Source organism: Agelaius tricolor, unplaced genomic scaffold (genome assembly GCF_023055355.1).
Source record: "Agelaius tricolor isolate 1412-34295 unplaced genomic scaffold, bAgeTri1.0.p SCAF_21, whole genome shotgun sequence".
Taxonomy (NCBI): Eukaryota; Metazoa; Chordata; class Aves; order Passeriformes; family Icteridae; genus Agelaius; species Agelaius tricolor.
In genome coordinates this window covers 10,139,907-10,211,995 of record NW_027269281.1, presented here as the reverse complement: position 1 = coordinate 10,211,995, position 72,089 = coordinate 10,139,907, and the positions used below count along the sequence as shown (strand labels likewise).

The window sequence follows — 72,089 nt, the reverse complement described above, 5'->3', positions numbered from 1 at the left end:
TTGTAGTTAAAATAGAAACTACATATGTGGGATATTTTTTTAAAGAGAGGAATGAGGTACTTGCATCGAGATAGCAGCCACAGGACACCTAAATCTTTCAGAGAAAAAGAATTTATTGCTCCCTTATCAGAAGAAACTAACTTCTTCCTGCCTTGCTCAGCCCTGAAGACGGCATCAGGATTCAGAGGAAGAAGTTGACATTGACCAGATAGAATCCTTTGTTTGAATGGAATTTATGCATCATGTCTGAGATGTATGAATATGCAATGGGCTATTGCTTTTAAGGGTTAATCCTCTGTTAACGTTTGTCCTTTTTCAGGCTTATTTTGCCCAGAAAGAGGTACCTGGACTGTCTGTAACTCTTTGTTTTTATTGTCTCATATTGTCCTAAATCCTACTTGTCCAAATTTTAATTACTCTAATTATATTACTATTTTTATAACCATTTTATTACTATTAAACTTTTAAAATTTTAAAAACAAGTGGTTGGCGTTTTTCACATTAAGGCTCTGCAGCTGGTGTTTTGAACAGTTGTTTCTCATTAGATGCTTACCAAAGGGTGGTTTCTTAATTAGCCATTGGTGATGGTGTTTTGATTAAATGACCAATCAGGTCCACCTGTATCGGAACCGTGTATAAAAAGAATGGATTTCCTAATAAAATTATTATTAGCCTCCTGAAGAGAGTTGGAGTTATGTTTCACTTATTTATTCATTCCTGACTCAGAACAGGAAAGATGTGTGTATTGAGTTTTGCTGGCACATAAAAGTAACACAGGGACGCCCATGAGAGATTGCTGAATGTGTGAGTTGGGTTTGAAAAGCGAGTTTCTGATTATTCCTAGTTGTGATTGTGGTTTGCTGGGAGGAGATTTGATGGCTAGAGTTGGGAATGTAAGTTGGTGTTGTGGGAGTAATGGGGAGGCTAACACTGTTGTGAATGCTGGAGTGAATCCAGAGACATAGGCAGTCCCAGGGGAATATGGAAAACTGGATATGGAGCCTCTCTGCATTACTTTGAGGCAACCTGGACAACTGGTGTTTAAAAAGCAATACCATCTTTCAAGGGAAGGAAGGAAGCAAGGACAGAAGGAAGGGTTATAAATGGGCAATGTGATGCTTGGGTCTTGCAATTAAGGGATGAATACTGTGTGTATGTTATGAGAAGTTTTATTGATGCATGGTTATGTTATTTTAGTTTGTGGTTTGGACACCCTTTGTTCTCACCATAGTCCCCTTTCTCCCACTCTGTATTGTTCCCACCAGACAGCCTTGGTTGTCAGGGTCATGTGGAGGGAGGGTGTGTACGTATGCACCTTGATTGGGGCAGCTGGGAATGGGGAAAGCCTGTTGCTGGGGGGGTGTGGCATGACAACACCTCACCTCCTATCAAGTTGCAAGGAAGTCTCCACCAATGGACGGCGAAGAAGAGTTGACTGGCAGACTTTGGGAGGGGCCAGGGTTGGCTGATGCAACATCAGGGGTATAAAAGGAGGAGCAGCCATTTTTGTGGACAAGCTTGTGGCAGTTAGTCACACTCCCAGCACTGCTCTTTTTCCTTATTCAGTCCTGTGTTGTATTTGTAAAGGTTTAGTAAATCTTTGAAATTTTAAAAGTGAGTGATCTTTTCTCACAGAAGGAAGGGGTTGCAGCCTGATGCTGAATTAAAGGCAAGTCTTTCAAACCGTGTATGTCCTCCTATAACACTCCTATCCTGCCAGTTATAGTGCGGGACCTGAAAATAGTGGGTGAAACTATTAAATCCAGGCACTCCATGGTCCCAGATCCTTGTACCGTCTTGAGCCGGGTTCCCTTCTCACACTAGTGCTATTCAGTACTTGATTTAAGGGATGCTTTCTGGGGATGCCCTCTTACAGAGCATAGTAAACAGTATTTTGCCTTTCAGTGGGAACAAAAGGGAGAAGATGTTAATTTACTCCATCCCTAGGAATGAGGTTATTGCAATATGTAAAAGACTTGCTCCTATCGAGAAAATGGGAGGAGGTGGTAAGGGAAGCCACTGTGAAATTATTCAGTTTTCTGGCTGGAGGGGAGGCTTGGAGTGTCTGAAGGGAAGGTGCAGGTGGGGGAGAGAAGGGTTGAATGTTTGGGGCACATTTTGACTTAAGGCTAGGGGTGTGTTGGCCCAGAGGCGGTCCAGGGAATCTTGGAGGTGCTGTTGCCCAGGACTGAAAGGGAGCTGTAACAATTTTTAGGATTAATCATGTGAGAAATGACACTCACTTTAAAATTTTAGAAGGTTTATTAAACCTTACAAAATACAACAAAGGACTGAATAGGGAAAAATTACAGCACTGGGAGCATGGGACTAAACTGCCATGTGCTCAACCACAAAATGGCTGCTCCACCTTTTATACCCCCTGGTGTTGCATCAGGTAACCCTAACCCCTCCCAAAGTCTGCCAGTCAACTCTCCTTTGCCATCCATTGGTGGAGACTACTTTTTTGCAACTTGGTTGGAGGTGAGGTGTTGCCATGCTGTACCTCCTAGTAACAAGCCTGCCCTCCTCCCAAATGCCCCAACTAGCCAGGCTGTCTAGTGACAACAATACAAGGGAGAGGGGAAAGAGGGCTATGGAGAGAACATATCACAATAACATAACTATACATCACTAAAACTTCTCTTAACATACACCTAATATTCATCTCTTAATTGTGAGATCCAACCATCGCATTACCCATTTATAACAATAGGGTATTACAAGACCTGGATTCAGGACTTTTTATTCTGTGGCTTTTAAACCCAGAATAGTCCCAATGTTGTTAAATAGACACCAGTAGGAAAGCATAACTTGAGAAAATTAGGGGAAAGGTCGAATAATGCCCCATCTTTAGCTCTCCCAGGCCCAGAAAAGGAATTGGAAGTGTATGTGGACTGGTTGCCAAGACTAATTTCTCCTGTGTGAATCATTCATGAATGTGGAAATACTCTTTGGAAATACTGCTTTTCTGGTGATCCCATGCCCAGGCTTGGAATGGTGGGAGAAATTGCTGAGCAGAAAGAATGCATGGGTTATTTCTACTAACTTTGGGTTGTGCTGAAGGTACCCAGAATTGTAGTGAGCAGCACGGTCTTCTGATATGGGGCTGTGCCGGGGGGGAATTCTGGGGCTGGGATGTTTGTAAAGCTAGGGGATGGCCCCATTGTTTGCTCTGGCAATAGCTGAGGCTCTGTTGTCTGCAGAATTGTGTAGCCATGGCTTTGATGATAACTGATGGCAGGATTGTTAAAGTCTGGCACCAGCTTCTAAATGGATGACCGGTACTAGGCTGTTATAGTGTGAAATGGAACAGGAGGATTTGGAGTTGGGAACCCAGCCTCCTGTTTAGCTGGTCCTGAAAAAGGAGCCGTAAAGGAGACTTGTGACTCTATCCAGGTAACAGATAAGGCAGAGTGGAAATTTTCCAGGGTAGAAATCCATTTTGATTTAAGTGAAATGTACATCTTTGAGTTAACTCTGTAGCTTGCTGTTTAGTCTGACTGCCTGTTCTCTTGAAAGGCCTGTGCTTGGAAGGACTGCTTCAGCCAAAGGACAAGAGATAAGGGGGGAGGAAGAGAGCAGACAGAGCAGGGCAACCTGACCCAGGAGTTCCTTCTGAAGAATTAGTGGCAAGTGTCACACGAAATCAGTAGAATGAATATGTATGAACCTATTGTGAAATTGCATGCATATGTATTTGAGAGAGAGATAAAAGGAGATCTGGAGTTCCCAGAGGTGCGCATGTCATTTTAGGGGAACAATTCCCACATGCGTCCAGCGTCCAGTGCTGTAATAATCATACTGGCTTTACAACTTTCACAAAAGCTGTGGAGTTTTGTTTATCTCCACAAAACACAGATCTCCAGACTCGAGCTAGGAAAGATTTACAGGACCCCTCTGACAAATGGGGAAAAGGTGTTTAGTAAAGGGAAGGGAATTGTAAGAAGTGGGGGAGCTACTATGAAAAACAAGTTACACTCTCCAGTAAAAATTTAAAAGTTTAATAAAGGACAATAAGAGACAAAGACAATAAAGCAAAGATTTACGGCATTCCGCCAAGAGCACACCAGCTATTTCGGAAACACCCTTTATATACCATTTCTATTGCATCAGCCTGTTACATATTCTTAAACAATTATGCAAACTTTTCCCCAAACTAGTTTACATGTTCCAAGAACTGTTTAGCATGGCTCCTCCTTGAGTCCGCCTTTTTAGAGCATGTGCATTTCTCAGCTGTGGTTTTAGTCCATTCTTATCATCACCTCCAGTTTTTGAGCTTTGGTCCATACTTTCTATGGATGGTAAGTGTTGATAGTTAGCATATCAGTAGCAGGAGTCCTCATCATATGTTCACTGAATGTTATCCCATCCAAGCAGGTATTTTAACACAAGCATACTTATAGCAGCTATTTCACTACTATGTCCAAGCTTAATTAACAACAGAAACAAAAACTATATCTTTATTAAAAAGTTACTTAAATACTGCTATAGATAAATAATGAGATGATTTGGTCTTGCAATTAAGGGATGAATATTGTGTGTATATTAAGAGAAACTTTATTGATGTATAGTTATGTTATTGTGGTTTGTTGTTCAGATGTGTTCTGTTCTCCCCATAATACCCCCCCGCCCCCTTATTGTTGCTACCGGACAGCCTGGGTTGTCTAGGACAGGTAGAAAGAAGGCATGTACATATACCTTTTGCATTGGGAAGTTCGGAATGGAAAAGCTTGTCGCTAGGGGAGCGCAGCATGACAACACCTAGCCCTCCAATCAAGTTGCAAGAAAGTAGTCTCCACGAATAAATGGCAAAGAAGAGTTGACTGACAGACTTTGGAAAGGGCCAGGGTTGCCTGATGCAAACCTCACGGGTATAAAAGGCAGAACAGCCATTTTGTGAGTGAGCCACGTTGCTAGTAGCCACAAGAGGGAGCTCCAAGCGCTGTGATTTTTCCTTATTCTTTCTTTGGTTGTAATTTTTGTTAAGGTTAAATAAACCTTTAAAAATTTAAAAGTGAGTTGTCGTTTCTCACAATACTACACATATAAAATTCATTTCAATATTTGCAAAAGCCAATATTATAATATGCATTTATAACAGAGGTTTTATAAAAGCATTGGACCCGGACTGGGAAGATATTGATTTAATGTTGGATGCATTAACTGATACCAAAAAAGAATTGGTTTTAAAGTCAGCCAGAACACATGTTCAGGCATAGATTGCTGCCCAGACTTTGCAGGGCACTGTAGATGACTATGTGCCCATGGTGAAACCTAGATGGGACTATAAAAACCCAGATCATTACCAACTATTAAAAAGGTACCAGGGTGTGAAAAACGCCAATCACTTGTTTTTAAAATTTTAAAAGTTTAGTAGTAATAAAATGGTTATAAAAATAGTAATATAATTAGAGTAATTAAAATTTGGACAAGTAGGATTTAGGACAATATGAGACAATAAAAACAAAGAGTTACAGACAGTCCAGGTACCTCTTTCTGGGCAAAATAAGCCTGAAAAAGGACAAACGTTAACGGAGGATTAACCCTTAAAAGCAATAGCCCATTGCATATTCATACATCTCAGACATGATGCATAAATTCCATTCAAACAAAGGATTCTATCTGGTCAATGTCAACTTCTTCCTCTGAATCCTGATGCCGTCTTCAGGGCTGAGCAAGGCAGGAAGAAGTTAGTTTCTTCTGATAAGGGAGCAATAAATTCTTTTTCTCTGAAAGATTTGTGTCCTGTGGCTGCTATCTCAGTGTGAGTCCTTTTTTTAAAAAAAGTATCTTACCTAGCATAGTTTCTATTTTAACATTATATTATAACCTAAAACTATATTTAACACAAACCTAAAACTGTATTTAACACACTACTTAGGAAAATTAATATAGCATAACTTTCTAACATAACACATATAATATTCATTTTAATATTTGCAAAAAGCCAATCATATAATAAGCATTTTTCACACCCATAAGAAGGGGACACCATATTTTTTATTGGTGCCATGGATAGGGGGCCATGGTTGAAGGTGTCTGTACAGGATACCATCACTTTACGCATGAGTTTCAGGAAGGGAGTGCTGGGAAGTGATCCTTTGGCTGTTAACAGCTGGGAGGGATCCATGCAGCTGCAAATCACGACTGTCTGGAAAATGTCAGTACTTGACTCTCCCCCATTTTGGAGAAATTGAGAGAATATAATGCCTACCTGACTCCACTGGGCATGGAATGGGCAAATGGAAATTGGTATAGCCCTGCAGCTGCAGTTAAACAGATAAATATGGTGTTAAGCAAACAAAAGGTATGAAAGGGGAAATGATCTCTGATGATTGGATCTCTGCAAGATTTGGTGAAAGGATTGCAGCATCCGTTAAATGAGGAGAGGGAAAGCAGTCTGGGGCTGGAAGTGTTGGACAGGAATTTGCAAACGCACTTAATGGAGTATATAGAAAAAAAGGAATAAACATAGATCTTGGGTTACAATGTGGGTTGTAACCAAACTATGTCTTCTACTCCCATCTACATTATTCTTGATGAACCATTAATGGTGGGTCATTTGCAACAGTTGCCCAGTGCACACCTGATCCCCCAGGCTGCAAGCTGGGTGTTAGATAAGGGAAAGAGGCAAACTCTGCACCGCAGGGTAGTGTTTCTTTGTCTTCACAAATTGACTCAGCCATGATAACTATACCCAGTCCAAGGGGATCATCTCTGTCAATGGGCAGCTGAAACGACCTAGGCCATCAAGGACTCCCCAAAATATCCTATTGATGCCTTGGGTTTTAACTTTCATATTTCTCAGATTCTGTGCTGCCTAGGTGTGTAGCTCTGAGCTTCATATTAAGTGTCAGTAAGTGCTCTTCACAGGGTAGTTAAACAAAACAATCCTTTTCCAGCTTGAGACCAAGGACAGCTATTACGAGCTTCAGGTCGAAAAGTATAAGCAACAAAGAACTGAGGGGAGCAAACAGGAAGGATGGGACTTCATCATCTGAAGCTATAATTGGACAATTAGCCCCAATAGGCAAATGGACCAAAAACTTATAAAAGTGTGAAACCTCATGACCAGGCATCCATTTTGTGACCATTTTGTGACCATTTTGTGACCATCTTGGGTGTAGCCCTGGCCAGGCTCTCGTATTGCCCAAGATGTATCCTTTTAAGGCCTTTTAATAAACACCTACTTTATTCTCTCAGCTCTGTCTAGTCTCTGTTTCAGGTTCAGCCTCTCAAGGCATCACTATGACTTATAGGATTACATCATTCCATTGTGAAATTCCCTGCCCTGGGGGAGGTATTGAACATTTCTGTCTGAATCTGACCATATATAATCTGGGTGCTTTGGGGACTTGGGACACCACCACCACTGGACAGATCCAGAGTCAGACCCAAACTTCCACAGGAAGACCAGACCTTCCACAGGACCACTGCTTTCAACTGCAACCATAATTTCAACAGGACTGCAATCACTACTTGATAAGACTGCACCACCCTGAGCAACAGGGTGCCAGGTTGTACTCTGACTCTGAGGGTTTAAACCAGTTTTTCTGTATCATTGCATTTATTGTAATCTTTCTATTAAATTTTATCTCTGACCTGAAACCTCTCTCAAGGTATTTGTGTAGGGTTCATTTCCGCCACTGATTTGCTTTTAAACCAGCACAACATGCAATGCCCTAAGGTAAATGTCCTAGTCTTCTTGTCAAGGCATTAAACCACTCAGCTAGCAAGGCACCACTGTTAGTTTGAAAGACAGGTGCTTGCTAGGGAAGGCAGAAGCCTTCCTTGGAATGAAAAATGTAGCCCCCTTCCCTCCGCATTATTATAATTTTGAAAATAAGGGGCTCTCAGACAAAGATATGAGAATAGGAATAACAGTTCTTTATTAGTATGTATAACAAGGCAAACAAACAACAATAACTATGGCAGCAACAACAAGCAAAACCAGAAATCCAGTAACAGCCTTCTCAGCCGCAGGTGCTTTCACCTTTGATGTAGTGATGGTCACAGCTGGCAGGGGTGCTGGTGGCTCACAGTGGGCAGAGCAGGTGTGATGATTCCCTCACGGCTGCAAGGGGCGCTCTGGTGCGAGCTTGGGGAGCATGTGGTAATGGTGACTTGGCTGAGATGGGAAGGAATGGAGGAATTGCTTGCTTCACAAACCCCCCGGGGCCCCAGCAGGACCCCTTGGAAGCAGTTAGCTGGAACAGCAGGAATGAGCAAAAATCCCAGGGTGGTGGACAAGATGTATCAGAAGCTCCACAGCTGTAGCTGGAACCAAGGGGTGTCTCGGCAGGCAGGGGGTGCAGGGTGTGAGAGTCTGTCCAAAATATCCCTCATCTGCCTCATGATCGTCATGGAGAGGGACCACCGAAAAAACAAAACCCCTGTCTGCTGATTCTGTGGGGGGGAAAGTCATGTGTCTGAGGCCTGAAAGCTTTGCTAACCTACTGTTTCTACAGGTGTTGTTTGCTACACTGAGCTCACAGGGCACCCTGACCTTTTTGCACAATAGCTCTGGAATCCTCCCCACCTCTTGGCCTGGCTGGTCTCCCTCTGAGCTTTAGGGTGGTCCCCCCCTCCAAGAGAAGACCCCTCTCGCCCGTCCTTAACCATTGTGACAGACAAGTAGAGATGTAAGAAGCCTCATCAAGAGACCGAGACATGAAAATCCCTATGTGAGAAGGCCCCCTCTCACCTTCTTCCAGAGACTGGGACTGAAACCCTCAACTCGGGGGAGGTGTACAGGGGGGGAAGGAAAGCCGCCCAAAGCAAGATGGATGTTGCAGGTGTAGGCAGTGGACCATGAAAACAATGGTTCTCACCTGCTGCCAAACTTGGACTGTGTGTACCCTTATTTTTCCCCCCCTGAAGATACAATACCTTTTTTTTCAGTTGCAAAATCCATCCCACTTCCCCTCATCGAAAAAGAGTATAATTGGGGTCCAGATGAACTGTGCCTCTGAGATCTCCCCGAGGTAACAGGCAGATCCTCGACTAGACTGGACCAAAGGACTTCGTCTCTACATTTGGTAGCTATATCCCCCCCCCTCTTAATCCCTCTATCGCATTTTTGCTGTGGTTATTATTCAATAAAGTTGCATTTGTTTTGATTATTACTGCAAACCCCCTGTGCCGTGTTGGTTCTTTTTGCACCCTGAAATCAATCCACGAACTATCACGAACCCCATTTGTAAGGACGGATTGTGACACAGGGCTACAGTGTAGCAAAAGCTTGGAGCAGTGCTGAAGAAGTGGCGGGGTGGGACAGTGGCGACCTGGTTGCCAGCAGGCAGGGAAAGGTAGGTTTGTCCCAGTGACACGGCCGGTCTTATGAGCAGAACTCCACTCACAGTAGAAGAAAGGCAGCAGGAGACAGAACCCCGCAGTGGTAATGAATTCTCCCCACAGCGCTGCAGCCTCTCCCTTCCGAATGCCAAGAGCACAAGAGAGCTAGCATCTGCACCCAACCCCATTTTCCCAGTCCCAAATCTCACAGTATCTCTGCCCTACATGGGAATACCTCAGGTAAAGAGAGAGTAGCCAGCTGCACTGCACTGCACTACACTGCACTGCACTGCACTGCACTCCACTCCACTCCACTCCTCTCCTCCCCTCCCGAGCTGACTTCTTTTGTCTCTGTTAAGTATCCAGTCGTCATTGTCTCCTAGCAACACGTATGGGGGTGTCCTGGTTTAACATAGTTTGGGTTTCAGTTAAGGAATGTTATAGATGGATAATGAGATGATTGGCTCTTGCAATTAAAGGATGAATATTGTGTAAATATTAAGAGAAGCTTTATTGATGTATAGTTATGTTATTGTCTCAGGTAGTCAAAGCTCACTGTCTCCACTTTATTTTCCCCCAGGGCCTATATAATGCCATTAAATGCAGCTGTGTACAAATAGTACAATTATGTGCAAATGTCTTATTGTCTTGGTTTGAAAGACAGGTGTCCTAGGGTGACGTTATGATGCCTGTATCCCCAGTCGTCTGTTTTGTTTATGCTGGATATTATGTTCTGTGCCTTCAAGACTGGCTCTGAAGAGCGAAGTTTTGTTTTGTTTTGTTATCAGCCTGCTCCCCCACAGCTGGCAGGACACAGAGACGGGGCAGTACATAGTGCTGCTTTTGCTTTTTGCTTTGCTCTTGCTCTTGCTTCTGCTTTGCTCCTGCTTTGCTCTTGCTTTTTGCTTCTGCTCGTTAGTTAGTTTAGCTAAGCAGTCCGAATTTTTCCCTGAACTGCTTTTTTCATTCTCTTTTTTGGAACCACTCGAACCTGCTCTGGACTGGGACCTGGAAAACACTGAGAGTTTGCACCTTGTGGCCTGCAGCAGCTATTCCCAGCTCTGGAGGGACTGATAACAGAACGACCACTCCCAGGAGAGACTTTCTGAATTTGTCATCTTTTTCAGAGCGGTGAAAGAGTGTTGTCATCTGGTATTGTTCATTTTGTGTGCTGGGGGGTGCTTTGCCTGTAAAATAAACAGGTTCTTTCCACTTCTCTCTGAGGAATCCTTCCTGAACTGGTTGGGGGGAGGGGCTGTGTGGGTTTGCTTTCTGGAGGGGCCCCCTTTGGAGGTTTTCTCCCAAATTTGCCCTAAACCAGGACAACAGGTGTCTGCCAAGGAAGGCAGGAACCTCCCTTGGAATGAAGAATATGATCACCTTCCCTCTGAATTATTATAACTTTGAAGTTAAGGGGCTTTCAGACAAAGATATGGGAAAAGGAAGAACAGTTCTTTACTAGTATGTATATGTATAACAAGGCAAACAAACAACAACAATGGCAGCAACAATGACCAAAACCAGAAACCCAGTAACAGCCTTCTCTCCTCTGTCAGGCACCTTCCCCTTGGGGGAAGTTATGGTCACAGCCAGCAGGGGCACTGTAGCTCCCAGCCATGCAGGGCAAGTACGATGGTTCCCTCATGGCTGCAGGGGGCACTCTGGTGCGATTACAGTGGGAGTGGCCAGCGGGCTGGATGGCGAAAATGGGCTGCAGCAGGAACTTCAGAGCGGCAGCTTAGACAGCAAGGACAAGCAGACCCCAGAATAGCAAACAAAATTAATCAGAAACTCCACAGCTGTAGCAGGAGCTGCAGGGATTGGGTGGACATGAGGTGCTGGGTTAGAGTGTAGCAAAAAAGCCCAAGGCAGCAGCAGAAATCAGTGGGGCTTGGCAGCAGCAGCCGGGCTTTCCATAGTAGCTGCCGCATGCAGCTGAGGAGATGTGTCCTCCGGGAAGGAGAAGGGGGTTGGGGTCTCAGTTTTTCCCCTGAGGCACCCGAATAGATGGTAATGGTCCCTTCCAGTCAGATCAGGTCCCAGTTCAATGGCTGCTCTAACGAGCAAAGGCTCACCCACAGTAGGAGAAGCAATGTGAGGACAGAAGCTCTGTAGTGGCAGCGAATCCTCTGGGCACCAGGGTGAGACACAACTGCTTACTTTGAAAATTTAAAAAGGTTTATTAAGCCTTAACAAAAATACAACAGAGGACTACATAAGGAAAAAGCTGCAGCGCTGGGAACTGCCCCTCGTGCATACCACGTGGCCAGTTGATCTTAAAGATGGATGCTCAGTCTTTTATACCCCCGGGGGTTGCATCAGCCAGCCCTTGCCCTTCCCAAAGTCTATCAGTCAGCTCTTCTTTGCCATTTATCGGTGGAGACTGCTTTCTTGTCATTTGATTGGAGGTCAGGTGTTGCCACACTGCACCCCCTAAGCAACAAGCTTTTCCATTCCCAACTGCCCCATGCAAGGGGCACATGTGCAACGCCTTCTTTTTACTTGTCCTAGACAACCCTGGCTGTCTGATGGTGTCGTGAACGGCCGGAGAAATGCGACACACTATATGCGTGAATAGCAAATCTCGAAGTTTATTGAAAACTCACACATATTTATATTGGTGTTAATGAAGCTTATACATATTGCAAAAGCTGAGCTCATTATTGGTTAAAGCACACTTGGATCAACCACACCTACTTCTATCTTCTAGTAATTGTTTTGCTTCTATGTTTGCATTCTTCTAACTTCTCTACTTGATATCTACATTTTCTGGCAAGCGATTTTCTCTCCCGTCTTCCCGTTTCAGAGAAGGTCACTGTGACCTTTGTCAGTGATTGGACACTGGTTACTTAGTTCTCAGCTTGTTTCTCCTATCTTTATCTATCGGTATCACATCGAAATGTCCTTTCTCAGCTAACCAATTATCTAAAAAGCTCTCTACATGATGGTCACAATACAGGGGGGAAAAGGGAACTATGGGGAGAACAGAGGACATCTAAACTACAATAACATAACTGTACATCACTAAAGCTTTTATTAATATTCACACAATAGTTATCTTTTAATTGTGAGAGCAAATCATCTTATTATCCATCTATAACAATCAGTAAAACAGGCATCTTTCCTGTGCTCTTCTGTTAATTCGTCATAAGGGGGTGCCTCCTCCACAGGAGATGCAGAGATATCTCAAGGGAGGACAAGCTTTCCCCAGCATGGGCTCATGATTAAAGGACACAGTTCCCAAAAGAGTAGCATGTGGAGTAGTTACATGTGGTTTTCTCAGTAAAAATCATTGCTGTAAATAATGTTTCTATTTCCAATATTTGGCTGCCTGGGCCACCCCAGTTTGAGCCCTGATAGAATTATCAGTTACACACCCATTAGAGGGGATGGGGGTGTGGACAGCCATGTTATCTTGACCTGTGATTCAGTTTCTTGCAGTGCCTAAACCACAGCTAGAATTTGCTTTTCCATCTGGGTATAATGTGTAGCAGAACCTTGTAATGCTTTGGACCAAAATCCTATAGGTTCTTTATGATTTTCTGGTCCAGTTGTCTGCCACAATCCCCACAAGACTCTCATCTAGAATTCTTCTACTTTGAAAGGATATCTGCCTAGGAGTGTACAATTGGGTATAATCAATCAAAGCATTCTTGCAGTTATCAAAGGCTTCTGGTTTTTGCTTGGCCCATTGCCAAACAACTTTCTTCTGTTGTTTTCTGCAGAGCGCATTAGTACCACCAGCTGTGGAATGAAAGTTCTTCAGCACCCTGACAGCCCCAGGATAGTTTGCAGTTGTATCACCATGGTTGATACAGAGAATTGCTGGACTGTTTGCTGCACCATGTTCAGTATTTCTCTAAGCTGCCCTTGCCAAACTATCCCCCAACAATTCACAGTAATACTAGGGCCCCCTATTTTCTCTGGATTAATTGCCTAGCCTCAGTCCTGTAAGTGGGCTTTCAGTGATTCTGCAGCTGCCTCAATTTCTAGCTGTGACTCCGCCATAATCAATACATCACCAGTATAATGGTGAACAATGATAGCACCTGACCACAATGCTACATCAGATGCCACTGTGAAAAATGCGTATTTTATGATTGGCTTTTTGCAAATATTAAAATGAATATTATATGTGTTATGTTAGAAAGTGAGGCTGTATTAATTTTCTTAAGTAGTGTGTTAAATACAGTTTTAGGTTATAACACAATGTTAAAATAAAAACTAAACTGTTGTATTATAGTCCTCACCATGGCTTGCAGAAGAATCTCAGCTCCAATGCTCAGAGCACCTCCTCCTCCCCCTCTACCTTGCACTGACCTTAGTGTCGCCATATTTTTCTCCTCACATGTCCTCACTTTTTCCTTTTCTCTGACTTGGGTGTTAGTAGGTTCATTTGTTCTCAAGTTTATCAATTGAAACAGTTTTTATAGAGCTCTGCAGCACTGAAAGGTTAATCTTGTCTCAGCTATGCAATTGGGAAATTGCTTGCCGTGCTTTTCTCTCTATTGGTCACATGGTCTCTGCTGGAACTGTGCAAGCTGCCGGCTCTTCTCCGTGCCTTTTCTTCATGCGGGACGCCTATTATATTTAATATCCACGTGTTTCATGGAGTCGGTGGTCAGAGACAGGGATGACACGCACACACCAAAGCTTCATGCGAAAACCAGCATGTTTTATTGTTGAGAGTTTTCTTTTATAGGGAGTTCAAAACTCCCAGGTCTCAACTGCTGATTGGTCTGATTCCCACACAGCCCAGCTCCTGACCAGTGAGATGTCTGCAGCTCAAGATGGAACATTGTTGCATAAGTATTAATCAAGTTATAATAAGCAGCTCAGCTCAGCTTCATGGAGCAGCCTCTGGGCTGACTGACAGAAGCTCACAACCAATGGGAGCTCTCCTAAGATGCAGACATTGTATTGGTTCAGAGTCTGGGGGCACAGAGAGAGACCAATGAGCTGTCTCAACCCGGGAGTTTTGAATTGCCTTTAAAAGTAAGCTCTGAACACTAAAGCACTCTGTTTTCTGATGACCAAGGGAGTTCTGTTGTGTGTTACGTCTCAGACATACAAACATCACGGATTCTACTGTAATAGAATGTGACTGGAAGAAGTCCCTGTATAGATTTAAATCCAACTTATCCCTGCCTCATCTGAGGACCTATTTTACCTCTGGGCTGGACGAGGCTGAAGGTCTGATTCATTTGGCAGCTACAAGCTAGGTGCAAATAGTGAAAAAAGCTGAAAAAAGAAAAGCTGCCGCTGCCACTTCTGTCTTTCTGTCCCCAGCATGGCTGGTTAAAAGCAGCTAAGTAAATAAAGTCCATTGCGAACCATGCTGTCTTGGTCCCTCTGTGAGCGTCTCAGGAACCCTCAGCCAGTCCCGAGTCGGCAGACACCAGGGGGGCAGCCCGACACGGCTGACAGCAGGGAGACACTCTCCCGCGCCCTGAGGGTACTGAGGGCACCTAGGCTGGTCGCCTTTGCAGCAGAAGAGACACCAGAGACATTGGTAGAAGATAAAGGGCCGACTCTTAGCAGGGGTTAATCCAAGGTTTTATTCTAGGAGTCCCAAAGGAGCTCCTGCACCTCAGGGGGCCTCCTGCCGAGAGCCCCCCGGGAAATGTGCCAAGGTTACATTTAAAGGGAGGTGGAAACCAAAAGTAGATAACATTTTACCAACCAATAAGTGACCCTAAGGGATGGGTATTGGGGGATAGACATTTAGGACAGCGTGTGGGGCAAGGCTTGGGGGGGCTGACCCCTAGCCTCTGGCTAATCACTCGACAACTTGGACTGAAACTTCTAGATGGAGGGGATGGGATGCTGAGTGATTGACAGAGAGGCAGGGTGGGGGTTTGGGGATGATCTCATCCAGGGAGAGGGATAGCACAGGTAAAGGGAGGGGGGTACAGTCTGGGATAAACCATTTGGGAAAAATATGGGGATACAAAGCAAAACTACTTCAAAGTATTACAAAGTATAAAAACGCACTACAACACCATGCCTAGACAACTGTGGCTGCTCCTGAACCAGATGGTGTCAGGGCGGCTCCTGGCACTGGTCCTGGCCTCATGGGTGGACGCGGTGCCAGGATGGCCCCCAACAACATGGCCTGGCGGACACGCCAACACAGGATCCAGCCGCTCGTTCCCACAAGAGGCCCTGGCCAGCCCCTTCAGGGAGGGGGGCCCAGCTGCCCCCCCCCCAACTCCTCTGTGGATGTGAAAACAAGTTTTTTCACAGCGGACTTGTGAGACTTTTAGGGAGTTGTTGAGAAATGATAATAACTTGTTATTATAAACAACCTGCAGGTGGTCTTTTCCTATTCTCTGTTTCTCTGTTCTTCTCAAGGATTGTTTGTGAGAAAGGTGTTTTTGTTAATTAGCCAATCAAGTGGAATGTATCTGAACTGTCTATAAAAGAGAAGAGTTTTCGCATTAAAGCTGCTGTTGTGCAAACCAGCCTTCTTAGAGTCCGTGCTGCTTTCTTACTCAACAGTGACATCTGGTGAACCCGATGTGATTTGCACTGATCGGCCCCTCATGGATTGTGGGACAGACGTTGACACCGGGGACCTCTGCCAGGATCCCACGGCATCCACACAGTCTGCCTGCGTCCGGACATCCTCTGTTTCCCTGGAGAGGTAACGACCTTTCCCCATGTCCTTCCCAGAGGGACTGTGTCCGCAGTTTTGCCCTGATAGCTAAGACCAGTGGGCGGGGGCGAATCCCCCAGCGCAGCAGACAGTCCGTGCTTTTCTTGGGTTGGGTGCCAGTGTTTCTGCAATGGGAAACCACACTTCTAAAGAAGACACAATTCTTTCCGTGTGGAGTGACATGATTTCCTTTAGGGGAATCTCTGTGTCGGATGATTCACTCTGCGCTTTGTTAACATGAGCCAAGTTTCATGATTTCCCAGTGGATCTGGACACCGCATTTAGCCCGATCCTGTGGGAGGCATTGGGCCACTGGCTTGCGGAGGAGATTTCTGGAGGGGATTTTGCCATGCCTAGGCTTTTGGCTGTGTGGAGATGTCTGTTCCATGCCATCCCGGCCCTGGACAGTGGGTTGGAGGTGGGGAGTTCGGAGGGCGGAGGTGGCACTGGCACCCCGGAGGGAAGATTATCAGACGGGTGGCTGCCAGCTTCTCTCTGGCTCTGCGGGGGCCGGCAGGAGGCATGGGGACTCTCCGCAGAACCCATCTCTCATCTGGAGATTGTCTTCTGCTGACAAGTCCTAGTCCCTACATCTTTGGGAGGTCACCGTCTCCTCCTTCTGCAACATCAACGCCACCGAGAGTGATAGCCGCATCTCAGCCGCACCTGGAAGATGGCGCTTCTCCGCCTGCACCACTTTCGGCCCCTCTGTAGCCAGGGGGTTGGTTCTCCCATTTCCTGTGAAGAGCGGCTGGCAGGTCACTGCAGTGGTCAGCCCTGTCTCCCCCCCCCCCCCGCACACCGGGAACCGACTTTCTCACGGCCAGCAGGAGCTGCAGTTCCCGGCTCAAGATCCCCCCCCGCATCGCGGGTGAGGGGTTGGCGGTCTCCACAACAACACTGGTCAGTCCGTCAGCTTCCTTGTTGTCAGCCACAGAGCCTGTGCAGCTGTACCAGCCACAGCCATGGTCAACGCCTGCCGGCAAGTGTCTGTTCCAGCCGATGTCACACCCCTGGCTGGCTTCCCCCTCCTTTTCCATGGCACCTGCGCAGACGACAGCGACTGTGACCTCTGCTCCAGTACCGTCTCTCTGAACAGTGAATCACACAGCGGGGGCTGTGTCTCCTTTTACTCCCCCATCTTTGGTTGTGAAACCACTGCCTTCTTCTCCTCCCGGCATGGTGGGTCGCTTGGTTGACTTAATGTCTTTTACACCTTCGCCAGTGCAGCCCGCGGTGGTGGTGGTAATGCTGCCGGCCGCGGCTGCACCACCTGCTGCCATGCCTCCAGCTGTGCCATCCGCAGCCAGGCCCCTGGCCGCAGCACACCCGGCAGCCGCCCCCCCTACATCTGGGCTTATAACTAGCCCTTCGGCCTTGCAGCCCACAGTTGGCCTCTTGAGTCCAGAACCTTTGGCCAACCCAACACCCCCAGCTACCCGTTGGTTGTCCTCCCCATCCCTGGATGGGGACAGGGACAGTGATGACTGCCAACGGCCAGTCCCCCGGTGGGGGCGTGCCCCGATGGTAGACCACCGGCACTGACAGATAGAATCATTGTCCATGTGTAACCTCTGGACTTTGCCTCCCTGTTGGGTGACCGTGCGCCCCAAGAACCCTTGCAGCTTTTGGGACGCAGTAAAGATGCGAGCTTCAGAAGCTGGGGATGGGCATACGTTGGACAGGGCAGGAAGGCCACAGTGTACAGTGGACACCACACTTGCTCCGGGGGAAGGAGCCACAGGTGTTGGTCAGACAGCTTGTCTGGCATCTGTGGGGAGGACATAGGTGGTTCAGGACGACCGTGTTCTGACACAAGGTCAGGTGCAAGCTCTTCCTGTGTATAAGTCTGTCCCAAATTCAGGACACGCCGACAGGCATGATGTGATTGCCTGGCGGATGATCCAGGATTTGCAAGACAAGGCTGCGAAACATGGCCTTGGCTCTGTGCAAGTTATGCAGACTCTCAGAGTGATAAACTCGGACCTGCTTGCTCCATTTGATATTAAACATATTGCTCAGGCACTGTTCCAGCCTGTGCAGTATGAGGTTTTTTTGAAGTACTGGACGCAGGCTGCTGCAAAGTTTGCAGCAAGCAACAGGCTTCTGCCTCCAGAAGACCCTAGGTATGGTGTGGGGGTGGACACTCTCCTCAGAGAGCAGGCCTTTTCCAATCCTGATTTTCAGGCTACCTGGGACTCTGCTGTTCTTGAGCAGTGTCAAAAGGTAGGATTTAATGCATTGTTGAAGACTATTGAGACAGTCTCCCCCAGGCCACAGTTTACAATGATAATTCAAGGAGCGGGTGAGCCTTTTTTGCCATTTGCCAAAAAGCTTGCAGCTGCCCTGGAGAAGCAGGTTGAGGATGATGCCTTAAGGCAACTTTTATGCAAGCAGTTAGCCCAGTTCAACTTTCACAGTGAGTGCCGGAAGATCATAGATACTCTTCCAGGCAACCTGTCACTAGCAGACATGGTCAATGCATGTGCCAAGAGAGGTGCTGTAGACCACAGGGTGTCCGCTCTGGCAGTTGCTGCACAGCCAGGCCAGGTAGCCTTAGGGGGTGGACAACAGAAGAAGAACAAAAATAAGGGCAAGAGAAAGCAAGGAACGCCCAAACCAATGGGGACAGGTGCCTCCTTCTTGTGTGCTAGATGCCTAAGGGCAGGTCATTTTGCTGAGCAATGCAAGGCTAAATTTCATGCTAATGGCCAGCCTTTGGCAGGCCCGGGAAACGGGACAATGAGCGCAAGGGGAAATTGCGCCCTGACACAAGGGATTCCTCAGAGCAAAGCGCTGGCTCAGGTCTGCCCAGCCAGCTCAGAGGCATCACCCACGGCTCTGCTGATGCAGTCATCTTAGAATACTGTAGTGAACATAACGTTCCTTTGGATGTGTTTGGACCTTTGGGACAAGGACTGGGCGCACTGCTTGTGGAGAAATCTAGTGTCACCCACCAAGGAATCTTTGTTCACCCAGGAGTCATTGACTCTGACTTTTCAGGTCAGATTTGTGCCATGGTTTTCACGCCCTCCCCCCGTCACTATTATGACTGGGACTCAGATTGCTCGACTTGTGCCTTTTCAGCCATGTGTCCCCAGGACTGGCCAGCAGACTAGTGGGAGTGGTGGTTTTGGATCCACGGAACTGCCACAGGCCCTCTGGTCTGCAGACATTTCTGCTCAGCGACCCCAGATGGTGTGTACCCTGACCCTACCAGGTGCCCGCCAGCCAATGATCGAGCTTCAAGATTTGATTGACACAGGAGTGGCCTCCTACGTGGCCTTTGGCTCCCGTGGAGTCAGCTGTCGTAGGGGTGGGGTGGGGGGTGCGGCACGTGCCTTGGTAAGCCAACGGTTTGTGCTGATCACTAACACGAAGGGGCAGATGGCTGCAGTTTGGCCCTATGTCATCACATCTCCGATCAATGTCTGGGGGTGGGATGAGTTGGCTGCCTGGGGAGTGCTAATTGGAACAGGTTGTAATTGAGGCCACTGCTTTAAAAAAAATGGAAAAAAAAAAGATTCCTGGACAAATTCAATCAATCACCTCACAGTGCCACAGAATTCAGAGAATCCTAAATTATTTCCTCTTGTTGCATTCTGCCGGTGAGACGCATCTGCCTCAAGTGAAGGTCCGGATACAGGACCTAGCCACTAATGAGTGGGAGGGCCCATGTGACCTTATCACTTGGGGCCGTGGGTATGTGTGTGTTTCCACAGATACTGGAGTGCGATGGGTACCTGCGAGGTGTGTCTGCCCTGATTTGCAACAACAAAAACAGAATGTGGCCAACAGGCAACCTCCGAATGATGATCAAGATGACAACCATCAATCAGATGGCCCCTCCACAAGTGGGGAGTGGACATTCCATCTTTTCTTTGTTTCTGAAAAAATACTGTTGACAGGCCAAGACTGTCAGTTCTTTGAACAAATTAATGATAAGTTGCTATTATATTGTTAGACTTATTATTGAGAATGTATTAGAATAAGTAAATGATTTTAGGATTGATAGTGCATTTCTTGTAAGAGGGAATCACAAGATCCAATCTCTCTGACCATTTTTAATTGGTGTCCGATTGAGGAACCTCTGGAGCTGTGTTTGTTCTCCTTTCTGCAAGGGCCCCCACAGAGGATTCCAAACACCGCCTCCTTCTTTAAATAAAAAGGGGGACCTGTGGATGTGACAGCCTGGTCAGAGAGCGAGAAAACAAGATAAGTTTTCTCACAGCGGACTTGTGAGACTTTTAGGGAGTTGTAGAGAAATGATGATAACTCGTTATTTTAAACAACCTACAGGTGGTGTTTTCCTATTCTCTGTTTCTCTGTTCTTCTCAAGGATTGTTTGTGAGAAAGGTGTTTTTGTTAATTAGCCAATCAAGTGGAATGTATCTGAACTGTCTATAAAAGAGAAGAGTTTTCGCATTAAAGCTGCTGTTGTGCAAACCAGCCTTCTTAGAGTCCGTGCTGCTTTCTTACTCAACAGTGACCCTCCTCTGTAGAGAGCAGGGAGCAAAGGAGCTTCCTACATTTTTTTTTGTTCTTAAATATGTTATCATAGAGGCATTACTAGCTTTTCTAATTGGCTTAGCAGTAGCCTATCTTCAGAGCTAGCCAGCAATTGGTTTTGCCAGGCACAGAGGAAGCTTCTAGAAGCTCCTCACAGAGAATCACTTTCGTGACTGACTTTTCCCCTCTTCACCAAAAATCAGTTATTGCAAAACCAGCACAATCTCCCCACTAACTTGTGAGCAGACTTCCATTCCTCTTTCCACAGTAATTCATGCATAGCTGACTCAGTCATCTGGGGGGCAACCACTGTGCCATCATATATTTCAGGCCATGTATTTCAGGCCATGCCTCCAGCAGAGCCATTTTTGCTAGGAAAGTGGCCACACGGTCCAGTGTTCAGTGCTGGGCCATCTAAAAATGTGGAGAATCACCATTACAGCCTCCCCAGTTCCTGACTTTTTCCTTAGCCATGGAATGGTTGTTCCCAGATCCTGCTGACTATACCAAATGTGTAAGTCAACACAGAGAGGCAGCTGGAACAACCACAAAACCACAGCTGAAATGCAAAGAGTAAATTTCTTTCATGACCTTGCTAGCCAGAGGATCCTGAAGCAACACTCGGGTGGAGATACACAAGCAGGAACGCAGGCACCATTAGGCTCAGTCCATACTAGTGGGTGGCGGGACTACTGTTTGCACCATTTTATCAAGGGCCAGCGCACGCATAGTTTAGCACCATGCTGTGATATCCTCTGTGCTTTTTATGATCTCTGAGCTTGGATCTTCTCTCTCCCAAAACAGGGAGCTCAGGCATGAGCGTGAGAGTGCCTCCAAGTCTCTCCAAACACCTACATTATCTCTACACAGAAATTCTACTTCTCAAACAGACAGGGGATAAACAATAGTAGGCATAATATATGGGGTTTCCTACACTGATATTCTCCAGGCCTTGACATTCTCAGCTGCAAGGTCACTTGAGTGAATCTACCATCCTCTTCACTATTCTTCTGCTTTTAACCCTTTTCTCCCAATCGTGAACATGAAGATTGACTTTGTTAAACTCTTATGAGAATATATATATAAATAAATATGTGCAATTGGAATGAAATCAGCTTTTTTTTTTTTTTTCTGGTACAGTTTTTACTACACTGCATCCCATGCCTTCCTTTCAGCAAAATACATAAGGTTGGTCAGTCAAGGGCAATTTTTAAGCCATCTTGAGCAGGCCGTAAATACAGACAGGCAGATTAATTGTTAAAACCTCCTAGCCTGCTGGGCTGAATAGCACAGAATTGAAATATTGGCTGGATAGACAAGGAAGCAACCCTACAGGTGATTTGAGACTGAGCTGCTGCTAAGCCACTTTTAAGAAAAGCAATTAAAAATCTGAATCAACAGTGTCATGATTGAGTTATGCTTGAGCTCCCTAGAGTGAGGTTCAAGGGACCATAATACATTTTAACACCTGCTAAAGGATTGTCCCTTCACATGCTTTTTTCAGGAAAGAATTTTACTTTTCTCTGAAAAGACTGGCATTGTACACATAATGACATTTTCATAAAAAACCTATTTGTTTTTTTCCTTCAGTCTTCTAGTGCCTTGCCATCAAATAAATAATGATGGAGACCGAATGGTTGATTTATCCTGTCAGAGAACTGTGAGTGCTACCAGACAGGCATGTGTGTGAGCTCTGTTATAAATTCAGACTTCCCAGGTTTGCCATGACAAGCATGCATATGCTCAGGAACAGTCTTAGGCTGAGCTCTGCAGGAAGAAGACCTGTGTGTGTTCATTGCCATAGCATAAAGGTCAACTCTGGTTTGTATGAGTTCAGACAGGCTGGTCAGGGAAGGAGTGGAGCAGTGCTCACTTTCTCAGCATGCTGAATTTGGTTGACAAGCAGGAATGTGGCAGCAGTTTGGCATGTTTAAGCCTTCTTTTAAGATGTCTGTTTCCCTAACAGTGGAGAGGTAGCCAAGTTTCAAGAATAGGACTGGGTTTTAGCTTTGGAGAGTCCCTTAAAAGAACAGTAATGTTAAAAAATTACTATTTTTGGTTGTATTTGTTTTCCAGTTGACTATCTATAGAGCCTTTTTGCAGAAGGCCTGGGTCTTTCCCTATCCAGTCTGTCCAGTAAAGGCACCAGTTACCCCAACAGTCTTGTAAAAAGTGCAGTGACACTTGAAACAAAGGACACTTCTCTTGCCAGGTAATCCTTCACACTGTGAATCAGGGGTGATGGTCTGTGCTGTTTCCTGTAGAGAGCTTTTTGGATAATTGGTTAGCTGAGAAAGGACATTTCGATGTGATACCAATGGATAAGGATAGGGGAAACAAGCTGGGAACGGAGCAACCAGTGCCCAATTACTGACGAAGGTCACAGTGACCTTCCCTGAAACGGGAAGACGGGGGAGAAAATCGCTTGCCAGAAAATGTAGTTATCTTAGGTAAAAAAGTTAGAAGAATGTAAACATAGAAGAAAAATAATTGTTAGAAGATAGAAGTAGGTGTGGTTGATCTAAGTGTGCTTTAACTAATAATGAGCTCAGCTTTTGCAATATGTATAAGCTTCATTAACACCAATATAAATATGTGTGGGGTTTCAATAAACTTCGGGATTTGCTATTCATCGCATATGGTGTGTCGCATTTCTCCCGCTGTTCACGACAAATGGTGACCCCGGACATCGGGACTGGCCACGGTCGGCGGCGTGAGCGGAGTTCAGGTCCTATCTGCAGCCGAGGACGGCAATAAGCACCGCTGAAAAAGGGAAGGTGTCGGAGCCCCGGGTGACCCCATAGGGGGGCCCGGCTGACACGTGCTGCCGAAGCTGGAAAAGGGCTGCAAGAAGCGCGCTATTATCGTTCAACACGGATAAAGTCATGCAAGCAGCATATAATTTATTTCCTAGCTTTTTATAAAAGCGTACGGTTATGGGTATACATTTGTAGGAAGAGCTTCATGGGTTGTTAGCCCATGGGTATGCTCAAAGACTTTTTCGGACTCCTTGCACAGTGCATAGGTTATCAGACTGCCGTATATTTGGGGATTAGTTGTGGCAGACAGTCATAGATGCTGATAAGGCCGCGAGAAAGTTGGGAAATTTATGACGGGTCGTGCATGCTGAATTCTTGAAATACCAAGCAGGGGAAAGAGCTGCCCAGCAGACTAGCGTAGCCCGTGAAAGAAACAGGAGTTACAGAGACTGGTTTGGGTCCCCGCCGACACTAGCTCCTGCTCGAAATGGCAGTTCCCCACCCCCATCGGTGCCTGCTCTAAGCAACACAGCCCCGCCGACATCAGCGCCTGTTTTAAGTGGCACCCCCTCGCCGACTTCGGTTCCTGCCCCATACGGCGGTCCCCTGCCGGCACCGGCATCTACGTTGAGCGGCGGCTCCCTGCCGACGCGAGTTCCCGCTCCAGACAGCAGCTCCCTGCAGCTATCAGCTCCTGCTTCGGGCAGCAGCCGGCCCCCCGCCGCGCGTACTCCAGCCGTGCCGTCCGCGCCGCCTGCGCCGGTGTTAAACCCTACACCGCCTCAGTCTCCCCGCCGCAGCGCACAGCCCGCAGCCGCCCCGCCGGAGAGGCTCCTGCCAGCCCCGGTCCTGGGCGACTTAACAGCTGCAGCGCCGTCGCCTCCCGTCCCGCTCCGCTCCGCAGCCGCCCCGACCCCCGAGCCGAAGGGGGGGCGGCAGGACGGGCCTCCCACCCCCCGTGGAGCAGCAGGCTCCGGGAGGTCCGCCCGCCCAGCGGCTGCCCAGCGCAGTTCTGCTTCCCGGCCACCAGCTCCCTGCACCCGGACACCAGTAGAAGCTGTCACCACTTCGGCTCGGCCGGCTTCCAGCCCGCAACCGCCGAGAGCCTCAGAGTGGACCCGGCAGCAGCAGCGGACAGTGACCCTGATAACTGCTCACCCAGAAAAAGTTCCAACGGGACTAAAGAGACCACTCATTATTGATGGATTACCTATGGGAGTTTTGCTTTTAGGACGTTCCTCGGCTACAGTGATTGGATTATTTGTTTTATCTGGAATAATTGACGCTAACTATACAGGGGAGAGTTCTATTATGCTGTATACTCTTTTTCCACCTATGCAAATCGAACAATGAACTGTTATATGATCTTTGACCTTTGTTAAAGGGAACTGATCCGGCACAGTCTGTTCGTATAACCCCTGAACAGGGTGAGACACTGCAGCAGATATTGGACTGTGTTACACAAGGCAGTGTTCGGAGACGTGATCTTGATCTCCCTATACAGCTGACAGTTTGGTGTGGACCAAAATTTTTACTGGGTGCACTTACTCAGCATAACAGAAAAACGGGGGAGGTATGGGCCTTGGAATGGATATCTCCTCCACTTCAACAACATAAAACCCTTCTTCAGAAAATTGACATTTTAGCTGATTTGCTCAAAAAGGGTCGTGATAGGACAGTGGGGTTGGATTCAATGTCCAAAAAGATCATTAAAGCCCTTATCGGATGCTATAACTGCTTACACAGATGCAGGAAGAAAATCCAAGCAACTGTTACTCATTGTACATATTTATATGTTTAGAAAACTGGACTGGATGTCATGTAACATTTAGAATTATAATTTAATCTGAATGTTAGTTTGCACAAAAACAACAAAACTCCCACTCAAAACAGATACTAAAATATATAATAGACTTCCAACCATATTATTATTATTATTATTATTATTATTATTATTATTATTATTATTGTGGACAATTCTGAAAAATAATTACCAAAAAGAATATATTCATCCCTATTGTTCAAGCATCAATTGACTTTTAAAACATAAAACATAAACACTGATGTTTGAGGCCTAGAAAACATTCATTCCATTGTTTGAATAATGATTTCAGTCTACAGGAAAACTGTTGCTTAGCTTTTCCTGTAACATCGAACAAAGAGTATTTTGTACTTAGTTGCTATCCTTTTTCGTTGTCCGAGTGAGAACACAATATGTCATTTAAAATATTCTCTCATTTAATTTACATTTCAATCTGAAAGAGAATATGGGTTTAGAAATCATACCACAGCATTAACGTCCCTTTGTACTCAGAAACATATTTCTTGTACCTGTTCAATTTAAAGCAAACCCGCAATACTCTAAGTACCTGACTCAACTTGTAACTTCTCCATCACTTCTTATATTTTTTTCCTCTGAAAATAACCAGTGTGAGCTGTAGCTTGTCTCTCATGTGTTAAGTTCTTCACTGGCTTTGCATAAGGAGACTCACAAGCACATGAGTTATTCTACACTGCTTATTTGTCTCAAACATCTGATCTAAAACATGTCATCTGATTTGTATTTTTTAATATTTTATAGGTGAGTTAGTTCTGAGTAATTTTTCTCTGTTTCCTGTGTCTAACCAAGATGCTGAAAGACTTTGTTGATACATCAGACTTCACTGAAACAAAGGCTTCACACAGATCAGGCATCTAAACTATTTGTTCATTTCAAAAGTAGTATTTTGGCTACAGTATATTTTTTCCACTTGTGTGGTAGAAATATTCCTCTGGCACAGTCGAACGTGATAGGTCCTATTTTGGGAGGTCAGGGTCCCAACCAAGTGTGAGAGGATTGTCTGAAGAACTTAAGGAAGCTGAAGCTAAGGAGAAAGAGACGTTCTTAAGAGTTTGTGACAGAAATGATGGCCGAGTGGCCCAAAAGGGTGCCTGAGAAAATCAAGATGGGATGGAAACTTTATGTTGTTGCTTTATTAAATTTTGCTTCTTTTGGGGACAGTGTAGACCATCAGGCATGGGCCCCACCTCGGCCCAAAACTAACATATGGGTCACCCTGGCAAATCTAACTAAACAGGAGACTATTTGCCTGTCACTGTCTTCTCCTGGCAATCCTTTCACAACTTGTTTGGTTGGATTACCAGCAGATCCCTGGCCGTGCCTTTTACATGTGCCAACTTGTAAGGTCAGCAATGCTAGGATGAGTGTGGACAATTGGGATCAATGGATTTCCTGCTTTCCTATAGCACCACAGGAACCCCAAGAGTTAGAGTTGTTAGGGTCAGTGATGGCAGATGCATGCATTCATTTTAACCATAGAAGCCTGCTGTCAGTCAAGAACCATTCTAATGTTGTAACTTCTAGCATGGCTGTCTACTGAAATGCATCGGCCTGGTGCAATTATACAACAAAGAGAGTGTCAGTCTCATCAAATGACCCCATTCAATTGCCAGCAGGATATTTCCTGATATGTGGAGACCGTGCCTGGGCCGGTATCCCATCAATGCTGCACGGGGGACCATGTACACTTGGACGGCTGTCTCTACTTACACCTAACATGTCCATGATACTGAACATGAGCTGCCGCCATCGTAGAGGCAAACGAATGGCTCATGCATTTGCAGCCGATTGCCGGGATGATGTAAAGTTTTGGTCCCCAGCGGCCATAGTTGCAGCATCTTTCTTAACTCCAGGGGTATCAGCCGCAGGTGCTCATGCTATTTTAAATAGGTTAGAGTGTTAGCTTGTTAAACAAACAAATGCAACTTCTTTAGCAATTTCCAGTCTTTTGCTTGATGTAGATTCTATTCGCCAAGCGACACTTTAAAATAGAGCTGCAATTGATTTTCTTTTACTTGCACAAGGCCATGGTTGTGATGAATTTGAGGGCATGTGTTGCATGAATCTCTCTGATCATGTACAATCTGTACACTCACAGCTCTCCGAGTTACGAAGGTTAACTGGGAACTTACAGGTGGAATCAGGCCTTGGTATTGATGGATGGCTCAAATCTTTAAACTTAGGATCATGGTTACGTTCTATTGTTAAGATTAGCATTGTAGTAGCTATTGTAGCTTTGTTGTTAATATTAGTTTTGCCTTGTTTTTGTATATGCTTACAGAATATGGTGAGAAAGATGATAACTACCGCATTTAACTAAACTATGCTTGTTTAACAGAAAAACAGGGGAGATGTAGAGAGCTTTTTGGATAATTGGTTAGCTGAGAAAGGACATTTCGATGTGATACCAATGGATAAGGATAGGGGAAACAAGCTGGGAACGGAGCAACCAGTGCCCAATTACTGACGAAGGTCACAGTGACCTTCCCTGAAACGGGAAGACGGGGGAGAAAATCGCTTGCCAGAAAATGTAGTTATCTTAGGTAGAAAAGTTAGAAGAATGTAAACATAGAAGAAAAATAATTGTTAGAAGATAGAAGTAGGTGTGGTTGATCTAAGTGTGCTTTAACTAATAATGAGCTCAGCTTTTGCAATATGTATAAGCTTCATTAACACCAATATAAATATGTGTGGGGTTTCAATAAACTTCGGGATTTGCTATTCATCGCATATGGTGTGTCGCATTTCTCCCGCTGTTCACGACAGTTTCCCTCTGATTTTTCAATTCATCAGATTCAAACTTGATGTTTAGATCAGGAATCTTACTTGTCCAGCTTATTTTACACCCCTTGGGCAGCTTTGGAGGATACAAGAACTGAGCACAAAACTCTAAGTCTAGATTATCTCAGCAAAGGAAGTCTCTGAAGCCTGACAAGTGTCTTGGCCAGGGTTAAATCCCTCTTTTTTTGACCATGCTTTTGTGGTCAGTGGCTGCAGGATGCTGCCACTTAGGCTGTTCGAGGTAACACAAGCAGCATTCATACTGCTTAGGCAAGGACTGGGGAACTATAACTGGTCTTTCAGTCTCAGCTCCTCATTCTTTCTCTAATCTGGCCTCAGTTAATTTCCTTAAAGATTTCCTTTGCAACTTTAAACCATTTGGAAAAAGGAGGAGACTCAGAAACCGCTGAGTATGTGTTGGGGACATGCATTTTCAGGGACAGAATACAGTTTCTCTCAAAGGCAATTTGACAAACCAGGAGTGAAGCATCTGATGATTTCCAACCCCATGGTTATATTCACTAGAATTTCAGGTCTTGTTCACTTACTCTTACTCAGATTGCTGGACCCTTTTCCCTTCCAGATGAAATCGTTAGTTGAGGAAAGCAAATACCCTTAGTGACTTATTTTATTTTCATCCTACCATAACATCAGAACAAAACCGAGTCATTTGTGTAAAGTGTGGAGAAAATAATAATAATCCTGAGTTTCAGAAGACCTGACTCCTGAGCATTTCCATGGAATCTCTCTTCACCAGCTTCTTCTATGTCACCGATGATATGACTTTGGAGCGGTATGTAACAGAGTCAAAAACCAGAGACATGGAACTAAAAATTAGCAATATCAGTATCCTGGTTTAGAATGAGAGGAAATTCAGAGAAGTGATACAAAGCTTTTTGTGTAACTGACAGTCTGTTGAACCACTGGGAAGCTAGAGACGCCTCTGTGAAACACACATGTTAAAGACGAAAAACCCCGAGAATTCTTTCTTTCCTTTCCAGTCTGCGAAGAAGTAGCAGGCCTCAACCCCAGTCCCCGGTCCTGGCCAGGCTGGGCCGGGCAGTCCTGCCACAGGCCAAGCCCCTTTCCCCCTCCCTGGGCCGCCCGCCGGACCCCCCCCTCATCAGCCACGTTCTGGCCAGGCTGAGCTCCAACAGCTGCTGGGCAGGAAGGCGGGGGAGGCTGCAGAACCTGGGCCAGAGCAGGTCTAGCCGCAGCTGTAAAAATCTTATCATCAAATCCCCTCTCCCCAGCGTGGCTGAAACCAAAATCCTCTATAACCCATACAAAAAACCAAAAACCAACTATGAGAGCGATCCTAACACAACCCAGGCACAGCTCCCCACCAGAAGTTACCAACAAATCAAATAAACCTCAAACATAATATTAACCCTTTCAATACTTCAATCCTCCCTCGAGTGAGAGAAAAGAACATGATGCAAACATGTAAAAAAACAACGTTAAAACATCAAAGTCAATGTGAAAAGTGCATATTATATGGCTCTACACAGATATTTACTATATGTATTATGTTGTATTGATTAGTAGTGCTGTATTAACATTTTAATAGCATGGTAAATGTAGTTTTGTAGTTAAAATGTAGCTTTTGGAGTTAAAATAAAAACTATGAATGTGGGATATTTTTTTTAAAGAGAAGAATGAGGTACTCACACTGAGATAGCAGCCACAGGACACCTAAATCTTTCAGAGAAAATGAATTTATTGCTCCCTTATCAGAAGAAACTAACTTCTTCCTGCCTTGCTCAGCCCTGAAGACGGCATCAGGATTCAGAGGAAGAAGTTGACATTGACCAGATAGAATCCTTTGTTTGAATGAAAGTTATGCATCATGTCTGAGATGTATGAATATGCAACAGGCTATTGTTTTTAAGGGTTAATCCTCTGTTAACGTGTGTCCTTTTTTGGGCTTATTTTGCCCAGAAAGAGGTAGCCGGACTGTCCGTAACTCTTTGTTTTTATTGTCTCATATTGTCCTAATCCTAATTGTCCGAATTTTTATTACTCTAATTTTTACCATTTTATTACTATTAAACTGTTAAAATTTTAAAAACAAGTGATTGGCTTTTTTCACAGTCAGTTAAAAAAAAGTCTCAGATGAGAAAGAAGAGGAGAGGCCTTGTTTTTAGAGCTGAAATCCTCTTGTAAACTATGGAGAAAAGATTCTTTTTCCTTATAATGCATAAAACTATGGGGAGATGTGTTGTAGTGCGTTTTTATACTTTGTAATACTTTGAAGTAGTTTTGCTTTGTATCCCCATATTTTTCCCAAATGGTTTATCCCAGACTGTACCCCCCTCCCTTTACCTGTGCTATCCCTCTCCCTGGATGAGATCATCCCCAAACCCCCACCCTGCCTCTCTGTCAATCACTCAGCATCCCATCCCCTCCATCTAGAAGTTTCGGTCCAAGTTGTCGAGTGATTAGCCAGAGGCTAGGGGTCAGCCCCCCCAAGCCTTGCCCCACACGCTGTCCTAAATGTCTATCCCCCAATACCCATCCCTTAGGGTCACTTATTGGTTGGTAAAATGTTATCTACTTTTGGTTTCCACCTCCCTTTAAATGTAACCTTGGCACATTTCCCGGGGGGCTCTCGGCAGGAGGCCCCCTGAGGTGCAGGAGCTCCTTTGGGACTCCTAGAATAAAACCTTGGATTAACCCCTGCTAAGAGTCGGCCCTTTATCTTCTACCAATGTCTCTGGTGTCTCTTCTGCTGCAAAGGCGACCAGCCTAGGTGCCCTCAGTACCCTCAGGGCGCGGGAGAGTGTCTCCCTGCTGTCAGCCGTGTCGGGCTGCCCCCCTGGTGTCTGCCGACTCGGGACTGGCTGAGGGTTCCTGAGAGGCTCGCAGAGGGACCGAGACAGAGATGAAAGTGTTCAAATTAATATCAAGCAAAAGCCTCCATACTAAAATAAGCAAATGTTAAAATAGCTGTTATCCCATAAAAAGTTAAAACAAAAAAAAAGAGAGCAGTCCTGTACTTCCAAGAAAAAAAGATCTCTATTCCCAGAAATTATTATAATTTAAAAAATAAATAATAATAACTTTTATCTTTAAACAACTCATCTTTAAAACAATACCTCATAAGTCAACATAGCCCATCAACAAGCTGTGGGAAAGCTTGTAGAAATGAGAAAGATTTCACAATAGCAAAGTTCCCTGGGCAGCTGCTACTCGTAACAAAATTAAAAACCACAAAAAACTGTTTTTTCCTCTTGAAGAGAAGTCTCCATAACCTTAACAAGAGAGACTTCTCTCCCTCAGTAAAATAAAGAAAAACTATTTTAGAAATAGTAAACTGACTAAAAATCTTGAGTATAGTTTCTTTACATTGTCAGTGAAAAAGAAAAGGTTCTAAGGGAAAGAGAAGTGTTCTAGAAGGTTTGTTTTGATTCTTACTACTTTTTTTCCATCTAGTTACTTTTAATAGAATTTTCTTTATACCCTTTTAAAGTTTTAAGCCTGCTTTACCTTTCTCCTAATCCTATCTCACAGCAAAAAGTGAGTGTATTAGTGATTAGCCAACACCAAACCTGCCACATTCTTTAGTGCATTAACCAGAAAAATCTCAACATTAAAGAATCTTAAATTAGCAAACCAAAACCACTACAATCAGGAAAGAACTAATTGCGGTGATGCTGGAAAAGCAGTTTGAGGAGTGAGTAATGGATGAGAAATTTCCACTTCCAATTTCTCCAGTAAATCCCTCCCCAACAATGGTTTAGGGAAGTTAGGCATATAAAGGAATTGATGAGTTACCCAGTGCTTGCCCAATTTGAATTTTAAAGGTTGGAAGAAAGGCCGTGTTTCGTTTACTCCTGTCACCCCAACATCATGTACACTATCTTGACTCAGTTTTCCTTCCAAAGTATTTAACACAGAATACGCTGCTCCATATTCTACCAAAAAAACTATGTTGTCTTTCCTCAGCTTAGCTATAACCAAAGGCTCTGCTGGGGGTGAAACCTTCGGTCCCCATCATTCTGAGCATGAGTCTTGTCCCTATGTGAGTTGGGGAACTGGGGATTTTTGTTTCAACATTGTACAGTCATTTTTCTGATGTCCCCATTTCTTACAATAGGGGCACTGATCTTTGTCCATAGGGGAAGTTCTATTGGATGACTTCTCCTTAGTCGCCTTCTTACTAGGACGGTGTCTAACTCTCACTTGGGCCCCTGTCTCAATATACCTTACAGGCCACTTCTAGAAATTTATCTATGTCTCGAACCTCATCTATCTTATGTAGCTTTCTCCTTATATAATTTGTAGCTGGATCCATGAACAAGAAAAATAGATGGGCTTTTCCATCAGCTGAATCAGGATCTAGGTTTGTATATTTAATAGCAGCTTCCCTTAAGCTATATAAAAAATCAGTGGGAGATTCATCATAATTTTGCTTTACTTTGTATAGCTTTGACCAATTTATAGCTTTATGGAAATCATGTTTTCACCCATATACCATGAGATTTTGATATCGCTTTAATTCTGCCATCTGTTCTGGCACATTCAGGTCCCACCTAGGGTTATCTGATGGAAAAACCCCTGCAACTGTGCCCTGGATCAACCTGCTTGTTATTTTTGCCTCTACCAAAGTTGTAATAGCTTTATTAACCATCTGTCTCTCAGTGGGATCAAGCAATGTGTTCATCACAGATTTCAAATCAGTCCAGTCAGGGTTTTGTGTGTTAATTGCCCTTTCTACTAAATTTGCTACTTTGTCTGGATTTTCTTTATATTTGCCTACAGTAGCTTTCCACTGTTCTAACTCGACAAGGGAGTAGGGAGCCTTTATATATACTGGCCCCCGGTTGCGGAGTGCTTGCCGTTACAGGGCTTGCAGGACCGGTCCTTCCCTTTTTGACCTAGTATGTTTGGCTATAGGACTACGTTCTCTTATGGCTCTTCTTGCTACCTTTCATTTCGCCTGTTTAAAGCAGCTGTTGTCTCATCTTCCTCTTCAGAAGAGCTACTTGAGCGAGAGCTGTCCGATTCTGTTGAACCTGCTGTGTTAGATCTACCTCGGCCAGTCCCAGTACTAGGAATCGCCACCCAGGATTTGCTCTGCTCGCTTCAATGACGTAATCTCCTGAGCCAGCTCCCCTGCGCGTGATGTTGCTATGGAAACTCAAAGGCCTGAGCGTGGGGGGGTGCCACTCCTTCTGTGGGAGGTCCCCTCTCTGCCGTTTGGTAGAAGGCTCTGTCCCCCGGCTCCACCTCTAGGGGTGGTACCGTTGGCTGCACAAGTTGGCTGTCCCCTCCCCTTGTCCCCGCCCGCCCAGGAGCGAGCGGGGATGGGAGGGGGAGCACAGCCGGGAGGGGGGGGTGACGTCCCGCCGCCAGTCGACAAAGACGCCTGTGCCATCCCCGGCTGCCAAGCCCAGCCCCCCATCTCCTTTACTGGCAAGGCCCCCATCAGAGCCGGGTTTCCCCTTGCAGCTGCCCCTGCCCACGGCTGCAGCGGTGGCGGTAGAGAAGCCGGGGCAGGGGCCGCGGCGGCTGGAGCCACGGCCGGCGGAGGAAGGGGAAGCAGAGACGGCGTCCAGCCGGAAGTCGACAAGGGCGCCTGCGCGATCCCTAGCTGGCAAGGCCTGCCCCCCTCCTCCTGTACTGGCAGGGGGTTTGCCGAAACCGTGTCCTGCTGCCTAGCTGCCCCAGCCCATGGCTGCGGTGGCTGTTGTGGCAGCAGGGGAGGAGCCAGGGCCAGGGCCGCAGCTGGCGCGGGCAGCCGAAGAGCGGCCAGTGGCGGCGGCCCGGCCGTGGGCGGTGCTGGGGGAGGGGTCCGGGCCCCGGACGGATTTGCGGATGGCCCAGGTCTCAGAGCGGGCGCCACTAGATCTGACTCCATCTCCTCCCTGCCCCCACACCCGAGGTCTAATATGGGCTGTCTCTTCTCATTCTTTTTCTCTTTTTTTCCTTAAAAGCAGTACATGCTGTTCTTTATTAGGTGCTAAGAGGCTTTGTTTACATGATAAAAGCATGAAAAGTCTAGCATACTCTATGTTATAAAATTGACTCAAAACGAGTAATTTCCAATCAAAGAATTTATTAATTATTGAAGCAGTTATACTACGTAAGCAAAGGCTCAGCGCTGGGCGACAGGGGAGTCTCCGCTCCACCTACTGCCGCGCCGACTAGTTTCTGATTCAGTCCTTTTATCCTCTCCATCCTTCAGGAGTCCATGTTATCTCGGAGTTCTCTGCGCCTGCGCTGGTTGTTGCTAGAGGGTCATCCTTCTGTCTCCTGGTGGTCGGTGATAAAAGGCTGCGGAGTCTTCCTCAGCTGCGTCTTCTTCACCCTATGTCCTTATTTGGTGACTTCTCCGTGGAAAATTACCAAAATCTTATGATTAACACAATATGTGCCCTATCAAGCTTAAGCAAGCAAATGTCCTGCCTTGCAAACTGTGCCCTATCAAGCTTAAGCAAGCAAATGTCCTGCCTTGCAAACTGTGCCCTATCAAGCTTAAGCAAGCAAATATCCTGCCTTGCAGACTGTTTATCTGCCCCTGCCCCTTCCCCAGCTTTTCCCTGGTCGTTATCTCTGTGAGTTATCTGCTTGTACCATTTGTCAGCGGGAAAGGTTTCCCTGCTGGGTGTTAATCTGCCCCTGCCCTTTCCCCAGCCTTTCCCTGGTCGTTATTTCTGTGAGTTATCTGTTTGTACCATTTGCTGGGTGGGACTATGTGTGGGCTCCTGCAACCCCTTCCCTGGTATCCTTGTGGCTCATATCTCATGAAGTAGTACGGAAATAGTCAGCAGACAACTCTTGTAACACACTGGTCTCTTTTTCGTGACGAACAAAATGTAGTCCCTCATCTCAATCCCCCCTTTGTTTTGATACTCAATTTTGTTTGTCAAAACGCTCTAATTCCCTTTTGCTGAGCTCCAGAGATTCTTCTGGATCATCCATCTTCAAGGTTTCGTATTTTGCTCGTATGAGCATAAGGTGAGCAGCTTCTAATCTGCCTTTTACAATGCTAATCAATTTATTAAAAATACAAGGGCCAAACGTGAGTCCCAATAGTAAGAGAAGTAGTGGACCCGCTATCGTTGATAATAAAGTTGTAAGCCAAGGAGACTAGTTAAACCAAGATTCATACCAGCTTTGGTGTTTTTCCCTTTCTCTTTGTCTTCTTTCTAGCCCCTCCCTTAGTTTTGCCATTGAGTCCCGTATAATTCCGCTCTTGTTTACATATGTGCAGCATTCTTCTCTTAAAGCAGCACATAGTCCTCCTTGTTGCAGGAATAATAGATTTAACCCCCTTCGATTTTGTAAGGCTACCTCTGCTAGGGAATCTAATGATTCTGTGAGGTCTTTGATGGAGGTTTCGATCCTCCTGAGGTCTTCATCTACAGAGGCTCTTAGTTCTTGGAATCCTCGGTGTTGCTGTATGAGTGAGGCTATTCCTGTTCCTGTCCCGGCTGCACCTATTCCTAGTAACATTGCTACAGTGAAGGTTGTGAATATTTCCCGTTTCACTATGTGGGGTCCTATATTTTGATATTGTTCATAAACGTACTCTACGGGGTGGTAAAGGACTCTGGGTACTATCAATACTTGAATACAAAAGTCACTGGATTCATTAAATCGGTCTATATTTATACATGGGGTGACTCCGAGAGTGTTACAGACCCATTTAGTATTTGCTGCTGGCAGTATCCAGCTGGCAGGTTTCTTAGGGTCACTCAAATTCCCCATAACCTGACATAGATGTCGTTTTTCCACTGGTACTCATCCTATACATCTTCCTCTCCCCGTTACCCTTGCCAAGGTTATCCCTCTCGATTCTTCTCCTTCTTTTTTCCATAGGCACCTAGCTGGGTTGGTCCCATTTACTCATCTGCTTTTTGCTGTTACCCCTATGGCTTCATAGAACGGGGGGTTTACGGTGTAACACAGCCAACATTCCTCAGTTAGATTTGGATGGGTCTCATTCAGGACTAGGAAAGTGGCCTGTAATATTTTCCACAAGTCCCCTTCTCCCGGGTTTTCAGGTCCTCGGGTCGAATTAGTAAAGTTTTGCTTATACATTTCTGGAAGACTAGTGGTTGGGGCTGTTTCTGATTCATTTCCATTATTTTCTCCTAGCGTTAGTTCTCCAGCTATCGCCTGGTTTGGTCCAATTGGTTCGGGGTCGTGTGGCACGGTTGTCTTTTGGATTATAAAGTGCCCCCCTCTGTCTGTCCCTGGTTCCCATAATCGGGCTCCCCACATTTTCCCTAATAACCAGACTTGGTCATGTGGTTTTGTCACATTAATGTAAATCATATTGCATGTTCCATCTAACCCTCCTTCTTTCTGGGTATATGTGGAAGTGGGCTGTGTACACCCGTATGGACCCCATCCAGTTCTGATAAACCCGTCCTCGTTCCCCCCAAAGGAGCTTACTGATACACAGTCCCAATAAGCACAGTAAAAGTGTCCTGGATAGTTACAATACCCTTTTCCCAAGTTTGAGCTTGGACAAAAATAATATCCAAACTGATTTAAACATGGATTTACAGGTATTAAATCACACAAAGTACATAAAAAGCTGGGTGCGCCAGACGTGATTTTGGTCTGGATAACATACTGGTCTTCCCATCTAATCAGTGACCATTTGAAGGGTTGATGTGAATACCCTTCTGCCCCTGAACTTGTTACGATGCACCAGAAAAGAATTAAGGCTTGTAATTTGGGGCTGTCATTGTTGGAGCTCAGGTTAAATTTTACCTTTGGTTTCCCCAGTGGTGGGTTACCAATCCTGGGGCAGGACGGCCAACATTTCCTGGACATCCCATATGGGGGTCGGGGCTTCCGACGGACTCCACTGGTTATTACCTCTCTGCCTCGCCCAACGACTCGGTTGCTACGAGCCTTGGGGTTTACCATCTTCTCGGCAGCAGAGGTATTCTTCAGGAGCCGGATAAACCTCCCGTTTCCACTTTTTAGCACTGGCGGCCCAGTTATCAGCTTTTATTAATGAGAGGTCACGCCGCAAATTGGGGGCTTTCTTCTGACACACCACTTCCAGGATGTCCAGGAGAAAGGGGATCGGTTCGTTAGGGTGGTAGCAGAACCGATCAGGATTTACCCCTTTGGAAAAGGTTTCCCACCACTCGTCAGATCCAAGCTTTACCTCCCCCGTAGCAACTCTGCTACTAAGAATGATAGAAGTTAGTCTCCTCTCTTTCTCATAGCACGGCGTACAAATTCCCCTAGGTGTTCTACCACTCCGACAATGAGACCACCAAGGTTCGTGACACAATTTACAGGAAAAGCATACAAGGGGGTGACAGTCACAATCTAACCAGTTACACTTTAACCTTATATCTTTGTTTTGTGCTTTTTCCCCCTTCCATGTGTGCCCTTTATGTTCTAATCTCGGGGACTTAAAGTAGGGCTTTCTCAACTCATCCTCTAAGAGTTTGCAATATCCAAGAGCCTCCCGATTCCCTATTAGGTGGGTTTGGAGATAATGGTTATCTCCAACCCAGATTACTATCCAAATCATTTATTAATTCGTTTCAGCTTTAATTTGGTTTCTCCCGGGAGACTGCAAACCTCCCAGCTGTGAGGGGGTTTTACCGGTCCTTTTATGCGACTAGCATGAGTCCATCCTTTTTCAGCGGTTCGTATGACTGCTTCTGTGGTGAGGAGTACTTGGAACGGTCCTTCCCACCTTGGAGTCAAGGGGTTTTCTTTCCAGCTTTTCACGAGCACCCAATCTCCTGGCTGTACCTGGTGTAAGATAAAATCTAAAGGAGGCCATTGTGCTAACATACCTTTTTCCCATAATGCCTTTCTGTACTTTGTCAATTCCACCAAATATTTTTGTGTACATGTGTCATTAATGACAGGATGTTCGTTAGGATTTTCTAGGTTATACGGCATCCCATACATCATTTCAAAGGGTGATACCCCTAAATCAGCTCTAGGTCTTGTTCTTATATTTAGCAACGCTAGAGGAATACATTTAACCCAGGTCAAATTGGTTTCTGCTACCAGTTTGGTCAATTGCTTTTTTATTTCCCCATTCATTCGTTCAACTCGTCCAGAGCTCTGGGGATGCCAGGGGGCATGTTGTTCCCACCGTATGCCCAGAGCTGTTGCTAAGTTTTGGGTAACTTGGGAAATAAAATGCGGCCCTCTATCTGAGTCAATGACTTCTGGGACCCCGTATCTCGGGATTATCTCTTCCATCAATATTTTCGTAACTACTTTGGCTGTTTCTCTTACGGTTGGGAAGGCTTCCACAAAATGTGTTAGGTGGTCCACCAAGACCAATAAATATTTGGTTCTCCCTACTTTGGGGAGCTCGGTGAAATCTATCTGAATGTGGGAGAAAGGCCTTTTCGCTAGCGGTCGGCCTCCCTCCGGTAATTTTCTCAAATTTTTTCTATTTACTTGTAAGCAAATTAGGCATCCTCTGGTTACTTGTTTGGCAATGTCCCAGATTCCCACACTCACATACTTTGCAGCAAAATAATCTACCAGTCCCTGTGATCCCCAATGTGTTTTTTGATGTATCTTAGTCAGTAATCTATGTGCCAATGCTCTAGGTATTATTTCTCTGCCATCTGCTAATTTCCATGCTCCTTGTGCATCCCTTTTAGCTCCTAGTTTTTGTATTTTATTCTCTTCCTCTTTATTAAACTTGATGTCGAGATCAGGTTCTGGCGTTTGGGAGTGTTCTATGTTTTCCTGCAAAGTGAGGAGTCTCAGGGCAGCCCGTTTAGCCTCCTGGTCAGCTGCATTATTTCCCCTACTTCTCAAATCCAGTCCTTTTTGGTGACCTTTCAGGTGAACTATAGCTATTTTTCGGGGTTTTCGTAGGGCACTGAGCACATCTAATATTAATTTACGGTGAACTAAATCTTTCCCTTGTGAATTTATTAGTCCTCTTTCCTCCCATATTTTGCCAAATGTATGGACTACCCCATAGCTATATTTCGAGTCCGTAAAAATAGTCCCATCTTTTCCTGTTAACCATTCCAGGGCTCGTAGTACAGCATATAGTTCACATGCTTGGGCGGATCAGGATCCACTAAGGGGTCCCGATTCTATCACTTCCAGGTTGGGTCCCCTTATGATAGCATATCCTGATTTTCTCCTTCCCTCAACTACTCTGGAGGATCCATCCACAAACAGTCTTTCTCCTTTTTCCAATTCTTCTTCTTCCAAATCTGGTCTGATTTTTGTCTGTTCTTCTATAGTCACTATACAATCATGTGTTAGTGCTTCTTCTGGTCCTCCATATAAGAAGGAAGCTGGATTTTGGATATTAGTAGTTTCTAGAGTTAAATTTGGAGCCTCAATTAATATTCCTTCATATTTTAGAAGCCTTGCGTCTGAGATCCATTTTTCAGCCTTTTGCTGTAAGACTCCCCGTATGTTATGGGGGGACAGCACTTTCAGGCTGCTATTAAATGTAATTTTCCGGGCTTCTTCTACCAAAAGAGCACATCCTACAATTGCTTGTAAGCACGTAGGCCATCCTCTGCTTACTGGGTCCAAGATCTTTGATAGATAAGCCACCGGTTTCCTTTTCTCTGCCCATTCTTGAGTAAGGACCCCATATGCGACCCCCTTGTCTACATTTATGAACAAAAGAAGGGTCTATTAGTATTAGGTAAACTTAATACTGGGGCATGGATTAGGCTTTCTTTAAGCTCTTGCAGCCTTTCGGTGTCCTCCTGATCCCATTTTAGGAGTCCCTCTTGAGTAAGTTTCTGATACAAGAAAGTCGCCTTACTACTGTAGTTTTCAATCCATTGTCGACAATAACCAGTTAGTCCAAGTATTTGCCTGATTTGTCTCTTATTTCTTGGAATTGGTAATGCTAAAATCGCTTGTATTCGTTCGGGGTCTATTCTCTTCTCTCCTTTCTTTAGATAATGGCCTAGGTATTTTACTTCTTCGACAAATTGTAGTTTTGCCTTGGAGACTTTCAATCCCTTTAATCCTAAAAAGTTCAATAACTTAATACTTTCTTTCCGTACATTCTCTTCCTGCTGCCCCGCCAGGAGTAGATCATCTACGTATTGGATTAATGTAACCCCTGGCCCCACTTGGTAATCCTGTAAAATTTGCTCTAAAGCCTGCCCGAAGAGATTAGGGGACTCAGTGAATCCTTGAGGGAGTACCGTCCATCTTAATTGTTGTCTCCTTCCCGTATCGGGGTCTTCCCATTCAAATGCAAAATAATCCCGGCTTTCTTTAGCCAAAGGGCATGCCCAAAAGGCATCTTTGAGATCTATAACACTGTACCATAAATTCTCAGGCCCCAATTTAGTCAAGAGGGTATAAGGATTTGCCACCACCGGGAACCGGGCTACAGTTCGCTTGTTTATTTCCCTTAAATCATGCACCAATCGATAGGTGCCGTTTGGCTTTTTAACTGGTAGGATGGGAGTATTGAACGGAGACATACAGAGTTCTAACAATCCATTATTCAACAACCTTTCTATTTCTGGTTTTAATCCTCGTCTCCCTTCTGGGGATAATGGGTATTGCTTAATTCGGACGGGGACATCCGGATTTTTGATAGTTACCGAAAATGGAGTGATTTTTAGCTGTCCCACGCTCTCAGGCGTGTACCAGACTTCGGGGTTAATTTGCTTTTCATCTTCTACCCTTAAAGGGCATAATTTAATTTTTAATTCCTTATTATCTACACCTATACTAATCCCTAATTCTATAATCATGTCTCGCCCGAGCAGATTATAATCTGACTCGGGTACCAATAATAGATTTTCCATCCCTATTTTGGATCCTGATTCTATAGTCACATTTTTTATGATTTGTACTTCAAAAGGTTCCCCTTTCGCCCCTATGACAGTGGCAGTTTCTTTAGAGATGGTACATCCTTTTGGTAGGTTCTGTACCGTGGATCTTTCTGCCCCCGTATCTACCAAGAATTCCATTTCTTGGTTGTGGGGACCCACTTTAAGTTTTATCAAGGGCTCTTTATGATTTTTCCGGGTCCCCACCAAATAGAGCCCCTGACCCCCCTAGTCCATTTGGAACTGCTTCTCGTCTCTGATTCGGACTCTACATTCTCGCTTAAAATGCCCTTTTTTTCCGCAATAAAAACACACCTTCACCCCTTCTGACTCCCCTATACTTTTCTCTTTTTGTTCATTCGAACCTCCCTTTCGCCCTTCTCTTTGGTACCTCCCCCCACCTGTTGCTGCGACCATCAACCTTACTTGTCTGCGGTCTCTTTCGTCGTCCCTACGGACATATACTTTCTGTGCCTCCCTAAGCAGTTCATCCAGCCCCCTGTCCTGCCAGTCCTCTAACTTCTGGATTTTCTTCTTTATGTCGTCCCACGATTTTAAAACGAAATGGACTTTCAGCATTGACTGTGAAGTTTGGCTATCGGGGTCCATTCCGGAGTACAATCGTAAGTTCCGCCGTAATCTCTCGAGCCATTCCATAGGCGACTCGTCCTTCTTTTGCCTATCGTTGAATGCCCGATCTATATTTTGCCCCCTCGGGACTGAGTCCCTAATCCCCTGAATAATTATGGTCCTTAAATCCTGCATATGTGTTCTATGTGCCGCATTTTGGTGGTCCCAATGGGGGTTCTGTAGGGGCCATTTAGTGTCCGCAGCCGGGCCTTGGACATGCTGCGTGTCCCAAATACGCATTCCTTCCCTTCTTATCATATTCCGTTCTTCAGTAGAGAACAGAATGCCCAAAATGGACTGCATTTCTTCCCAGGTATAGATGTTTGGTCCTAAGAACTGGTCGACCCTCTCGGCTACCCCAAAAGGGTCCTCTAATAAATGTCCCATGTCCTTCTTAAAGTCTCGTACATCTGCCGAACTCAAGGGGACAGTAATAAATCCTATACCCGCCTGTGGTCCACCCATGGGCATCTCCCGTAGAGGGAATAGCCCCGTCTCAACCCTACTGCGGCTCCTTGTAATCGGGCCTTGGTAACCGGATTGGTTAACCTCCCCTTGGTTACCCTCTTCATCATTGTTCGGTGCAGGTGGTTGTGGAGGTGGTGGGGCATTGGGTGCTGGCGGTGGGACATATGGGGGCGGTGCTATAATTAAGTCGCCCAAATGATTGTCCCTCTTCCCCTTTTTGTCCGGATCCCCTTTCCCTTCTCTTAATTGGAAAACATACACTTCAGGTCTTGCTACCCATATTTTGGCATAATCACTCTCCTCTTGCGAGAAGGGCTCTTTAGAATTTACCCATAGGTTCAAGTCCTGTCGAACCCAGTCTTCAGATGATCCAAACACGGGCCAAAAAACTTTTTTGGAAATCTCTTTCCCACCCCATACTTCCATGCAATAATGTATCATTCTGGCCCTATCCTTAGTCTCGGTCCCCGGGTAATGCTTCCAATTACTAAGCATAAATCCTAGGGGACTGTCCCTTGGAATGGGGGGGAGTTTGACTTGGGTTGGGGTCTTGCTTTTCCCCTGCCCCATTCGTCCGGAGTGCCTTCTTTCACTCTCAAATTCCTTTCACTTCCCCTTTTTCGTGGCCCGAGCCCTCGCGGGTCTACGGGAACCGCACTACTCAAGGGTCCGCACTCACTTGGAGAGTCCGGCTGCCGGCCCTCCTCTCATTCACACTTGTCCACCGCCACACTCCGGGATCCCAACCCCGCCCGAACGGATTCCCTTTTATACTTACGCGTCCTGCGTCTTCGTCCGGACTCCGTGCACAGATTATTAAGGGGTTCACCGGTATAATTTGTCCCGTTTGCTTACTAGTATATATATTAGGGTCGTCGGTGAGAGTGGTGGAGGTTCTCCCAGAGGGGCCACCCGGAAAGCACTGGATGAGGCGCCCCCCACTCTGGGTAGATCTTACCCGATCCAAACTCTCATCCGAGTCACAGCACCAAATTGTTATAAAATTGACTCAAAACGAGTAATTTCCAATCAAAGAATTTATTAATTATTGAAGCAGTTATACTACGTAAGCAAAGGCTCAGCGCTGGGCGACAGGGGAGTCTCCGCTCCACCTACTGCCGCGCCGACTAGTTTCTGATTCAGTCCTTTTATCCTCTCCATCCTTCAGGAGTCCATGTTATCTCGGAGTTCTCTGCGCCTGCGCTGGTTGTTGCTAGGGGGTCATCCTTCTGTCTCCTGGTGGTCGGTGATAAAAGGCTGCGGAGTCTTCCTCAGCTGCGTCTTCTTCACCCTATGTCCTTATTTGGTGACTTCTCCGTGGAAAATTACCAAAATCTTATGATTAACGCAATATGTGCCCTATCAAGCTTAAGCAAGCAAATGTCCTGCCTTGCAAACTGTGCCCTATCAAGCTTAAGCAAGCAAATATCCTGCCTTGCAGACTGTTTATCTGCCCCTGCCCCTTCCCCAGCTTTTCCCTGGTCGTTATCTCTGTGAGTTATCTGCTTGTACCATTTGTCAGCGGGAAAGGTTTCCCTGCTGGGTGTTAATCTGCCCCTGCCCTTTCCCCAGCCTTTCCCTGGTCGTTATTTCTGTGAGTTATCTGTTTGTACCATTTGCTGGGTGGGACTATGTGTGGGCTCCTGCAACCCCTTCCCTGGTATCCTTGTGGCTCATATCTCATGAAGTAGTACAGAAATAGTCAGCAGACAACTCTTGTAACACACTGGTCTCTTTTTCGTGACGAACAAAATGTAGTCCCTCATCTCACTCTAATTCTCCAAAATACCCATCTTTGCATATATGAAACATCAAATTTGATTTGAAATTGTTATCTAAACTGCCAAATTCAGGCCACATCTCTCGGGTAGCTGGTTGATAATTGCTGCCCCGAGATGCGTAAGATGTCTCTGCTTCGGCCTGGGCAACTGAAGAATGAGTCTGGACTCTTCACTTTTCGGTCTTGAGGTAGTTTATTAATTCTTATCTATAAAATTTTCTTTCTGCCCAGCCGAGGTCTGCTCAGCAGGGCAGCCACAGGCACTCTGACCGCCCCCAAGGCGGTGTTGTCTTTTTATGCCACAAACTATGTATAACATATTTACACCTAATTCCCAATACCTATCACCTATGTTAGACAGTGCACTTCTACTCTAAACCAATCCCCAAGTGCCAAGATCACTGCAGAAAATGGAGAACAAGAAGAAGAAAGGCTAGACACACCCAAGTTCCTCCATCTTGTCCCCATAACCCCCGTACCAAAAATCCCAAAATCCACATTTTCACCCTGTGATAATTTTATTATTACACCATTCAAACCTCTGTGACTTTCAGGTCCTCATACAAAGCTGGCAACTTGCTCCAGGGGTCAAAATCAAATCCCCAGGTGTTTTGGGCTGCATGCCAGAGTCTCCCAGCCCCCTGGCGGGGTCCTTGTCAACTCTGGACACCCGGAGGGATGTACTGAGTTCTGACACACATCTCATTGTTATCTAATTCATAAGTTGGCCACATTGTTCCTGAGAGTCTGATAAGTTCAGGATTTTAAAGCAAAGATTTGTTGCCAGTTAACTGTTGCCAGTTTTTCAATATTAGACCCAAAGGACTATCTCTTGGAATTTCAGTTATATTTTTCACATGAGAATACACATCCAATGTCTTCATACTTATGAACAAGAGAGCTTGCAGAAATAAGCAGGGAAGGAGAGATAACAAGAACAAGGGAGACACGGGAGTAGAACTCAAGACCTTGGGGCCAGCAGTGTGGGACCTAATCCATTGCAGCAATGCTGGCTCCAGGCCAATGTTAACCACTTCAGAACTAAAACTCTTCTCTTTCGGAGGACATTTCCTACAACTAGTGGACAGGGTGGGAAGCAACAAACGAATGGAAAAAAAAACCAACCTAATTCCCCCCCGGGATCCACTTGGATCCTTCTACACTAAACAAAACTATAAGAGATCTCTTAACACCCAAATCAGGTGCTAAAACAAATCAAAATACCACCTTTCCACCTTTACTCACGTTCCTTTGTGAGGATTCTTGCACTCTGATACTGTCTGGATCGCAGCTGCGGCCCCCAGTGCCAGCAATGGGGGCAGGAGCTGGATGTTACTCTGGTCCAGAGCGTTTTCCAGATGCCCCAGTCCCAAGAGGAGTCTGCCAAAAACTGATGCCAAGAATGGCTACTTAGAACAGAGGCTAGTCAGAGTTAAAATAATAAAGTAGGTATTTATTAAAGGCCTTTAACAGATACACCTCGGGCAGTGCAAAAGCCTTGCAGAGGCTACACCCAAGATAGACAACAGTCACAAGTTTTTTGGGGCAGATATAAGTTTGGTCTATTTGCATAGCAGAGGTTAATTGTCCAATTATAGATTTAAGTAATGAGGTCACATTCCCCCAGTTTGCTCCTCCCCAATTTACTTTTGTTTATACTTTTCAGGGCCTGAGGCTGTGATGGTGACCTTGGTTCTCAGGCCTGGAAGGATTGTTTTGTCTAACTAAGCTGTGAAGAGAGCTTACTAACACTCTATATGAAGTTCAATTATACAATAATGCAGTAGAAGATCTGAAAAATATAAAAGCTAAAGCTTAAGGCATTAATTAATCATAAGCAGTGCCCACTTTTAGCCATCACTAGTTAAATTTCTTTTTCACAGGCTCTTATTGTTACTTTGATCATTAAATCACCGAAACCTTAAATTTGCTAAACTAACCCTGATTAGCTTCAATAAAGAAAACCTGAGGGAGTTGAAGATTGGATATCTGGGACCTTAAATTTATGGCCCTTCACAGACATGTTGGAGTAATTAGAAGATACAGAGGTGATTACAGTCTGAAGAGTTGAAGACTCCCTGTCTGAGAAGAAGATAAGAGGACTAAAAAATGTGGGCTCATTAGCATGAGGACTGAGAGGTCAATAACCAATAGAGGATAGAATACTAATTGATGAAGAGAATTATGTAACTTGGAACCAATGAACATTAAATTCTTTGTTTGCTAAAAACATATAAATAAGCAAAAAGTCTTGAAAGGGATGTGTGTAGCTGGAATGATTTGCTACATACTCTGACCAGAATAAAGTAATGTCTGGCTCACCAACATTTAAAATATAGTGTTGGAGGGTTTCATTTCTTCCTGGCAATTTCAGAAAGAATTTTTGGCAACTCAGATGGGACAACTGCTTTTGATGCTCCACAGATTTTTGGGATCAGGAAGAACCTCAATGCTCATACTGAAGGTTTTTTGGGGAAGTCCTCCGATCCCCTGGATCCAGTCAGTTCAAGGCATGTTCCCCTTGATTTTATTAAGGATCTACTGAGGGCATAAAAGGTATGTCTAACCATAAGCTGCGGTGGAAAATCACCACAGAAATTGAGTTCTATAATATAATACAATTGAGTTATAAAAGTGGTGATAGAACTGTAAAAGGGGTATGATATTTGGATTATGAAACCACTAGTTGTGGCATGCATAGGAGTCCCTGGGAGGGCAAGGATAGGTTGGATCTAAATCTACACAGGGACTTCACCTATTGTTCCATCCTGGCTGCAGACATCTCACTGGTCAGGAGCTGGGCTGTGTGGGGATCAGACCAATCAGCAGTTGAGACCCAGGAGTTTTGAACTCCCTATATAAGAAGGCTCTCACCAATAAAACATGCTGTTTGTCGCGTGGAGCTTTGAGGTGTGTGTGTGTCGTCCCTGTCTCCGACCACTGACCCCACGAAACATGTGGATTTTCCGTGTAATAACTAGCGATGGTGCAATTGGCTACGTTCTATTAAAATAGAATTGTAAAATTATATATGTAAGTATCAAAGGGATTGTGGGTTTGAGTCCCACTGCCTAGTTGGGAAACTGTATAAATGGGTCCCAGTCCCACTCACTTCCCACATATTAGTTGGACTCATTGCTGCATGCATGTATAGCCACTTTGTGGAGGGGTTTGCTCAGATAATCTTTGCTTATTAAACCCTATTGTAAGCATTAATGCTGTAAAATATAGTGTTTTTCCAGTGTGTGTGTTACGGTGAGTGTATTATAGTATTATCCTGCCTGACTCAGGGATGCCCATAATATATATTAAAAAAGCCCATCATTTGCCATGTGTTAAATGTAATTTTTTGTTTATTGTGTGAATTTTAAAGTATTTTTTGTGTATTACATTTGTTTTATTGAACAGCTCCTAAATTGGGATTGTGTGTTTAGAGAGCTTTTTAGTATCGGCACAGCAAGAGTTACTGTTTTAGTGTTAATCTAGATTTGTGTTATTTTGCCAGAGGAAAGATAAGTGAAATGAAGTACACAGATTTGTTCTTAGAATTAAGAAATCATCAGGATTTGAGAAAGAGAATGTTAAATTGTTGGCAGCCCCTGGAACGAGGGAGAGAGGAGCTGACATAGGAATAGAAGAAAGTATTTTGGTTTTAGAAACTGATGAAGGGTTTAGTCTGATAGCAGGGACTTAATAGGGAAGTCCCAGAGGAAGTTGTGAGAGTATTGAAAATACCCTGTCTGGAATGATATGCCAGTGGTATTTGGATACGTTGTTGCTAGGCATTTGAGAAAGTTGTTAGAAAGTGGCCTGGAGAGTGTGCAACAAAAGCCTGAAGCTGCATTAGCAGAACACAAAAAAAAAAAAAAAAAAAAGGGGAGTAAGAGACTGCAGGAAGAGACAGAGAAGGAATTGCAGGCAGTTGGACAGAGATTGGTATGCTATTTGTAATGACAAGGGCCATTGGAAGCAGGAATGTCCATGGAGAAAGGGACAAAGAGGAGCTGCTGCTGGATCCTGGACTCCACCTAGGGCTCCCAATCAGGCAGTAAGGCTCCTAATGTTAGAAGATGTGGGATGGAAATCAGGGGAGTCATTCCCAGCTGACCCTCTAGTTACACAAATGCTGGGGAATGAGAAAATGGATTTCTCAGTAGATACTGGAGTGGTGTATTCAGTTTTAAATACATTTAAAAGAAAACTTAGGAAACAATTCATGTTGTTGGTACCACAGGGTAAAAGGAAAATTGGCCTTTCTTTCAACCATTAAAATTTGGAATTGGTAAACAGATGTTAGCCCTTCAATTTCTTTATATACCTGAATGTCCTATACCATTATTAGGAAGAGATGTATTGAGTAAATTAAATGTGCAAATTACATTTGAAAAATAAAAATAGTAATTAAAAAAAAAAACAACCTAAGTTCCCATTCCTGATAAAAAGGCTTTGGAGGCCCAAGTCTTTCTGTTACAGAATCCTGAACCTGAAGCAGAAATATTGAAAGAAGTGACCAATGCTGATATGGGCAACTGGAATTCCTGAATGAGTTTGGAATGCAGAACCGGTAAAGATCATTTTGAAACCAAACACCAGACCAATAAGATGTAAACAATACCCTTTGGAATTGAAGACTAGGAAAGGACTGGAATCATAATAGAAACTTTTCTTGAACACAAACTGCCAGGGCTCTGTGGACTCTCAGAATTTCTGTTGGTTAGAGTGACTCTGAGATACATACAAGCGTCTTTTCCCAGCCCGGCAGTTGAAGAAGGAGTCAGGATTCTTTTGTTCTCATTCTCAAGGTTGGTTATTATTTCTTATCTATAACATTCTTTCTCCGACCCGCCGCAGGTCTGTCTGGCAGGTCGGGCTGAGGCACACTGCCCGCCTCAAAGGCAGTGTTGTCTTTTTATACAAAAAACTATGTGTACATTATTTACCATAACTTCACAATACCTATCACCTATGTTAGACAGTGAGCTTCTACTCTAAACCAATCTAAAAATGCCAACATCACAGCAGAAGATGGAGGCCAAGAAGAAGGAGAAAGGCTGGACACGCCCAGATTCCTCCATCTTGCCTCCTGAACCCCCATTCTAAAAACCTCAAAAATCTATTTTTCACCCTGTGACAAACTAACTATTGTTCTATTTAAACTCTTTTGACTTGTAATTCTTCATATAAAGGTTGGTAATTGTTTTTTCCAAGGGCTAAATCAAAGGCACAGGGGTCTTGGGCTCTGTGCCAAGGTCTCTGAGCCCCCTGGGCAGAGGCTTGAGTCCTCCAGGGTAGCCAGAGGAATTTCCTGGGTTCCAACAGTGGACAATACAAAAAGAAGTATCAGAAATCAGGCTCATGAGAACTGTGTGCTGCACTTTTAGATAAAGGCAAACTCATACAAGGCACATAATCACCAGTACCAAGTCACTGGCTGTGGGCTCCTCTGATACAATGAGCTGGCTTAGTTTGTCCTGCAGCCAAGGGATTGGTGCAGCACTCCCAGTTTGAGACAAATTTGGAAGGAAATGTCCTGTAAAGGTGTCTCCCCTAACAAAGAGTAGGTTTTAGCAACCCCTCCCCCACGGGTTTGGAAAAAATTCCCTTGGAGAAAGTGGAAAAAACCTGTTTGTTTAACAAGCAGGTTGCTCACAGGCATGAAAAAAAGAATGAGCAATGTTAAATAATAAAAACTCTTGCTGCTTTGAAGAGATTCAGAGTCCTTTCTGTAGGTGTGGCTCAGTTCTCTCCAGAGCTGGGGTGAGGCATGGGCCCCTCTGGGCCATGGTGTGGGAGGGGGCCCCCAGTGATGGTGTTCCAGACCGGAAGTGAAAAATGCGTATTTTATGATTGGCTTTTCGCAAATATTAAAATGAATATTATATGTGTTGTGTTAGAAAGTAATGCTGTATTAATTCTCTTAAGTAGTGTGTTAAATATAGTTTTAGGTTATAAAAAAATGTTAAAATAGAAACTATGCTATGTAGGATACTTTTTTTTAAAGGACTCGCAGCGAGATAGCAGCCACAGAAAACCTAAATCTTTCAGAGAATTTATTGTCCTCTTATCAGAAGAAACGGACTTCTTCCTGCCTGCCTAAGGATCGAAGGCGCCTTAGGATTAAGAGGAAGAAGTTGATGATGACCAGACAGAATCCTGTGATTGAATGGAATTTATGCATCATGTCTGAGATGTATGAATATGCAACAGGCTATTGTTTTTAAGGGTTAATCCTTTGTTAACGGGTGTCCTTTTTCGGGCTTGTGCTGCCCAGAAAGAGGTAGCCGGACTGTCCATAACTCTTTGTTTCTATTGTCTCATATTGTCCTAATTCAAATTGTCCAAATTATTATTACTCTAATTGTATTACTATTTTTATAACCATTTTATTACTATTAAAGTTTTAAAATCTTAAAAACAAATGATTGGCGTTTTTCACATGGAGCAAAGCTGAACAGTTCCAGAAAAAGAAGGAGAAGAAGCTACAGTCCCAGGAAAAACCTCTTGCCTTAGCTAACAAACAAGAAACTAGCTTAAAAAGCAAAGAAAAGGGCCAAATCTCTCTCGGAGAACAGAGCTGAGAGCTGGGAAAAAACCAAGAGCCTTATCTGTGTTTTGAACACAGGTGCCAAAAGAATTCCGCTGCTTTCCCCCCCTTCCCCAGGCCTACAGGACCCATTTCTGAGCACAAAGCAGACTAAAGGAGATAGAATAATATCACCCCAGGACAATTACACAGGCCTGGGCCTGCTCAGATTAACTGTTCTGTGGAAAGGCTTTACCTCAGAACTGGAAGGGTATTTGTACTTTAGGAGATTTACTACCTCACAAGGACAAAGGAGTCTGGGCCAGGAAAGATGAGGCTATCTGTCAAACTCCTGAGCTGCTTTCTAAAAGAGAGCTGAGCCTGAATGCAGGAAAGCCTTTCAGGAATTGAAAAATGCTTTAATGACTGTTCCTGTGAGAAATGACCACTCACTTTAAAATTTCAAAGGTTTATTAAACCTTAACAAATACAACAAAGGACTTGTGAAAAATGTGTATTTTATGATTGTCTTTTCAAAAATATTAAAATGAATATTATATGTGTTATGTTAGAAAGTGATGCTGTATTAATTTTCTTAAGTAGTGTGTTAAATATAGTTTTAGGTTATAACATAATGTTAAGATAAAAACTATGCTATGTAAGATACTTTTTTTAAAAGAGAGGAATGAGGTACTCACACTGAGATAGCAGCCACAGGACACCTAAATCTTTCAGAGAAAATGAATTTATTGCTCTCTTATCAGAAGAAACTAACTTCTTCCTGCCTCGCTCAGCCCTGAAGACGCCGTCAGGATTCAGTGGAAGAAGTTGACACTGACCAGACAGACTCCTGTGTTTGAATGAAAGTTATGCATCATGTCTGAGATGTATGAATATGCAACAGGCTATTGTTTTTAAGGGTTAATCCTCTGTTAACGTGTGTCCTTTTTTGGGCTTATTTTGCCCAGAAAGAGGTAGCCGGACTGTCCATAACTCTTTGTTTTTATTGTCTCATATTGTCCTAATCCCAATTGTTCAAATTTTTATTACTCTAATTATATTACTATTTTTATAACCATTTTATTACTATTAAACTTTTAAAATTCTAAAAACAAGTTATTGGCTTTTTTCACAGGACCGAATAAGGAGAAAGAGCAGCGCTAGGAGCATTGAACTAAACCATCACATGCTCACGCACAAAATGGCTGCTCCACCTTTTATACCCCCTGGTGTTCCATCAAGTAACCCTAACCCCTCCCAAAGTCTGCCAGTCAACTTTTCTTCATTGTCTGTTGGTGGAGGATACTTCCTTGCAACTTGATTGGAGGTCAGGTGTTGTCATGTCACGCCTCCTAGTAACAAGCCTGCCCTCCTCCCAAATGTCCTGACTGCCAAGGCCATTTGGTGGCAACCATATAAGGGGGAGGGGAAAGGGGACTATGGGGAGAACAAATCACAATAACATAATTATACATCAATAAAGCTTCTCATAAAATACACATAATATTAATCCCTTAATTGCAAAAGCCAACCATCACATTACCCATCTATAACACTCCTGCATTGGGACTACTGGACTTAAAAACCTTTTGAACTGTTTGTTTTGCCTTAGGGCAGTAGTTGCAACAGTTCTCCTAATCCAGGAAGCAAGAAAATTACCTCTGAGAAAGCAATTGACTGTTTTTGTGCCCCATACAGTTACAGTGGTGTTGGAACAAAAAGGAGGACATCTTTATCACCAAGATGATGTTAATATACCAGGCAATATTGTTAGAACAAGATGATGTGTAGTTAAAAGTAACTGCCCTTCTGAATCCAGCAGTGTTCTTAACAGCAGACCCAGGAAAAAGGGGAACTGGTCCATGATTGTTTGCAGACCATTGAACAGGTGTACTCCAGTCTAGATGACCTACAGGACACTCCTCTAGAAGAAGCTCACTTTCAAGGGGTATGCAGAAAAGTATCCTTAATATCCAAAACAGTGAACCACTCATCAGTTTCCTTAATTGTAGTTAAAAGTGTATAAGGATTTGCTACCATGGGGTGTATATCTTGCACTATTTTATTAATAGCACTGAGATCTTGCCCTGGCCTATATTCATTAGTATGTGGCTTCTTTACCGGTAGGATAGGAGTATTATATTCTGACTCACATTTCCTTGGTAACCCATGTTGCATAAATTTAGCAATTAATTCTTCTAACCCTTTTCTAGCTTCTAATTTCAAAGGATATTGTTTCTGCCTTACAAGTCTGGCATTAGGTTTCAATTGTGTTCTTAGTGGTTCTGCTGCTTTTGATTTTCCCATAATTCCGGCATCTCACACCAATGGAGTGACAGTGTTTTCCAGCTTCTCTGGGATTCCCTCTGTTGCATTTGGTTGCTGCAACAACATAAAAACCTGAGTCTCCAGAGTTTTACTTTCAGATATACATACTTGTATTTGTTCATTTTCAAATATTGTTGTTGTATTTAATCTACTTAAAATATCTCCCCCTAAGAAAAGCATTAGGCATTCAGGCATATCTAGAAATTGATGTGCTAACCACTGCTTACCTATCTTGAATTTTAAAGATTGGAAAAATGGCAGATTTTCACTCTCCCCGATGGTACCAACAACATTTACAGTATCTTGGCTAAAAGCTCCTTTACATATATTTAGAACAGAATGAGTTGTCCCTGCATCCACCAGAAAATCCACCTGTTCATTCGCCAGCATCAGGGTAACTAGGGGTTCAGCTGGGGATGATTCCCCCCAGTCTCTTCAAGCTTTATCTAATGTTAAAAGCCTTGCAGCCTGATCAGGGGTGTGCCTATTTCTTCATGGGTAGTCACACTTCAAATTAACTTCTTTTTTACATCTTGCACACTGATTTCTATCTAGAGGCCAACTATGAGAGCCACCCCTCTCTGGCTTCCTTTGATCCCTTATTCTGCATCCTCCCCCCCCCCGGGCCTTCAGGCTCATTAAAGCTGCTATGAATTTCCTGTCCCCGCTTTCTTTGACATTCTCTCAGTTATTATATACTTTCCAGGCAGTTTCCAATAATCTGTTTATGTTCCTAGAATCATCCCACTCCAGTCTCTGAAGTTTCTTTCTAATATCTGGAGATGATTGTCCCACGAATAATGCTGCTAACTGTAATGCATTACCCTCCCTTTCTGGGTCCAAGTTAGTGTACTTTCTGGCCACATACATGAGTTACTGGTGAAAATCAGAAAGGGATTCATCTTTTCCTTTGACCACTTGATATGACTGACATATTTATAGCTTTTGGAATAGCATGTTTCATCCCAAATATAACTAATCTTTGATATTGAATCAATAATTCTCTTTGACCCAGGTTTTTAGAATCCCACCAGGGATCTGCAAGACGGAAATGCCGATCCACCATTCCCTGCTGAACATTCTGAGCATGCACTCTCTCAACCTCTTCCCTCACTTTTTCTATTACCATAATTCTTTCACACTGAGTTAGCAGTGTACCTAAAACTACCGGTATGTCATTCCTGTCCAGATCCTGAGTCCTGATGATGGTTTCAAAGATTTTAGCCACCTTCTCAGGATCTTCCCTATATGTTCCTGCCAATTCTTTCCAAGATCTAGAAACTGTCACTGAGAAAGGTACCGTAACTGTAATCGGTCCTTCTGTCTCTGCTGTCTGCTGGAAAGGAGCTTGGATCACCCCTTTTTCCTCATTCCTTCTCTCTCTTCCTTTGCATGTTCTCCCTGCCATCGGACTAAACCCTTCATCGGTTTCCAAACCCGAAATCCTTTCTTCCACTCTTTTGTCAGCTTGACCACTTAAGCCTCCTTCACCTGGAGCTGGAGGAAACTCCTCAGCTGCAGAGCTGCAGCCTCAACTCCTCTCTCCCTCTTTCCAGGGGCTACCAACAGTTCAATTTCTTCCTCTGCACAACCATGCTTCATGCATCTCTTCCCAGTATTACATGACAAACAACCATGTCCAGGAGATGTCCGCCTATTGTCCTTCTCCAAAACTAACACCGTAGAATCCTTTGGTTCCCTCGCTATCAAATCACACCTCTTTCTCAAATCCTGATTGTTTCTCAATTCAAAGAACAGATCTACATAAGTGTCATGTGAAAAGGGGGGGAGATTTCCTTGACCCTCAGTGTTTGATTTGTCTGTCAGTGCCCTAGGAAAGCCTAGACCCTTGTGCCTGACCAGTCTGTCAGCATCCTATTATGGGGACCCTTCACTGAGCAGTCCTGCTGGATTAGAGGGTGCTTTGACAGACTTATTCAGGGAGAAACACCAACAGCGTAAGGGAGACCTCTAAGCAGGTCTTCCCACTTAATGACCCCTCAGTGGGTCTTCCTCTTTATTTGACTATTTGACTATGTTACCCACTGCCAGTGACTGCAAGTGCCCATGAAGGACTCACACTAGTTCATGGAATAACACTTTTTATTAACATTAAATTGTGACAGTTTAAGGTTTGAGGATTGCCAGTGATAGTATATGACTGCAAAAAAGTATTCAAAGTAATACACAGACAAGCTCTAATCCCCAGTAAAAGTATTCACCACACACAGAGTATGGTTCTTACCCAGCAAGCATCCCTATGGAGGAGAAGACAGGTTCAGCCTGTGATGGGCAGGTAACTTTGGGATGGAGGTGTGTGTTAATATTACAATTAGGCTGTAATGAACCAAGTTCATCCAAGGAGAGTGATTTGGCCACAGTTCCTGGCTCAGCAACAAGACATTTTATCCAATCTCCCTTGGTTGACAGGTACTATGTGGTTTCTCAGCTGCAAAGTACCATCAAGTTCCCCTCCCTGCAAGGATTTCTACAAAGCTTGGACAGGGTGTCTTCACTCAGCTCCACCGTCTGTTTTATCCTCCTAAGTAGGTGCTATGGTTGCAAATTGTATGTGTGGGGAATCACTATAGAATAGGTTTCAAGCATGCCAACCACATTCCATCCAGGGACCAACAACTGGATTTTACCGTATAATTTCCATACTGGTAAAACTTCTGTTAGGATGTGAATATAACTCCTCAGTTTCCTCTAATTCTACCCCCAGCCATCTTTTCACGGTAAGACATTTCATTCCACCTCTCTTTTTTTCCATCAAAATAACATTACCACAAAACTGTAGTATAATCCACACTACCATTAACAGGCCACTTCTCTTGATCATCTAATGGATACTCTGGCCACCAATGATTACAGTATTCTATTAACTATTTCTGAGTTAAAAGGTAGCCTTTAAACTTCTTCCAGTGCTGTAAAATAGAACCTAAAGATGAACATCTTGGTATTCCCCCTTCCTGGGTTTGTGAAGACAAGCTGAATCCCATTATGATACTGAATCTCTAATTTGCTGACAACCACTTTAGTGTCAGATGCACAATTAATGCAAATCCAGACCTTGCAATTACTAGAAGATAACAGAAGATTTGACACACACAGTAATTAATGCTATAACAGTAACTCTCATTGTGCCAACACTGGAGAGCACTCTAAGCACACAATCCCACCGTAGGAGAGGCTTTGGCAATTTATGTTCGAACATTTACAATAAACAAACATTTAATACACACCAAATACTTTAAAATTCACACAATAAACAGTTTCATTTAGCACTCTTACACAGCAAGTGAATGTTATTGTTTGATGCTACAGGCATCCTCAAGTGTATATCAAATAGGCAGCCTCAATAATACTAAAAAACACAAAACACTTTATATTTCAGGTGCTAACACTTATCACATATAGGGCTTAATAATCACAGGAAAAATCTGGCAAACCCCTCTAAAAGGTGTCTCGTGAGCAAAACACTATGTCCAACTTCTAAATAGGCTAGTGAGACTTGAACCCACAGTGTGCACTTCTGTTAATCACTTATATAGTTTTCTGACTAGGCAGTGGGATTTTATCCCACACCGTTTGATACTCACTTTTTTAGTTTTACAATTATATTTAATACTTTAAAATAGAAACCAGCCAATTATATCATCACTAGTGATTCCTTTTCATAACCCAAATATCACACTCCTTTTTTACAGTTATATCACCACTTTTATAACCCAATGTCTTAGGTTGGAAATAGGGGTGTGTATTCGATTCCTATCTGTTAGGGGTGGGGCAGTTATCTTCTGTTAATTGGGCAGTTTTCTTTATCTCTTCCACAACCAATCCTTCCTCCGGGGAGATATCTTCTATTAATGGGCCATTGAGTCTCACTCCATGACTGATAAAAATTACATCATCCCATTGCAAGAAGCTCCGCCCAGAGGGAGGAGCCAAGCATTCCTACCTGGATATAATCAGAGAATCTGGAACACCAGAAGCAGCCTTTTCCACTGGATTCCCACAGGAGCAGCTTTCTTCTCTACTGGATTCCCAGAGGAAGACCAGGCCCATCTAAACCACCACTAGACCTTCAGACGAAATCCACACCCCTCTAACAGGATCACTGCTTCAACAGAACCACATCTGGCACTCCAGGACGACTGCAGCCACCATATAATAGGGCTGCTACTACCACCCTGACCCACAAGGTGTCAGGTCATATTCTGACTCTGCCAGTGGGGTTTTTTTTGTTTGTACTATTGCATTTGTATTTTTTTGTTGTTTTGTTTTCTTGGTAAAGAACTGTTATTCCTATTCTCATATCTTTTCTTGAGAGCCTCTTAATTTCAAAATTATATTAATTCAGAGGGAGGGGGTTTGCATTTTCCATTTCAAGGAAGGCTCCTGCCTTCCTGAAGCAGACACCTATCTTTTCAAACCAAGACAGATTTTGGCACCCAATGTGAAGCTCGAGGGCATAGAGAGAAAAAGGGTGAAAACGGGAATAACAGTTCTTGAGTAATCTAACTTTTGTGTGCTCATATAGAAACCTTTTTAAGTTTCACCATGTGGTCTAGCTTACCCTGGTTTGGGTGGCACGTGGTCGTGGCTATATTTCTCCCATTTGCAGGCCCTTATCTAAACGTGGGTCCTATAACTAAGGCTACTGTGGCTGTTATCCAGTTTGTTTTATGGGTTAATAAGGTGAGGAATTCATGGATCTTTAACTTCCTCTAGAAGCTATCACACACTAACTGAATGTTTTTGGGGTTACTTTAATAATGGTACCTACTGTGAGGAAATGACACCAGGGGAAATTTTCTCCCAACCTTTTAACCATCTCTTTGGGTCTGCCCCACCAGTTTTTGAAGGGTTCAGATCCACTCCAAATGCTAATGCTATCATACAATGGTTGGTGTTGCTGATAAGCCTGTTCTATTTAGCATTCAGAGATAAGGGAAGATTAACCTGGATAACCACCCTGACACCTACCCTAGAGACTAGGGTTGCTACCACAGAACCTGACACGGCACCAGAGACTAGGGATGCTGCTGCCCTAGAGCCTGACCCTGCCCCTGCCCCACAGCCCACCTCAGAAATGAACCACCCAGATTGGGTGGGGGTTCTAGTGAATGAGATAGGCCAGATGCTGAAGGAGTACATTTCCCCAGCTGGTGAGAAGCCCTCCCCCTGCCTTGAAGAGGGAGAGTCTAATAGTGCAGCAGTGGAACCCACAGATGTTACAACCGTCCAGGTTCCAGCTGAACCATAAGGGCAGTCACAGCCAGCAGCAGTTGCCCCTGTGGAAACAAGGAGGTCTAAGATGAAATCAGAGCACCCAGACAAGGATAAGAATGGAGGGCCCTCACAACCCACAGGGGAGCTAGAGGTTGCAATCATCACCGAATCCCTGATGTACACAATTCTCCGTAATCTGCACAAAGGCATTGTACGCTGGGGACGTGAGGCTTATACAACCTGTTTACTTCAGGTCTGGGACCTTATGGGTACAGGAGTCCATCTGGATGGTGGTGAGGCAAGGAATTTGGGACCCTTGGCCCAGGACTCAGGTATGAATCAGATCTTTGTAAGGGAGCCAGAGTCCCTTTCTATTGCAAGGCACCCCCGACAAAGGCAGGAATGATGCATCTGGCTCCATGTTCTCAGAAGGATAATTTATTACATTATTATACTATATTATATTAAAGAATACTATACTATACTAAAGAATACAGAAAAGATAATTACTGAATGCTAAAAAGATAATAATGAAAACTCGTGACTCTTTCCAGAGTCCCAACACAGCTTGGCACTAATTGGCCAATGAGTCAAAACAACTCACACTGAAGTCCAATCAGGCAATCGCCTTTGGGTAAACAATCTCCAAACACATTCCACATGAGCAAAACACAGGAGAAGCAAATGAGATAAGAATTGTTTTGCTTTTCTCTGAGGCCTCTCAGCTTCCCAGGAGAAAAATCCTGGGAGAAGGAATTTTTTCAGAGAATGTGAATGCCACACCTTTCCCTCTGGAAGCAGCTTTTAATGAGTGTCAGAGAGGTTTGTCCACAGGGAGAGAATGCAGGAGCACCACCAGAGAATGCACTGGAAGACCCCTGAGGAAGGGATCCAACAGCTGAGAGAAGTGGCAGTATTGGAGGTACTCTTTGGGAGGGATGGACAGCATGATAATGACCCCGACAAGGTCAGGTGCACAGGGCAAATGTGGAGTCTGGCAAATCTAGGGCCATCTCAATACACCACCTTCATTACAAAGATTGATGCTGATAGCAACCGAGAGACAGTGGGTTCTGTCGTCAACAAGCTGAGAAATGATGAGAGTATGATCAATGGCCTGATACAGGCTCATGTCTCTGCTGTGATTAAGGAGTTCAAAGAGGAGATAAGGGAGATGAGGGAGCAGGGGAGGAAGATCAATGCAGCACCTGTGCACATCACAGCCCCCAAAGTCAGAGCCCAACATGCCCCAGCTATAGAGAGGGTACACCCCAAGGGCTGACCTATGGTTCTTTCTGCGTGACCATGGGGAAGACATGGGAAGGTGGGATGGGAAACCCACTTCTGTCCTGGCAGCATGGGTGCGTCAACTCAAGGAGGGAAACACTAACTGAGGAAGTTCAACTAAAGTGAAGGTAGCTTCAACCTCCCATGACTGAGCTGCTGAGTATGATCTGTCAGATCCCGTTGAAGGAACCTCTAGTATCAATGCCCAGGAAAGAAATAATAGCCACAGTTACACGGGCCCTACCTCTGTCCAGGAAGAGGAACAGGAAAACTGGATCTTCTGGACGGTGTGGATCCGATGGCCTGGCATATCAGAGCCACAAAAATACGATGCCTTTGTTGATACTGGTGCACACTGGACCTTAATACCATCGAGACATGTGGGGGCAGAGCCTGTTTCCATTGCTGGGGTGACGGGGGGTCACAGCAATTGGACCCTGTTGGAAGCCAAGGTGAGCCTGACTGGGAAAGAGATTGAAGAAACATCCTATTGTGACCGGCCCAGAGGCCCTGTGTATTCTAGGCATAGACTTCCTCTGGAATGGCTATTACAAAGACCCAAAAGGACTCAGGTGAGATTTAGGAATAACTGCTGTAAAGGCCAAGAACATTAGGCAGTTGAACACCTTGCCTGGACTATCAGAAAACCCATCTGCAGTAGGACTCCTGAAGGTGGAAGAGCAAGGAGTGCCAATTGCCACCTTGATGGTGCACCACCGACAGTATAGAATAAATCTATATGCCATGATCCCCATCCACAGAATGATCCGTGAGCTGGAGAGCCAAGGGGTGGTCAGCAAGACCCACTCACCCTTCAACAGCCCCATTTGGCCTGTGCACAAGTCTGACAAAGAATGGAGATTGACTGTGGATTATCGTGGTTTGAATGAAGCGACTCCACCATGGTGCTGCTGTGCCGGACATGCTGAAGGTCCAGTACAAGCTGGAGTCCAAGGCAGCAAAGTGGTACACCACTGTTGACATTGCTAACGCGTTTTTCCCCATTCCTCTGGTAACAATGCAGGCCTTGGTTTGCCTTCACCTGGAGGGGTGTGCAGTACACTGATAAGCGACTGCCCCAGGGGTAGAACACAGCCCCACCATCTGCCATGGACTGATCCAGGCTGCACTGGAAAAGGGTGAAGCTCCAGAACACCTGCAGTACATCAATGACATCATTGTGTGAGGGAGCATGGCGATGGAAGTATGTGAGAAAGGAGAGAGGACCATCCAGATTCTTCTAGAAGCCGGCTTTGCCATCAAGAAGAGCAAAATCAAGGGACCTGCCTGAGAGATCTAGTTCCTGGGAGTAAAGTGGCAAGACAGACGGCGTCAGATTCCCACTGAGGTAATCAACAAGATCACAGCAGTGTCTCCACCAATCAACAAGAATGAAACACAAGCTTTCCTAGGCACCATAGGTTTTTGGAGAATGCACATTCCTGAGTACAGCCAGATTGTGAGCCCTCTTTACCTGGTCACCCGCAAAAAGAATGATTTCCACTGGAGCCCTGAACAGCAGCAAACCTTTGCCCAGATCAAGCAGGAAATTGCTCATGCAGTAGCCCTTGGCCCAGTCAGGAGAGGACCAGAGGTGAATAATGTGCTCTACTCTGCAGCCGGGAACAATGGTCTGTCCTGGAGCTTTTGCAGAAGGTGCCTGGTGAGACTTGGGGTCAACCACTGGGATTCTGGAGTCGAAGCTACAGAGGGTCTGAAGCCAACTACACTCCCACAGAGAAGGAAATCTTGGGTGCCTATGAAGGAGTTCAAGCTGCCTTGGAGGTGATTGGCATGAAAGCAGAATCCTCCTGGCACACCGACTAGCGGTGCTGGGGAAGATGTTTAAACAAAAGGTTCCCACTACTCATCACACCACCAACGCCACATGGAGCAAATTAATTGCCCTCATCACACAGTGAGCCTATATTGGAAACCCAAATCACCCTGGGATTTTGGAAATAATTACAAACTGAACAAAAGGTGAAAACTTTAGTCTCACTGATGAAGAGGGACAAGAGCAAGTGACATGCTGAAGAAGCTCCACCATACAACCAACTACCAGCAGAGGAAACACACTACGCTCTTTTCACTGACAGTTCCTGTCACATCGTAGGGATGAACCGGAAGTAGAAAGCAGCTATATGGAGCCCCACAAAACAGGTTGCACAAGCTACCAAAGGAGAATGTGGATCAAGTCAACTTGCTGAACTCAAGGCTGTTCAGCTGGCCCTGGAGATTGCTGAAAGAGAGAAGTGTCCAAAGCTATACCTTTATACTGATTCATGGATGGTAGCCAATGCTCTGTGGGGCTGGCTGGGAAGGTGGAAAAAGGCTAACTGGCAGCATAGAGGAAAACCAATTTGGGCTGCTGATGAATGGAAAGACATTGCCTCTCAGGTAGAGAAGCTACCTGTGAAAGTCCATCATGTAGATGCCCATGTCCCCAAGAGCAGAGCCAATGAGGAGCACCAAAACAATGAGCAGGTAGATCAGGCAGCAAAGATAGAGGTATCAAAGATAAGATTAGATTGGTAACATAAGGGGGAGTTGTTCCTAGCTCGATGGGCCCATGATGCCTCTGGTCATCAGGGTAGAGATGCTACCTATAAGTGAGCATGAGACCAAGGGGTGGATTTAACCATGGACAGTATTTCTCATGTTATCCTTGACTGTGAGATGTGCTGAGATCAAGCAGGCCGAGTGGGTGAAACCCCTATGGTATGGTGGGCAGTGGTCCAAATATAAGTATGGGGAGGCCTGGCAGATTGACTACATCACACTGCCCCAGACACGCCAAGGCAAGCACTACGTGCTGACCATGGTGGAAACCACCACAGGATGGCTGGAGACCTATCCTGTGCCTCACACTACTGCCCGGAACACCATCTTGAGCCTGGAAAAGCAAGTCCTTTGGAGACATGGCACCCTTGAGTAAATTGAGTCGCACAACAGGACCCATTTCAAGAATGGCCTTATAAACACCTGGGCCAGGGAACATGGTATTGAATGGATAGATCATATTCCCTATCATGCACCTGCTGCCAGGAAAGTTGAACGGTGCAATGGACTACTTAAGACTACCCTGAAGGCACTTGGTGGAGGAACTTTTAGAAATTGGGAAATGAACTTAGCAAAAGCCACCTGGAGTGTTAACACCCAAGGGTCCATCAATCGAGCTGGTCCTGCCCAGTCTGAACCCTTGCACACAGTGGATGGAGATAAAGTCCCTGTTGTACACATGAAAAGTATTTTAGGAAAGACTGTTTGGATTAGTCCCACCTCAGGCAAAGACAAACCCATCCGTGGGATTGTTTTTGCTCAAGGACCTGGTTATACTCAGTGGGTAATGCAGAAAGATGGAGAAGCCTGTTGTGTACCACAGGGAAACCTAGTCTTAAGTGATAACTGTGTGTATGATTTCATTGTGTAGAGTTCATTGATTTGGGTATTGTGGATGTGAGACCCTGGTCAGAGAGCGAGGAAACTAGATACGTTTTCCCAGAATCAGCTTGTGAGACTTTAGGGAGTTGAAGATAAACACTGATAACTTATTATTATAAACAACCTGCAGGTGTTGTTTTCCTACTCTCTGTTGACTTGTTTTTCTCAAAGATTGTTTATAAGAAAGGTGTTTTGCTAATTAGCCAGTCAGGTGAAATGTATTGATCAATTGACCAATCAGGTGTATCTGTATCGGAACAATGTATAAAAAGGAGAATCCAAAGTAAAGCTATGCTATGCTGTGCAATTCAGCCTTCTGGTGAGTCTGTGTCATTTCTTACTCAACACCAACAGGGTATGATGCTGATAGTAATAGAATTAGAGGTGGATAATGTCTGTACTGGTTCAGGGCAAATTTGGGAGAGACCCCCCCCCAAAGGCGTTCCTCTAGAAAAGCAGATTCAATTGGCCCCTCTCCCAACCAGTTCGGGAAAAATACCTCCTTGGAGAAAAGTGGAAAAAACTGTTTATTAAACAATAAAATCCCTTGCTACTCCTAAAGAGATTACAAACTCAGAAAAGTCCCCGCCCTGGGTTGGAGCTTGGCTCACTAAGTCTCTTATCAGCCCCTCCAGTGCTGGAAATGCCACGGCTCAGGCCTGGCCTGTTGGGCCACAGATGCTAGCTGCTGGTGCTCTTCTGGGTGTTCATTCCAGAGCAGCTTTAAACAGGTCCAAAGAAAAGGGAAAAAAAAAAAAAAACACAGTCCAGGGAACTTTTTTGCCTCAGCTAGCTAAAACTAACTAAAAAAAAAGGAGAGCTCTTTCCCGCTGTCTGTTCATCTGCAGACAACAACAGTCCAGGAGCAGGAATGTGGAGGAGTGAGTGCAGTGTCTGAAAACAAACTGCGCGCTTCTTCTCTCCCCCCCTTAACTCTTGGAACAATCCTTAAAGGTACAAAACTTATTATCCAGCATAAACAGAACAGACGATTGGGGATAAAAGCATCATATAGTCAACCCAGGACAATGTCTTAGGTTGGAAATAGGGGTGTGTATTCTATTCCTATCTGTTAGGGGTGGGGCAGTTATCTTCTGTCATTTGGGTCGTTTTCTTTATCTCTTCCACAACCAATCCTTGCTGCGGGGAGATGTCTTCTGTTAATGAGCCATTGAGTCTCACTGCATGGCTGATAAAAATGACATCATCCCATTGTGAGAAGCTCTGCCCAGAGGGAATAGCCATATTGATGCCAGGTGACCCCAGTGCAGGGAATAATGTGCTCTGACTCCATGATTCAGAAGGCTGAACAACTGCTTTATTAAAACTATACTATACTATACAAAAGATACTATACTAAAGAATACTACACGAAAGAGATACTATACTATACTAAAGAAAAACTGTAACTGTCCCCAGACAGTCACGACACAGCTTTGAGTGATTGGCTAATCACTCAAAACAATTTTCACACGTGTCCAATTAACCAAATCACTTTGGGTAAACAATCTCCATAACACATTCCACATGTGCAAAAACAACAGGAATGGCACATAGAGATAAGAATTGTTTTCTCTTCTCTCTGTGCTTCTCACTGCCTTCCCAGGAAAAATCCTTGGGAATTGTGCCTGCTGCTCTCTGTGAAGAGAGCTGTGGCCACAGAGCCAAGAATTCCTATCCAGATATGCTCATAGATTTGGAAGACCACGTGCAGCCTTCTTTTCCTACTGGATTCCCAGAGGAGCAGCTTTCTTCTCTACTGGATTCCCAGAGGAAGACTGGGCCCATCTAAACCACCACTAGACCTTCAGAGGAAAACTACAGCCTTCTACAGGATCACTACTTCAACAGAATCACACCTGTCACTCCAGGAGGACTGCAGCCACCATATAATAGGACTGTGTCTTAGTTTGGAAAGACAGGTGTCTACTAAGGAAGGCAGGAGCCTCCCCTGAAATGGAAAAAATGTAAACCCCTTCCCTCCGAATTTTATAATTTTGAAATTAAGGGGGGGGCTCTCAGGCAAAAATTTGGGAGCAGGAATAACAGTTCTTTATTAGGGAAGAAAATAAAAAGATAAAATAAACAATGCAGTAAACTAAAACAAGACTGACAGTCAGAACACAACCTGACACCCTGTTGGTCAGGGTGTTGGCAGCAGTCCAATTGGGATTGTGGCTGCAGTCCTCCTGGAGATTCAGATGTGGATCTGTTGGAGCAGTGATCATGTAGAAAGGTGTAATTTTTCTCTGAAGATCCAGTAGAAGAGGCAGCTGTTCCTCTGGGAAAATCCAGTGGATAAAGTTGTCCTGGTGTTCCAGAAACTCATGATTATATTTGGGTAGGAATGCTTGGCTCCTCCCTCTGGGTGGAGCATCTCACAATGGGATGCTATAGTTCTTATCAGTCATGCAGTGACATTCAATAGCCTATTGTCAGCAGATGTCCCCTCAGAGGAAGGATTGGGTGTGGAAGAGATAAGGAAAAATGCCCATTTAACAAAAGATAACTGCCATACAGATTGCAAATAGAATACAATTTGCTTGGCAATCCAGGACAGACTGCTAGCACCACCCTGACCCACCGGGTGTCAGGTCATATTCTGACTGTATCAGTGGGTTTTTTTGTTTTGTTTTCCTATAAAGAACTGTTATTCCTATTCCCATATCATTGTTCGAGAGCCTTTTAATTTCAAAATTATAATAATTTGGAGGGAGGGGGTTTACATTTTCCATTTCAGGGGAGGCTCCTGCCTTCCTTAGCAGACACTTGTCTTTTCAAACCAAATCACCCAATTATATTATATTATAGAGCTCAGTTTATGCGGTGATTTTCTGCCACAGCTTATGGTCGGGTATACTTTTTATGCCCTTGATAATGCCTTAATAAAATCCCAGGGGCCTTGCCCTGAACTCACTGGATTGGGGGGATCAAAGCATCTCCACAAAAAACCTTCACTGCATGCTAGACCCCCTCTTAATCCCATGACTTCATGGAGCATCAGCATCAGAGTCCCACCTAGGGTGCCAAAAATTGACACCAAAAGCACTGGGATCAATCAAACTAATGCCATTTTTTAGTGCTTCTTTTGCAAAATAAACCCACAAGCAAGTAAACAGAGGCTGTACCAGTAAACATGTGTTTAAATTAAGACATGATTCCTTCTCTCTTTGCTGAGTATCATCTACATTGGGAGGATACAGCACTGCCTCCATCTACCTTGAAGTCATTCAGCATTACACCATCCTTCCTGAACCATATGATATCTGGTAACAAAAACCAACCAAAACACAGCTAACATCTCCAAAACTATTACTTAATCTAATAAATGCAGCTGTGCTTAATTAGCATTAATTTCTCAGAATATTCTGAGTTGGGAGGAATTGTGGTGTTACATTTTAGTTAAATGGTATGCTCTGTCTCACCCCTCGAAAATGTACGGTTTATTTCAAGCCTGTGATCCTCCCCTGAAGTACCATGTATCTGTAATCCCATTGGCCCAAGTCTTATTCTGCGCCCACTTTGAATCTCCCTGTTAAGCTGTGCGAGGGACACCAGCCCTTCTCTTGGCCCTTTTCTCCCTAGGCTCTCCCTCTCTCCTTCTCCCTCCCCCTTCCCCCCTTCTGCCTCAGAAACCATGCTGCTCCTGGGGGTGGGACCCCCAATAAACCTTCATCTAATTAGCACCCTCAGAAGCCGCTGCTACCAGCAAACATATAGCTTAGAGGGCCCCCCGGGGACTCCCTGGGGACCACAAACGAACCACCACAACAAATACAGCAACATATGGCTCCCAACTTGCGGCTCAAGCACCGACAACCCTAAGACGACAATGGACCTTCATCACCCTGCCAGCACAGTGCAGAACCCCCCAGAACTCTGCTTCAGTGCTGCCTTTGGCACTGCGGGGTGGCCGCGCCAGACCGCAGCCATGGCCTCAGTGCGGTGTGGCCTCGGTGCGGCCCGGGCCCACCGCATGCACACGGAGTGCACCTGGCCCGTGGCCCGTTGCTCACAGCACTGTCGCCGTCCTCTGCTCAGAGGCTGCAGGTGCAGGTGGGGGGCGGGGGGGGCCTGCAGAGCAGGCAGGCTGTGCGGACCGCCAAGTCCAAGCAGCCGATGCCCTGGACCACAACAGCAGCGAAAGAAGGAACCAAAGCCCACCAGTTTCCACGGGAGAGCCACCAGACGAGCAAGAAGCAGTTTTCAGCTTTGCCCAAGCCCCCACCCCCCTAAACTGCTTTCTTCAGTTCTGTGACCTCCTTCCTCAGTCTTACTCTCTCCCCTCTTCACTGCTCCTTCTCCCTAACTCTATCCCTAACCCGCCTTCCCCTAAACAAACCCCCAGGACTCCACTCCGTCCTGCTAAGCCCGGCACAGTAGCCACATGGCTTAAGCCTCAACATGGCTACCGCCATGTGTGCTGTGGCCACATGGCCTAGAGATCCAACATAGCCACGACCACGTGTCAGCCAAGATTGCTTCAGCCACATGGCACGGCACCATCTTCTACTTCTCCTCCCAAAAATCTCTTTCTTCCTGCTTTTTCTCCCCCATGCTCTGCCCCTTCCCTGTCTCTCATGAACCAATGCCCCCTCCAACTCCTAGTTCCCACCTTCCGCCTTCCAAATCCCACAAGGTAGGAGCTGAAATTAGAGAAGTTAAGAAACTAAATCCCAAAGATAAAGTAATTTTGTAATACCAGTTTTAACAGCCTTGTATATTTTGTTGAATTGAAAATTCTACTTTATGATCTCCTTCCCCTGTTATTCCAAGAGCAAGATAATATCCTTCTCTGCAATCCATACCCCTTTTTTCCTTATTTTGGGTAGTTCACCAGGAGCAAACTGCTCGAAGGCGCAGGGTACCCTGAAAAGGTTTTTCTTTAACAGTCCCTGGTGTTATAAACAAAAAATCTGCCAATTTTTTTTTTTTTTTGTGGGAAAAAGGTTACAAAAGCAGTCAGACCAGTGTTGCTGCTACAGTGCTACCTGATTTTTATGATAATCACAAGTCGTTGAAGTTAATAGTACTTTTTGTATCAGTAAAGGCCCTGGCTAGGGCTAAGTTAATGGCTCTTCTCCCCGGACAGTGAGGGGAGGGGACGAGACGTGGGAGGAGGGGCATCAGAAGATGCAAAATAACTTTGAGACCAGCATGCCATAAGAAGTGTCAAACTTACCGAAAAAAACCCCAAAAACAACGAGCCAATGCAGAATTAAGAGATTAGAATGATGTCTAGATGTGAAGAACAGAGTGCTGAGCCTGCAGAGATGCTGAAAACCTTTGTTGCCCCTCACCCTGAGCAAAGATCTCATCTGAACCAAGACCGCGAGCCGAGAGTCAATGGAGAGTTGCAAAATTGGGATATAGTGCTGCTACTCCCGTGAGGGCGAGATCTCCAGCTCTGCCCCTAGTGGACAAAGCTGCGCATATCCTCCTCCTCCGAGCTACCCTGGGAGAGACGACAGAGACTGCAGACCTGTTGAGCTTCCCAGTCTTGAACTGATCACGTTTTAATAAAAGCATTAAAAAGAGAAAAAGTCTCCTGCCCTGTTTATTTCACCTGGCTCCCCATAACCTCCCCAATTCCCAATCCCTATCCACTTGTTATAGCTGAAAAGAGCTTGTCAGCTAGAACTTTTATCCCGAAACCCCTCCAACCTTTTTATCATTCTTATCCAATACCTGTCTACTCTTCATTTCCCTCCCGTCCCCATCGAGTAGTTTTTACAGTTGTGCTTTTCTAGTTTAAATGTGTGTTCATATTGCACATTGTCCTGTTTTCAGTTTTATAAAGCAGGCGCCTGTCAGGTCACAATGGTAGATCCAACAAGAAGCAGTTTTCAATTGTTTCTTTAATAGCGAGTGTTCAGATAGTATTAGACTGCTGAATCAAAATCGCTGTTGGGTTTATGCTGTCCTCAGTAGGTTCTGAGGTTGACTGATAACCTAAAATGTGTCTGGGAAAGTATTTTAACGGTTTTTGTGGTGAATGCTCCCTGAGTATAGGTAGTAGCTAAAGACAAATTTCCTTTTTTTCTTTTTGTTTTTCTTTTAATGACCTAAAATCGGGGGTCTTCTGGGTTCAACCGGTTGGAAGGTGAAAGCAGCGGTAAAGCTCAGATCCAAGGGTGAGAATCTGAGGCCAGAAACCAGCCTGGAATCCAGGGGGCTCCAGGTGATTCCCTGTCCCTGAGAGGGGGAGCAGAAGTCAGCGCCATAGCCTAAAACTGGGGGCTGTGGTGGCCCGAAAAGCCAGTTGGAAAAAGCTAGACACTATTGGACCAGTCACGCTGAAAAGGCCAATCCCAAAACTCTCATATGAGCTTAGTGCCAAAGGCTGAAGCCCTTTAAGCACTTGCCCATGCTTTAAATTTGTTTAAAATCTGCAATATGGACCCACATAACCAGTTTATTACAACTAAATGCTCATTTTATCTTTGTGCTGTGTTAAAATAACTGTACCTTGCCTTTTCCCAGAAAAATAAAAAAGGTTACTCCCCACCAGCTGCAAAGTATTTAGCACCCTTTCAGAACTGAACAATACCTACCATCAAAGGCAAACATCAAGTCAAATGGACTGTTTAAAACATAATCTTCACTGCAATTGTATTTATTTTTATGCTGCAAAACTGTGTAATTACTGCTTAATTTCATAAAATTTTAATTGTCATATTTCTCTTTATCTTTTCTTTCTAACAAAAAAAGGGTGAATTGTGGTGTTACATTTTAGTTAAATGGTATGCTCTGTCTCACCCCTCGAAAATGTACGGTTTCTTCCAAGCCTGTGATCCTCCCCTGAAGTACCATGTATCTATCTGTAATCCCATTGGTCCAAGTCTTATTCTGCGCCCACTTTGAATCTCCCTGTTAAGCTGTGCGAGGGAGACCAGCCCCTCTCTTAGCTCTTTCCTCCTTAGGCTCTCCCTCTTTCCCCCCTCCCCCCCTTCTGCCTCAGAAACTATGCTGCTCCCGGGGGTGGGACTCCCAATAAACCCTCATCTAATTAGCACCCTCAGAAGCTGTGTGGAGTCTCTTTGCCTGCCTGCTGCTACCAGCGAACATGCAGCTTAGGGGGGCCCCCCAGGAACTCCCCGGGGACCACAAATGAACAGCAACAGGGAGGGACTCACAAGGATCATCCAGTTCCAATTGCTTAAGTGTCTAATTAAGCAGCTGTGCTTAATTAGATTATATTGGCTGATAAAACCCAGAAGCAAGGAAAGGTTTTATCTCTCTTCTTTCCCCAGGATATATGATCTGTAGCTTGGGGGCAGATGAGCTCCTCAAGTTCTTTCTTGTGGTTCCTGTTTGGCGTTTGCGGTTGCAGAGGAACCCAGGTGACTTTATGATGGAGTGGGAGAGCAGCAAGGGGATGGCTTGGCTGGGTTTCAGCAGTACATTTATGACTTCTGGAGCTTGGCAGCCCACAGCACACCTTGGAAAATGGGTGTTGTTTAAATGTTACTCGGAAAGTGTTGGAATTCAGGACATCCCTCTGGATGTCCTAGATTGCCAGGACCCCTGCCAGGGGGCTCAGAGACCCTGGCACAGAGCCCAAGACACCTGTGGTTTTGATTATGACCCATGGAGCTAGTTACCAACCTTATATGAAGATCTGCAAGCCACAAAAGTGTAAGTAGAATAATAATTAGTTTGTCACGGGATGAAAAATAGATTTTTAAGGTTTTTAGAATGGTGGTTCAGGGGACAAGATGGAGGAATCTGGGCATGTCCAGCCTTTCTCCTTCTTCTTCTTGGCCTCCTTCTTCTTCTTGGTCTCCATCTTCTGCTGTGATGTTGGCACTTTTAGATTAGTTTAGAGTACAAGCTCACTGTCTAACATAGGTGATAGGTATTGGAAAGTAATTGTAAATATTGTACACGTAGTTTTTACTATAAAAAGATAACACTGCTCCAGGGGCAGGCAGAGTGCCTTTGTCTGTCCTGCTGAGCAGAACTCGGCAGGCCAGGAGAAAGAGTTTTATAGATAAAATACAATAAGCAACCATGAGACCAAGAACTGAAGAGTTCTGACTCCTTCTTCGACCGCCAAGCTGGGAAAAGAGACTTTCTAACATATCTTGGGGTCACTCTGACCAGCTAAAGTCCTGAGAGGAAAGTAGAGTTTCTATATATTCCTTCTGCAGAGGATGCTTAGTCATATGCCTACAGATGCTGCCATTGTATGCATGGGGATGGATCTTAAAAACTTATTCTTCAGTCTGGAGCTAGGGGAAAACTTTTGGCCTGGGGCTGGGGAAGAGATGGGAGCAGGGAGGGAAGAGCTCTGCTTCTCCTGCCAAGAGCTGGGTGAGGGAAGTCAGTCTAGAATCCTTATGCACCAAAGTGCTCTCACAATCGACTTTGATATGGGAGCATGGCTTGGGGCTGCTCATGGATCTGCTCCACTGATGAGCTAATTCCCTCCCATTGTCTTTGGGGAACCACAAGTGCCGCAGAGGAGAGGCAGCAGTGGTGGTGATTGTCCCCTAGAAGCTCAGGCAAGGGGTTGTACCACTGGGCCACTCTGTAGCTGAAGGACCCTCTGCTGTTCCCTTCCCACATGTTCCTTTCTAGAGATGTCCCACCAAGACTCCCATTTCCCAACCTCATTTCTTCATGGTTGAGTAGTTCTTATTGCTTCCTAACTGAGGTAACTAATGCTGAAATAACTTTGTTGCTGATTTTAGGGGTTCTCTAAATACAGGCACAGTCTAGTTAAGAAAGGAGACGTTTATTCTGCACAGGGTGTGAGGTAGAAGTTACCACAAATCAAGCACACTGAGGGATAAAGTTACATCTTTTATACAGTAAAATTTACATGAACCCATCTATCTAATACATATTCTCTACCTACCTAATGAATATTTATTTGTGTGATGTAATCTTATGCAATGCTTGAAAGACCAAGTTCTTTTCTGTATTAAACAACCTAAGCCTGTGGACTGCTGTAATTCTGATAAGGACAGCAGAACAGAACAGCACAACCTTGTAGCAATAGATAAAGGATGTAACTTAGACAAAGAGAAATCATGCAAAATGCAAGCAGGATGACAGCTCAGCTCTGCAAGGCTGACAAAGTAGAAGTTATGCAAGACTTATTGCACTTACTTAAAAGCAGGGATCAAAGTGATGCCTAAAGAGGCTGACCTGGAACAGATGCTAGACAATGTTAAAGGAATAAAGTAGGTATTTATTAAAAGGCCTTCAAAGGAAACACCTTGGGCAGTACAAGAACCCAGCCGTGGCTATACACCCAAGATGGACCCAAGATGGATGCAAGATGGACGACCGATCACGAGTCTTCACACTTTTATAAGTTTTGGTGCATTTACATATTGGGGTTAATTGTCCAATTACAGCTTCAGATTATGAAGTCCCATCCTCCCAGTTTTCTCTCCTCAATTCGCTGTTGTTTACACCTTTTCGGTCTGAAGCTGCAACAGCGTCCTTGGTTCTAGGGTTGGAAAAAAATTGTTTTGTCTAAGTAAGCTGTGAAGAGAACTTACTAACACTAAATATGAAGTTCAGAGTTACACAGTAAGGCAGTATAGAATCTGAAAAATATGAAAGCTAAAACTTAAGGCATTATTTACCCCCTTTAGAGTCTTGACAAGGCCTTTACCTTGTCAAGTCTCTATTCTAAATATCTACTAATAATAGGTATTTAAAAACAGATAAGTATCTAACAGTAGTAAATAACTAACAATGATAAATATCTATCAACACTAAATATCTAACAATAGATAAATATCTAATAACAGT

General features: G+C 44.6%; 2 long non-coding RNA genes across 2 annotated transcripts; one reads left to right on the top strand and one right to left on the bottom strand.

The window, feature by feature from the left end:
- Nucleotides 1-33,885: 33,885 nt before the first annotated feature.
- On the bottom strand, nt 33,886-37,195 carry LOC139598968 (uncharacterized). The gene is made up of 2 exons (XR_011682105.1): nt 36,572-37,195; nt 33,886-34,173 (listed from the first exon to the last, which is right to left on the bottom strand). It is a non-coding gene; the product is annotated as an uncharacterized lncRNA (long non-coding RNA).
- LOC139598967 (uncharacterized) lies at nt 34,166-35,602 on the top strand. The gene is made up of 2 exons (XR_011682104.1): nt 34,166-35,170; nt 35,201-35,602. It is a non-coding gene; the product is annotated as an uncharacterized lncRNA (long non-coding RNA).
- Nucleotides 37,196-72,089: the final 34,894 nt, after the last annotated feature.